Below are 72,089 nucleotides of genomic sequence, written 5' to 3'. Positions count from 1 at the left end.
CACACACACACACACACACACACTCACACACACACACACACACACACACACACACACGTTCCTCATCAGTCACATTAACCATTCATATCCGCCAGTGCCCACCCCCCCCCCCCCCCTTTGCCCCCAGGATAAAAAATCTAACACCCCCAAAATAACCGGGTGAGTTATAAGAGTCAGCAGGGCCCTCATCCAAACTGCACTTTTAATAGAAACAAAAGGCAATTACCCCGCTATCCCTAAGAGTTAATTTAAGATGCTAAAGGTGGTTTGCTTCCCTTTGTAGTCTAATCTCTAAATTAATAACAGAGATGCCACAGACAGTATCGTGTTACACTCTATTAGTGGGATGGACGTCCTATCCAGTCAGTGATGTGTGTTTTTTTTGGGATGCTGGTTCTGGAGGTGGTCGGACTATTCTTCTCAACTCTAACACAAACAAACACATGCATGAGGGGGGCTGGTAAGAAAAAACAACAACATCCACAGGGCTTCCCTCATGCCCTGGGATTCTTGCCACACATCGTATACCCGCTGATGAGGGGTCAGATTTCCCTAGCTCTTGTGCTAACCCTGCACCAATGGCAAGTGTGGAAAAACAGCTGACAATGTGTCAGTTGAAACATTTGAGAAGAGTTTCTTATTGTGACAGACCGAGGTGTGAAGAGGAACTGTGACTCCACTTTTGCTAATGACATAGTCTCCACTAAAAGTAAATCTCAGTTGATGCAAAGGACTGATTCCAACAATGACCTCTCACCTGTTGAGCCCAGGAAGTAGCGCTCCAGGGCAGAGCCGAAGCCAGAGGGATTGCCCATAAGATCACTCACAACGAAGGGCTGCGTGGTGACGTTCTGATCGTTGATCGGCCAGGTCTGACCCCGGACACTGGCGCCGCCGTACCAAGACACGTTGGTCATGGAGAAGCAGTCCTGAAAGGATGCACATGTGCACAAAAATAGTGTGAGAGAGAAAGACCCAGAAGGAAAGGGAAGAGGTAGAGAAAGGTTTACATTCATGAAGACAGAGTGAAGACAGCAGCTAAACATGTGAAATGTATGCTGTCTGGGAAAAGGACATATATACAAATTGATTGTTAGGGATGATAATTAGAAGACAGTAGATGGTAGAAGAAAATGCAAGTTGCTTATGAGAGCAGATTTACAAGTAAATGATTGTAAATGTAATTCATGAGTGGGTATTAGAATTGCAATTTAAAAATGTCCAATGCTCTCACATACCTGATGTCTGAGTATGGATTATTCTAATCTTTGACAGTCAGTGCAATTTTCTGTTACTTTTGCCCAGAAATCCAGGGCACTGGGTGGTATGTGATGGCTGGCACATGAGACTGTGTCAGAAAGCGTCGCACGCAGGAGGGATTGAATGACAGAGGGTTTTCTAAGAGAAAGCTTGTCCTTCCTCAAAGCGTCTTTACGCGTGGTGGACAAATGTGCAAACCGGCAGCTCATTTATTATACGTCAGCAAATCCGGGCTCTGCTAAGGAGTTTGGAAACAGATGCCAAGTGGTCACATGAGAAGCGCCGGGCAGAGTTTTGGAAATTTGAAAAATAAAGGCGATTTTAGTTTGGAAAGATTTTCTGTGAGCACTCGCGCCACATGACAGGGAGTTATGTCGAGGAATGTTCCAGTGGGGACAGATTAACCTCCGCAAACGTCCCAATAATTAAATGCCTTTGATAATTAAGCTGGGGGGAAAGTACAGTAAGTACTGTGCATGTCAAAAAGCATAACAACTCTGACGAAGCAGATGTAATGTAGTCCGCTCAGCGCAGCTAATCGTGGGCTGTAAAGTTTAATTAAACTTTTTAATGCAGCCATCTTGTGATTAAACAATGTTATATAAACAGGTGGTAGAAATCATGCAAATTGAGTTAGACCACTAACAATAAAAACAGACACCTAATTAACAAAACTTCTTGTAACTGATTTGTATGACAAAAAACCTGCTTGTTGTCATGTTTTCAGTTGTAAAGGTGAACAGGGGCCTTCTTCAAATATATGTGAACATATACAGCCACGGACAATCATATGCCAAAGAGCATTTAGAAAACTGCAAATTGAGGTATGAATGTTCCAAGTGCGAAACTGCTTTTTGCACATCACATTGTGCGTAAAATAGCATTTAGATTCTGACTGTGTTTATTGCGACTTTCTCTTGAGTGCACACTGAGGGAGAAACCTTACCTTCAGCTCCACATGACAGTGGACCGGCCGCCAATTCATACTGTAGCACTCCGTCTCCGTCTCCTCATTCACCTCCAGCGAGATCGTCACCTCGGCCACCGAGTCCCACGTATAGCAGAACTCCGTTTTATTCAGCCAGCACAGGTTCCTCACAAAGGGATCCTCGATATCGGGGTTCCCCACGTTCCCGACGTCTATCTCCACATAGGTATTGTCCTCCATCAGGGTCTGTATGACCAGCGAGTGGGTTCTTCTCTCCCATATCAGTCCGCTAAAAGTCCCCCTGAGGATCCAGTTCTTGTTAGGCTGGTCCACCACTTGCCAATAAATGATCCCGATGGTCATGACAAAGAATACGGCCACCCCGAGACAGGCTATAGCTCCTTTCCAGGTCTCGTTCATCTCTTTCAATCCCGTGTCCCATGTTACCTCTGGGATGGGGCTGGGGTTCCTATTTCGAGCGTGGGGCATGTTGTCTTTGAGATCAGCAATAATTAAACTCAAAAAATGCTGCAGAAATCTCTGTGCGTCAAAAATCTCTGTTGCTTCATCATGTCATGTTGTTTTCAGTGAGGCTACAGGGTAAACCAGTCTACTCTTTATCTTTACACCGTTTACACTGTTGTTGATTTTTTTGCGCAATTGTGCCAGCAACAGAGACCTGTCATGTGAAGAAAGCTGTGAGAGAGAAAAAAAAATCCCAGCGAGGAAATAAAACAGCATGAATGAATAAGTGACTCACCACATACTGCTGCCGTTTTAAAAGAGTTGCATTTGTAAATTGCATTGGCTGCAGTGAGCTCGTGAGCAGCCCCAAGCCGGGTTTGGCAGCAATGCCTACGAATAGCTCCTAAGACGCTGTCTTGCTTGCCCTGCAGTTTCTGACGTAACGCCGGGTTGTTTCTTCAGAGGAAAGGTAGAGAGAGGGAAATGGGGGATCGGGAGGGTTTGGCTGAGTCTTGGAACTGCCCGCCGGGGCGAGGAGGCCACGGACAGCCTGGAAGGGAGGGATCCCCATGCGTGCTTGCAAACTCTCGGTGCGCTCTCCGTGCGTAAAGACTGTGGAGACATGTCATCCGGTGGTTTGGTAGACACTCAGGGGCGTCAATTGCCATCCTTTATCCAAGTCTGTTCTTGTGGGTGTTTCATATTTTAATAGAGAGCAAAGAGTGATGAAACCGATTTTGAAATCAGAAGTACAATGATCTTAGCAGTGGAATATTGAAGATATCTTATGTCTTATTAACAATATGTTAAACGTGAGAGGATACTGATTTGCATGCAACAGATAATTTTACTTTTTAGCCCCACACAAAAACTGAAAGGGAAATGTTTTTGTATTTTAGTGTCAACATGAATTTGAATGTGTATTAACTTGTATGTTTCTGACAGTTTGAGTTCTTAATGGGTGGTTCTTTTGTGTGTGACTTTGTACACACTTCCAACACAGCTCTATCATGTAATTACGTACTGTTTCTAAGCACTGTGTCACTTTGATTGTTGATATGTCTTGAGAATGGTCCTTGTGACCGAAACGTCGACTCTTTTTTAATAAATCAATGCAGAGGTGATAAAAGCGTGTTCGTGAATTACCTTTTTTCTTTGATGAGTAAAACAGGTTAGCCATAATATGCAGCACTAGTTTACCCAAAGTGCTAACCTACATAAAATATCACAACATTTGGTATGTAATTGTTTGTGCTTTGGGAGAATCGCATACAACGAAAAAAGAAAAGTGAAGCAATACAAGAATGGATGCTGTAGCTCATATGGAGTGCAGTAAACATTTCAGGGCAAGAATGTTGTTGATGAGTTCCTCTAGGGTAGAAGGTGGCATTTGGACTGTCAACATCCTATGTGTCTGGAGTTATAATGTTAACATAGTATAATGGACTACTGTTTAACACTAAATGTGCTGAGGAAAAGTCCATGCATGTTATATTGTACATTCGTACAATACAAAACAATGCTTGACTCTTAGCTCTCACAGAAGCATATCCCTTGTATTAACTCTCTGAAACCTAAACTGTATACAGATCATGTTGAGTCGTTTTAAATGCGGTGTCACTTACCATTTATTTCAACACAGTTCTTACTGTAACATGGTCATGGCTCTATTGGTATCGAACAACAACTTTATTAGACCCAAAAATAAGGCGAGAGCAATCATGGCTTGAACAATGTTGTTATGTTTGTAGGTTAAGGTCTCTTCCACGGTGCTGTGCACAAGATATCCTAAGAGTGTAGGCTGACATACCTTGAAGATCAGTTGCCTCTGTCCCCGTTTATGCATGTCAACCCCCCGCCCTCCGATCCATCACATAACTCTGGCATGGGCAGAGACACTGGATAAGGCTGTGGGAACCTGTGTGAGCACTCTACCTAATCGCCCCACTCCAACTGCAGTCGATTGCAAAATCTCTGACGATCATTGCGTGATCGTGTACAACTTTGGGGTGATTGAGTGTCAAACTTTCCAGATAAAGCAAGGTAGATGATTCTGTTGTTACTCTGTTTCTCGTGGTAAACAAATGGTGCTCCTCTCTGCACACTGACTAGTTTGAGAATGAGAGACAAAGAAACTTCACAGTCAGTTAGTGTGTCAGTTGTTGTCACGTGAGAGTCTCTCTCAGGGAAAGAATGTACAGAACACTGAGCACTCTGTTGACATATTTATACAGCACTTTTTTCTTTTTTTCAAACTTTTCCCGATGTTGCATTTTATAAGTGCATTTTGTGTGCATGTAGATGAATAAGTGTTTGCATGTATTTGTGTATGCATGCTTGCATTTGGACCCCTAGAATTCAAGTTTAACATGGGTCTTGGGGCAGCCAGGATCCTGGGTCAGAGGTCAGGCTTATGACATCAACGGAACATCCAGGGGGAAGGGTCTACATTTACACGCCATCCAGATTGCCCCCAGCTCCATCCCTCGCGGCTATTTATAGGGAGAGGACTGCTGCGTGGCATGCACCCGCTCCCTCGGAGAGTGTGAACATGGGACATGAAAAAACAGAGGAATCTGACCTGAACTGTCCACTCCCCCCAAATACTCATTTAGTGTTGATGTCAAAGGGGCATTGGTTTAATTAATTGTGGGGCGGAGCGGCAAATGGTTTAAATTTGGTGTGTCAAGTGGACTGCCTTATTCAGGCTAGAGAAAGTTCAAAGTTGCAAATTCCGAAAACTTCTTGTAAGTAGTTAGTTTGGCATGTTAGCATGCTAATATTCAGTTATTAGCACTAAACACAAAGAAAAGATGAAGCAGATGGGAAGGTCATTAGTTTTGCAGGTACTTTATCATAACAGATAGATAGACAGACAGACAGACAGACAGACAGACAGACAGACAGACAGACAGACAGATAGATAGATAGATAGATATATATATATATATATATATATATATATATATATATATATATATATAGATAGATAGATAGATAGATAGATAGATGATAGATAGATAGATTTTTCTTTTTTTTTTTTAAACATCTGTATTTGCATTAAATAAGACGTTTTTTTTTACAAACACAACATTTTACTTTTCAATAGTGAACACAAAACAATAAATAAATAAATAGTTTAGTTAAAAACAGGGTTAAAAGATAGTCTCCCCTCCACCACGGAGCACACTGCTGGTGAGAAACACCACTGAGCTGTGAACTCTCCATCACTGTTCATCAGAGAGTGGAATCTGTGATCCACTCTCACTCTGGCCTTCACCATTGACACATACATCTCTGTCAGCCCTCGTCCTGTTAGTGACATTATTTGGTTTTTCCTGCTTTTATAGATAGCCAGCTTGGCTTGACCCACAACAAAATTTAAAAGTTGCCATTTCTTTGCATTATGTTTTTTATAGCCAGCACCAAAAATAAAAGCAGTCTCAGTAAAAACCTCCCCACAGTCTAAAAACACAGTTTTTAAAATGTTTAAAAGAGGTTTCAGTCTATGGCAGTCCAGGTAACAGTGTTCGATGGTCTCAGTTTTCCCACAGAAAGGACAGTCTGAGGACACGGTGGGATCTATTTTCGACAAAAAACTGTTCACAGCCAGGGCCTGGTGGAGGATCCTCCACTGCAGGTCCCCAGACCTCTTGTTCAGTGGGGGTTTATAAAAGAGCCTCCACACCGGCTCACGCTCCTCTGGCAGTTTTAGTCTTTTTTTCCACAACATGTCCTTCCTCTCACTCAACTTTTTCTTGTGGAGTGCTCGTACACACAGTTTGTAAAAAGCTTTTCCGTTTAGTGTGTATATGTTTGCTGCAGTTTGTTGTTGTTTATATTGTTCGGGTAATCCAGTATAGTCTATTTTTAATCCAATGTCCGGAAAAGGATCCCCTGGATCAGGGGTTTCAGTGCCGTCTGCATAGTCCCGCAGCATCTCCATTTCCTCAATGTCTAGTCTCTTAATCCACTCGTTCAGGATAGCTCTGGTGTGGCGCGCCGACCTCAGACCCAGGAGAGACGTCACTGCCTCGGTGTCGTGAAGTGTAGGACCTGCAGCGCCGACGATCCCCCTCAGCGTCACGACTCCAGCCTCTCGCAGTCCCTCAGTGAGTCCAGGTCTGCTGTCATCCTGCAGGTCCAGCCAGGCACCCCACACCAGAGGCTCCTCCAGAAGCCAGTACAGAGATGCTGCGGGTTCAAGGCGGTTCCATTTGAACAGTGTCCATGCCCTGATTAGTCCTTGGTAAAAAGGAGGCAGCTCACACACACGAATAAAACAACAGTTCATTAAAAACAGAGATGCATCCAAACCCAGGTTAGCAACTCCCTTAAAAATGGTGCTGGCTACCGGCCTCCAGACGACATCATCAGGCCCTGTCAGGTACCTCTGTAAAAACTGTAGTTTAAAAGCAGCAGTCCGGCTCTCAAGGTGTATTAAACCCTGGCCCCCTTCTTCTTTTGGCAGATACAGAACAGCTTGAGACACCCAATGTAGCTTGTCCCAAAAGAAGTTTAAAATCGCTGCCTGTAGGGTTTTTAAAAGACCACAAGGGGGTTCGACACATTTAAGTTTGTGCCAGAGTGTAGATGCCACTAAATTGTTTATGACTAACACTCTGCCTCTGTAGGACATCTGGGGAAGAAGCCACCGCCATTTTCCAAGTCTCCCTTCCACTTTCTCAATGACTCCTTCCCAATTCTTTTTAACATTTTCTTCGTTTCCTAAGTGGATGCCAAGGTACTTCAAACCCCCCCTCTTCCAAGTTAAACCACCTGGGAGTTGAGGAAGACCATTGCTCCAAGCCCCCACCGCTAAGGCCTCACTTTTCCCCCAGTTTACCTTAGCGGAGGAGATTTTCCCAGAAATGTTGACAATTTCTCCCAACTTTAAAATATCCTGTTGGTCCCTTATAAAAACGATGATGTCGTCTGCATAGGCCGATAAAACAAAAGGGTTATTATACATTGGTAAAACCAAGCCCTTTATACAACAACGGACATTGTGCAACATTGGTTCAATGGAGAAAGCATATAACATGCCCGACATCGAGCAGCCCTGTCTAACCCCCCTCGTTGCCTTAAAGGGTCTACTCAGACAGCCATTGATTTTCAGCACACTCTCAATGTTCTCGTACATTACTTTTATCTTGGCGATGAAACCAGGGCTGAGGCCGAACCTCTCCAGGACTCTCCACAGGTAGCGGTGCTCAACCCGGTCAAACGCCTTTTCCTGGTCTAAGGAAATCAGACCAGTGTTAATGCCCAATGAACTCGAGACTTCCAAAAGGTCTCTAATCAGCGACACATTGTCTACTATGGACCTGCCAGGCACACAGTAGGACTGGGTCCGGTCGATGACCTGGTCCATCACCTTCTTCAGCCTGGAGGCCAGGACTTTGGAGAGCAGTTTATAGTCCGAGCAGAGCAGCGATACAGGCCTCCAGTTTTTAATGTCCTGCGGATCTCCTTTTTTGGGCAGGAGGGTTAAAACCGCTCTCCTGCAGCTCTGTGGGAGGATTGAGTCTTTAAAACTTCCGTTAAAAACATCTAAAATATCTGTCTTTAAAACCGCCCAGAAAGTTCTGTAGAACTCTGGTGGTAGGCCGTCTATTCCAGGGGCCTTCCCCCCCTGCATGCTGTTCAGGGCCGTCAGCACCTCCTCCTCCGTCAGAGGCCCCTCCAGCTCTTCATTAGAGTCCTCAGAGACTCTAGGCAGGTTACTGCAAAACAGATTAAAAGCCTCTGTATCTTCCCGGTACTCTGTTTTGTAGAGTTCTGAGTAGAACTCCACCGCTCTCTGACGAACCTCTGTGCTTCCTGTCAGCTGTTGTCCTCCTGACGACCGTAGAGAGTGGATCTGTCTGCTCTGCCCGTTCTTCTTCTCCAGGCCAAAGAAGTATTTAGTCGGTGAGTCCATGAGGGTGGTGTTCTGGAAACGGGACCGGACCAGCGCCCCCTGTGCTCTGGAGTCTAGCAGGTCTGCCAAGATGGCTCTTTTAGATTTGAGGTCTTCAAAACAGCCTCTTTTTCCTGTGGAATCTGCAGAACTCTGTAACTCCACTATTTCTAACTCAAGAGCTTTCATTGACTTAGTAATGTCTTGAGAAACATTGAAAGTGTACTGTAGACAGAGCTGCTTTATGTCGGCTTTCCCACGATCCCACCACTGTCTCAATGAGTTAAAATCACCCTTTTCTTCTCTAAAACATTTCCAAAAATAAATAAAAACCTCTTTAAAATGTGAGTCTAAAAGCAGAGCAGTGTTAAAATGCCAATATGCAGATTTGCACCTTATGTATGCAATAAAAACATCACAACAAACAACAGAATGATCAGTAAAAGCCACAGGTTGAATAGTGCACCCTTTAAAAACATTAAAATGGTGCTTAAAACAATAAAACCTGTCTAGCCTCGCCATTGACATCATATTATCTCGACATTGAACCCATGTGTACTCTTTCTGTCCTGAGTGATGCTCTCTCCAGACATCACTCAGACTGTGAGCTGAGATCATCTGCTTCAGGGCTCTCCCTGAAGCAGCATGAGGTTCACGGTGATTCCTGTCTACTGTACAGTCTGCAGTGCAATTAAAATCACCCCCTAAAAACAAGAACTCCTCTGGATCACACTCACTTAAAAACACACTGAGGTTTTTTAAAAACTCAACTCGTTCCGGTCCCGAGTTTGGAGCATAAATATTTATAAAAACCAGATTAAAAAGCTCATATTTAGCTTTTACTACTAAAAACCTGCCTTTTATCTTTTCCTCCACAGTGTAGGACTTTGGTAAAAAGTTTTTAGCAAAGAGGATTGCCACTCCCGCCCTGGTGTTGCTAAAATTACTTAAGACCATGTCCCCATCCCATTCTCTCCTCCAGTCAGTGCTGTTCACAGTGTCGCTGTGAGTCTCCTGGAGCATTGCGATGTCTATTTTTTTCAGTTTTAAAAACTCAAAAAGACATGCTCTTTTTTTCACATCTCTAGCTCCATTTATGTTGAGAGAGGAGATTTTAAAACTGCTCATTATGCTGGCTGTGAGGAGTGACACACACATTAAAATGGACAGTAAAGAGACTGTCTCAGGCCTTCTCTTTTTGTCCTTCATTTGAAAGCTCTGTTTTTAGTCTTGAAACCAAATTTTTTAGTCTATAGTATTCATGGTCTGTAAAACCCTCTTCCCCTCTATTGTTTATCTGAGTTCTTACAGACAAGAGCAACACACTCTTATCTACAAAATGATCTTCTATTTTGACTTGTTTGTTTTTTGTGTCTCTCAGGAACTTCTGTATCTCCTGTATTGTGTGCAGCTTATGCTGTGCTGCTGCTGAGCACTGAGACTCAGAGAGAGGCTGGCTGCTCTCAGCACAGTCCTCCTGCTCCTCTTCATCCTCCTGCTTCTCTTCATCCTCCTCCTCCTCCTCTTCCATCACCACCTGTTCCTCCACCTCTGCCTGTTCCTCCACCTCTGCTTGCTCCTCCATCTCTGCCTCAACCTCGACCTGCCCCTCTTTCTCTCCTCCTCCTCCTCCACTTGTTTCTCCTCCTCTGCCTGTTCCTCCACCTCCGCTTGCTTCTCCATCTCTACCTCAACCTGCCCCTCTTTCTCCTCCTCCTCCTCCACTTGTTTCTCCTCCTCTACCTGTTGTCTCACCTGCTCTCTCACTATTTTTTTGGCCTGCGCGTCATCCCTTTTGTCTTTCTTTTTCCTTTTCTGTGCAGATGTTTTGGCACAGTTTTTCCCCTCAGCTGTTTCCTCAGTGAGGTTTGCAGGGCCCACAAGTCTGCTCTGTGGCTGCTGCAGCATCAGGGACTGTGGGGTTCCCAGGGGAACCTGCATCAGGACCAATAGTCTGTTCTGTGGCTGCTGCACCAGCATCAGGGACTGTGGGGTTCTCAGGGGAACCTGCATCAGGACCAATAGTCTGTTCTGCCTCCACTGCACCAGCTCCTAGGTCTAGAGATGGCCCAGCAGAGGCAGCTGGGATCACATTCTCTACACTGTCAGCATGTTGTTCTTTGCTTGGACCTGCTTCAGTCTCAGACTGAGCCTGAGGGGCCACCGCCGGCCCCCCAGACCGAGCCCGAGGGGCCACCGCCGGCTCCCCAGACTGAGTCCGAGGGGCCACCGTCGGTCCCCCAGACCGAGCCCGAGGGGCCACCGCCGGCCCCCCAGACCGAGTCCGGTCAGTCCCACTCCTCTCTCCCTCTGTCTCAGGCTGCTTCTGATTCTTTTGTGGACATGTTCTAGCTATGTGACCCTCTTTCCCACAGCTAAAACACCTCCAGTTCCCTGAGCTGACAAACATTACATAAGGGAACTCATCAGCCTTCAGTTTAAGGACCAGATTGAGCTCCTCGTCTCTTTTATTAAGAACCATCAGGACCTGTCTCTTATCAGATATACAGTGTTTTAATACTGTATTCTTGGATCCTGATGATGGGAGCTTCCTCATCTCAGACACTATCTTTCCATACCTAGACAGCTCTCTCTTTAAGTCCTCATTCTCCATCATAGGAGGGACATTTGATATGGTGACTTTAGTGGCCGGTGTAGTTAAAGGAATCACTGATACGCTCATCTCATTCAAGACAATACCGGACTCCACCACTGCGTTAGCCTTCTCAATGCTACTCACAAAGATCACCACTCCCCCTCCCATCCTCGCCGCAAACATCACACTCGGGTACCCTACTAACTTCCCCACAGCCACGCTGACCTCCTCCACGGAGCAGGGGAAGCTGGGGGACACTTTAAACCCATGTTTGCGAGTCAGTTTGCGGTGGGGATCCATGCCGGCAGCTGCGCGCTGCGCGCTGCGCCACTCACACACACACCACACACACACACACACACACACAGACACACAGACGCGCCGCCCAGCGGCGGTCACAACCTCTCAAAACTCTCTAAACCCCGACAAAACACGCCAACAATAAACGACTAAACACTCATCAGACACTCATATAACTTACAACATGAAAGAAAAGTTAGTTAGAAAAGTGAAACGGTTAGTAAACTCACGCGATCCGATCTCTCTCTCTCCTCTCTCCACCGTCACCATCACATCACATAGACATAGATAGATAGATGATGGATAGATAGATAGATAGATAGATAGATAGATAGATAGATAGGTAGATAGATTGATTGATTGATTGATTGATATAGATATATATATATATATATATATATATATATATATAGATAGATAGATAGATAGATAGATTGATAGATAGATAGATAGATAGATAGATTGATAGATAGATAGATAGATAGATAGATAGATAGATAGATAGATATATAGATAGCTTGATAGATTGATAGATAGATAGATCGATCGATAGATAGATGATAGATTGATTGATAGATAGATATATCGATAGATAGATTGATAGATAGATAGATATATATATATATATATATATATATATATATATATATATATATATATATAGATAGATAGATAGATAGATAGATAGATAGATAGATAGATAGGTAGATAGATAGTTAGATAGAAAGATAGATAGATAGATAGATAGATAGATATACGATAGATAGATCGATAGAAAGATAGATAGATAGATAGATAGATAGATAGATAGATAGATAGATAGATAGATAGATAGATAGATAGATAGATAGATGATAGATAGATAGAGAGATAGATAGATAGATAGATAGATAGATGATAGATAGATAGAGAGATAGAGAGATAGATAGATAGATAGATAGATGATAGATAGATAGATGATTGATGATGATTGATTGATTGATAGATAGATAGATAGATAGATAGATAGATAGATAGATAGATAGATCGATATATTGATAGATATAAATATATAGATATATAGATATCTTGATAGATAGATAGATAGATAGATCAATATATTGATAGATAGATAGATATATTGATAGACTGCATAAAATAAATTGACCTTGCCACCGTGATGTCACCCATTGGTTTGGGGACTACGGTTTTAAAGCTGGTAGTTGGGCATTTTGCCATCATGTTTTTTTGGAACCAGTGACACAAGAGGGTGGAGTACAACTGAACGCTGATTATTGTTAAGCAAACAAAATGTTACAATTAACTTTATTAACAGAAAGTACACCATGAAAGGGTTGAATTTCAAAGACAAAAACACGGACAACATTCAAACCGGACAATGTGATAGCGAACTGTCAATCACAAGGTAGTCATGCCCTAAACCTACAATACAATACAATTAGACTTAGAGTCGCCTCCTGCTGGCCTTTAGAAAGAATACAGGTTTAAGGCACATGGGCTTCACTTTTCAGACCCGGAGGTTGACGCTTGATCATAACCTAAAGAATTGGACATATTAGAATTTTAACTAGATGATGGTGCTGAATGTATTTATTAGTATTCATTGTCTGGGAACCGTCTCAGTAAATGTTCCTCAGGCAATCCATCTAGTAGATGTTCACTGGATAAATTAAAACTTTGACCAATTGATGGTGCTAGATGAAAAGTCAGGGGATCAGCTGAGTCACTAGAATTCTTCCTCTAGGCACCATGAATGTATATACCAAAATTCATACCAATCCATCCAATAGTTGTTGAGATATCTCAGTCTGGACCAAAGTGGTGGACCAACCGCTCATAGACCCATGCCATATGGGTAGCTTAAAATGCGAGTATAGTTTGACTGACTTGTTCAGTGAACCCTTAGAGATAATAAGCCACTGAGGCTTTGTGAGTCTTGTATCCATGAAACATCTTCTACAGATTGTCAACGTGGGATGAGAAGGATTTTTATAAACAACTCCTGCCAAAAAATTATAATTGGCTCCCCCGACACAGTTTTGCCTCATCCCTCACTGTGGTACATAACACACATAACATACAGCAGCCCAATCCTACTGTATGAGCTCCACTTGTGACCGAAGACATTAATAGGCCACTGTTGGATGGGATCTGGACTCTCACTAATTGTTCTCTATCTTTGATCATGTTCCTGTACCTCCTCTGCACCCTGTCACTCTATGGTGCTACTGCACTGCAATAATTGAATTAGGTGTTTTGCACATAGCATTATATGAAAACCAAAGTTTTCATTATCACACATTTTAGCTGAGTAACTATTTGGGGAAAGAATTCAAGGCATCGGTATGGTCCAGGATGAAGTGGCTTCACAGGGAAACATTTAAACAGTCCCGTTACATGCAAAACTATTCACTTCAACTGACAAACTTTTCCATCTTCACGTCTGGATCTTCAATTTACTATTTCTCTTTTTTCTTCTCTAGGATATTCAATACCGACAACTTCTCCTTCGGCTGCCTGAGTTAGAGGGAGAAAGTTTCCATGCGGCCCCTGTGCCCGCTCTTGGCGGGACAATCCCGCTGTGGACTGAACTGTTTCCGTCTCTCCACCTCTGCTATTAGAGCATTCCCTCCTCCTCCCTTACTTTACTTTCTCCCTTTTTGTACTGTGACACAAACAGCCACTTTCCACTGCCCCAGACCTGAACCTGAATCTCTCTCTCTCTCTCTCTCTCTCTCTCTCTCTCTCTCTCTCTGTCTCTCTCTCTCTCTCTCTTAATATTAGTAATAATTTATATCTGATGACACTCAACACTAACCTTACTTGTCCAACCAAGTATAGGTATAAGATATGTGTGTGCATACCGTCGTGGACATTTATCATATAGTCTTCTTATATTTTATCTCTATAAAGTTGTTTGGCCTTACAGTCACTAACCCTGTGTTTTCTCACAGTTGTCATATGTGTCTGCTAGCATTTGACAGACAGTAGGGCACCACTTTGAACATATTGTCAGGCAATTAGCAGATGTTAACTGTTGTAATTAACATTGTGTGATGTCTCTGCGCCTTTTGTTCCCATTTGGTAGACAGAAATGTGCATTACCTGATCCTGCACATGCAATTCTACTGTATAAATGACTTGTGTTTCTGTATACTCAGCGTCAGATACTTGTTGCCCACCAGCTGCAGGTTATCTGTCCTTTGAGCTGAAAACGATTTGACGATACCACCACACATACCTGTGTGAGAGGCTTTGTGTATGTGCATGTTTGCATGTGTATGCCTGTGTGTCACACATTAAGTACTTTGACCATAAAGGCCAGGCAGTTTACTGGCCAAACCATTAACCAGAATGTGACTTCTGCAAATCTGAAAAATAAAATAATAAAATAATAAAATAATTTTTCACAAAGAGCAATTTTACAAAGTATTGACAGCAGCAGAACTCTGACAGGCTTTTGCCCCAGTCATTTGAAAAGCAATAAAACCACATTAATCGGGTTTGTATTCTTATGGAAACAAGTGAAATTAGATAATGTAGTTAACTTTTATTTTCCATCAAAGAGCCCAACTGTGTGCATTAACAAACAGGCTTGAATCGCATCTATAAATGGCAAAGTTGGAGTGAGACCGGACTTTTGGCTGAAGATTGCATCAGTTCATGTTGCTGGCCCCCTCCACTCCCCTTAGACCCGGCCTTGGTCTGCACTGACTGCTTAACATTGGCACCCTGACGGAGGTAAGGAGCGCAGCTACTGCTACTGCTCCCACAGCAAGCTCCAGGTCTGGGGCCAAGGTAGTATAAGGGTCATAAGAACGTGGAAATCAACCTTACTCACATAACTCACATACAACCACTGTATACAAAAGGTATATAAGTGATGGATAATGTATCGTACACTGAAATAATAACACATTTTTCGGTTAAGCAAAATATCAAGTAGAATATTAAGGCTATTACAAATAGATATACACAAAGGCCCGCTCTACAAAACAGGGTTTCAAAATTAGGTAAAAATGCAAGAGCTCGGCGCCCCAGGAGCCCAGGGGTTTATAGTGCCAACCATTAACCACAACATCGCCACTTCAAATCCAGTCAGGCTTGTTGGGTGGCGTTTTCTTATCTCTCTCTCGTCAATTCTTCGTCACGTTCAGTTGTATTTAGGCCTTTTTTATTATACATTATCTATATAGATCCATTAATAAAAGTTCCATATATTCATTGCCACACAGTGAACCTGGGGCATTCAGGGCCGCTGAGTCGTGGGGCGTTAAGGCAGTTGCTCAATTTACCCAGTTGATAATCCAACCTTGTAGCAAATTCATGGTTTATGAAAGAAAGGCAATATTTTTTTTTTTTTTTTTTTTGCTGATCCAGGGATTTGAACCAGCAACCATTAAGTATTAATCCTCTACTCTAACGTCATGCATAAATGATAACAAAGTATTACTGGAACAGATTTTTACCACTATTACGGTCTGTACTCTCTTTATGTATGAGGATTAATGGATTTTAGAGTTATAGAGTATTCAATACAACTTAATAATTTATTTTATTGAATAATCTAATGTTTTAATGCATTATATGCAGTGGCACATTACAGTAGTTTTGAAAGTATACTCTACGCTGTCAGGTTAACCAGTTCCAGAGCAACACACAAGTAAAAAACTGATGAACGGATGTCAGTGAACTGTTCTTTTTCTTTAGGGAAAAAACTCAACTGAAACACAGTAGGGATGACAGGAAACTGACGGTGTGATAAATATCTGTGCCAACTGGTAGACATTTCAACAACTGCATAATAATCAACTGCCTAACTGCCCTCCAGCACTGTCCACACACACATACACACACTCCGTGGTATCATATGGATGGAAACTTCCCTCCTGGCATAGTGTGGGCTGTCAGTGTGGTCCATTTCCTGCCAGGTCTGAACCGGCTGAGCCAGGGACTCATGTTCCACTCAGGGGTCCTTTAATAAATCTTACCCCCACCGCGGGCACATCATAGTGGCTGTGAGGTCAGACGCTGGGGCAAAGGGTCTGAATGAGAGATGGGACGATGTCTCCCTCTGCTGCTGTCTCATTATATGTGCCCTGAGAAAATACTTATAGCAGTGACATTCCCAAAACCCATTCTTAATAATAAAGTTTACTCTGCTGTTATCTAAGCAAGAGATCAAAGCAGTCGTTCCAAATACAAAATATGTATTATTACTCTTTTTATTTTATTTTAATTTACTTTACTGATTTTCTGATCCACAACTGATAATTGTCAATTGAATATTTTGCATACTAAAAGGGACTCCGATAGTTTCATTATCACAATCTAAATGTCTATTTATGGATATTTACCTCTCCATCAAACTGTAATGAATGTACACAGAATGTGCTCATGTATAAATGTGGGTTTTTTTCATGTGATGAAAGAAAATATTCTTAAATATAGTTTGTGCAAATGTGTAAAATATTTTTTGTTTGTGAGCTTTTCTCAAATAGTAACATTGAGATTACATTGAAATTGCAGAAAGAATATTGAAAATGTGCCAACAGAAAATATCATAAGAGATGAGATCTATGCGTCCACCACACAAATTTGACAAAATGTGGAGGAATTAATGGGTTTATGAAACATTCAGCAAATGTAACTCGCCTTCACTGCAAAATAAACAGTATGGTCTTTAATAACAAAACACATTCTCACTTTATGCAACTAACTGTTTATTGTGTGTACTGTTAAGAATGAAATCCTCTGTATAATTGGTAGCAGATATTAAAAATATTCTGATAAAAACGTAATGCAAAGACTCATGTGCTATAATATAGGATTACTTAACAAATTCCAGTGACGTGACTTGAATCTAAACACGTCTAATTTAGGCTACTTCCAGTGCACCTTGAATTCGTATTTAAATATGCAGGTAGGCCTAAATATTTAGGACTACTTCCATGCTGCAGATTTGAGAAGTTTTCTTCAAGGACATGGACCACTTCCAGTACGCCTACGCTGTGCAAGTGACCCCGGAAGTACATACATGCACGTGTCTCATTTGACAACCTTGAAAAGACTACAAACAACTACCTGACAGTTTATGTATCAAAACTGAAACAGTGATGCCAGTAACAAGACTACTGTAAGTGTCGAGTTTTTATATCCTGATTTCTAGGCGCACATACGCTCCAGCAGGAGATTTAACCTTTGTTAGTCTGGCAGATTGGTAAACTAGCAAACCCAGCTAACGTTAGCATGTCTCCGCCTTTTTCCAGCTGGCCTAAGAGTCTGAATGCAACTTTTGTATTCATTTTACACATATCTGTGTGCTTTAATCTGTTATGTATGTATGGATGTATGTATGTATGTATGTGCTCACTGTGAATCGTAGATTATGTTACGCAACAAGAACATATCCAGCATTAGCCAGCTATGCTAAAAACAAACCTCCGTTAACATGCTGCTCGGCCGCAGTACCTAGGAGGGTTACCATGACACCCAGGTCGTTGTATTGGTCCTTAGAGAAGTACCTCACCCGTGTCTACACTCACGCGCTGCATCGGGACAATAATGTCATTGTAAATCATCCAGTCATGTTTGACTTCAACATTATTTGATTTGATTCCACAGATTGTAAATAAATGTCTGCTTTGATAATATTTTATATTCTTTTGCAATATCTTTGGAGAATGTATAAAATAGTAGCCTACTGCTTAGCAGGCTCGACACAGGGTTAAAGGATAACTCCTGTTTATAATGACTTTTTTTGTAGTTATGACTAACATTTCTTATGGTAATGATAACATTGTACTCATCAAATTAATTGCTTACATCTGGGAACGCTGCAGCATTGCTACAGTGAAGTATGACAGGCGGGCAACTAACAAGTGCAGTTAGACAATCCGACAGGATATAAACAAGCAAATAGTGGACCCCACTTAATCTAAACCACTTCATTTGGGAGAAAAACTGAAAGTATATGTATCTATAGTAATGTTGGTGACTCTATGTTGTAACTGTTTGCAGGCAGGTTTATGTCATTCTCCTCTGGCCAGGAATGGCTCAGCATCTTTGAATTAGTAAACTTTTAGGGACATTGTTTTTCTTTCAGATTGTTCCTTGTTAAACAATTTGTAAGTAAAGTCTGTTATGGTCTGTCTACCAACACATTTTGTGCCATTTTCAAGTGAGCTGTGCACAAAAAGCTCTGCTAAACCAGTACGCTTCCTGCCCAGCATCGAATAGCAGACGGGAAAGGTTTTTGACCAGCTGGTGAACATAGTGGAGCATTTAGCAGCTTAAGAGCCAAATATTTCAATACGTCATTACATACATCACAACAAGGCACAGCGTGTGCTTTGTGTGATTTAATGGTAAACCACAAACAGTGATCACATCCTTTGGGTGCTCATTACACAGCTCGTTTTTGAAACAGATCTTTTTTTCTTTCTTTCTTTCTTTTTTCTCTCCTTTTATCAACTTCGGACAACAATTGGTTTAAGCAAATGAAACAAAAAATGCACCACATGATCCTACATGATTACTCAGTTGCTAGTGTGATTCCAGGAAATACTACAGGATGTCTGGGAATGATACTGTAGATGATAAGAGTCTTCCTCTCTCATCAGATACCCTCTCTACCAGCTGGGAAACCCTCAGCTGAGGATCTTCAGACCCAATTGGTTCCTTACTCTGATGAGGCCGGGAAAAGAGCAGCCTCCAGACACTGTCCAGTTTCGTATCCCAATGGAGTAAGTCTTTGCTTACAAATCTTCCCTGTCGTTGTGCAGGGATGCATTAAAGGAAATACAAAGGCTGAGCAATGAAAAGGATTACTATTAGTAATGGCAATTGGGAGCCGGTTCATGTTTACAAGTGATCTTAGGTTTATTGTTGTTACTGCTTGCCATTAAATTTACTTTTTAAAAAAAGCTTAAAAGTGAGTAATATATTCACTTTTTCATTAACTGATGTTTTTGTTTATAAAAGTGAAACATTCCCACCACATTTTCTCATGATTTAAATGATAAATGATTTTATTATTTTTATATACAAAAGAAAAGCTAAGATAAATGTGGCTAGTGTGTGTGCCCAGAATCTTTTTCAAATTCAAAGATAAAAAGGTGGACACTGATGCCAACTTTCTTTTTTTTTGTTGGGCTTTTCATGCCTTTTATGATAGTGAAGTGCAGATTGTGAAAGGGGGAGGGAGAGAGAGCGAGAAGGGGAACGGCATACAGCAGATGGTTTGCAGATTGTATTAGTCGGTCTGCAATCAGTAGTGCTTTCTACCATTAAAAATGTGTTTGTGACACAAGTGAGGTAACATAATGATGTGCTTGTAGGTAAGTTTACTGTGACTGAAAGTTGTCATTTTGGTATTCTGATGCCAATATTTTGACCGCATGTCTCCAAGATGCACATTTAGTATATTGCTCGTTTGTTATATACTACTACTACTACTACTACTACTACTACTACTACTACTACTACTACTACTACTACTACTGTAATGATATGGAAACAAGTAAGGAGTTATGTGTTGATGTACATGTATAGAAGGGACCATAAATAATGTCATCATTATGCCTAATCTACTTTATTTAAAATGTTTTATTACTTTGCCTTAGAAATTCACTTGAAAATGACCACTATCTGCTTCTAATAACCCCTGTCCTTGATTTATAATGTACAGTTTTTCAGACCAAATTTTGCAGACATTTCTTATTATTTCTTCTCATTTCTATTTATAATGTCCATTGTTATTAATTATTACCTATTACACATGTCATATCTGATGTGATACATCTGATCTAATGCAATGTTATGTTCATAGACCGTTCCATTTGTATTATCCTTTCTCCAGTCTCCATAGAACCATACAATAACTACTACAGTACATCTGTTCCTCTGAAACAGCTACTGCTCATTATCATAGCTACTTATAGTTTGAAGCTTATGAATTGTTTCAAAGGTGAATTTGTAGACCTGCATCAGTTCAAATGCTAACGGCTTACTTACACATATTTGTCGTCTTAGCAGTCGTCTTCTTAAAGTTCAGGCTTCTCGGCATCAGAGCAGCATTGTACAGCTGGTATTGATTCAGCACCACATGTTTTCAGCAGGCTGGATGATAATTATCACAGGGACCCGAACCTGGATTCTTGAGGATGAAGTGGCTCCACCAACCCTTAAAGCAAAATTTATAGTGCTTCTTAAGCATAAACTTATAACAAGCTTACGCCGTGCATGGGCTGTAAATTTTACTATTATGAGACTACAAAATCAGTTATTTTATTTGGCATCAAAGTTATTTTTTGATAAAAGTCATTACTCTTGTTGGGGTATAGTAGTAGTTAAGTGACATTCAGAACTATTATATAATGGACATATGTTTTGCGTTTTAGGCTGCAGTCATTTGTTTTTAATGGCACTGTAGCGGTCTTGGACCAGTGTTGTGCAGTTATATAGAGTTGGGCTTCATGGCCACCAGGTGGCATAACAGCCTTAAGAACAGAAATCTGTTCCTCAGTCCCCAACAGTATAGACAGCTCTTACCATCCTATGGCTGTCTTCAATGAGCTTGCAAGGATGACTTGCAAAAGCATTACATGGGCGGTAGGGTGTGAGGTAAGGTCAAAGTGCTTTTATTTGGCTTTACAGTGGAGGTCTGGGCCGTGTTGTAGACAGCTATACATCAAACAAAGAGGAACCACTAATAATATCTACACAGAATGAAAGCAAAATGTTCATGTTCTTCAAAATTCATGTCCAATGAATACCACTTTATGTAATACCACTTTACAGTCCCTTAATTTTGCACATGAATGCTCTTTTTCTATATATACTGTGTGTGTGTGTATATATATATATATATATATATATATGTATGTGTGTGTGTATATATATGTATAATATATATATAATATATAATATATATATAATTTCTATCTTGAACCAGCCTGGCTATTCTCTTCTGACCTCTTCCATCAAGAAAGCATTGATAACTGCTACTCACTGGATATTTTGTCATTGTTGGACAATTTTCTGTTAACTCTAGAGATGGTTCTGCGTTTATATCCCGGTAGATCAGTTTTTGAAATACTCAAACCACCCTGTCTATCTATCTTGAGCATGTCTACATGCATACATGCTTTGAGTTGCTGCCACATGATTGGCAGATTAGATATTTGCTTTAGATAGATTGCTACAGTTATTGTTTAATGACGTCAGGGCCGTCTCGTCTTAGTCATGGAGACAGAGTTCTAGTACGAACATATTTAGTCATATTTTTCGTTAACAAAATGAACACTGATTTGGACATCACGTATTCTGTCATAAAACGCAACAGGAGGTCCTTACTAGTAAGCACTTAGTAGTGATGAGCTGATTTTGACTACCTTCATGAGACAAGGTCACTGAGATTAGCAGTGCTCCTCAGGCTATGTGAGGGCCAGAGCCCACACTGGGGAGAAAAATTGAAGTTTGAGGCAGATCATCTATGTGTCTCTGGTGGGGTTTAGACCATAATCTGTTCATCCAGGTGCCTGGCCTCCCACTCTGATTCTTGCCTCTTCTCTGCCAAACTCCTAGGGTGCTTATGTAATTGTGTGTGTGTGTCTGTGTGCGCGCTTGTCAGTGTGGGTTAGTCAGTTTTGGAAAATGGTGTGTGTCTTTGTGTATATATGCACAAAAGTGGGTAAGTGCAGGGTGCGTGTGTGTTTATAAGGGTGTGTAAGGGTTTTTTCCTTGCAGTCTTTGATGCCTGGGAGAGGTGCATGGCTGATTGATATGCTGCTGGGGCCTCAGTGTGTGCTTGCAACACTGTTATTTTTTACTTTTCATACACACAATGTAGTAAATGGACACACATGGAGAGACAATGACACAAACCAAATATCACTCCCACTCCTGGCTTCAGTTCAATTGATGAGTCGGAGTCATTATTGCAGTGAAAGCTGTTGTAGTTATGACTCTCGAGGGTAGGCAGTGTTGGCCTTTGGTAAGTAGTAGTGGCGAGCAGCCATTAATGAGAAGTGGTAATGTTGGCGTTCTCAGGGCAATAACACAAGGTGACCTTTATCTCGGTGACACCTGGGAGCTCGATATCTATGTACCGGTAGTTTTCTTGCTTGTTTGCTTGCTATCATCTGCGCATGTCTTTCTCTGTCCCACCCTGGGCTCTGCTGTTTATTGTGCTTTTCTTAAACCCTTTGCAACACATCCAAAACCAATCCCTCTTTGGCACTTTTTGTTTGAGACACCTGGACTGTGTTCTCTCATAATTCTCTCTCTACCTGCTGGAGGCACATATTTGTTTGTCTTTTTGATTGTTCTCAAACCTTTTGTGCTATGTTAGTATTTCCTCTCCGCTCTAGAAGGAACATCATCAAATTTCTGGGTTTACACACACACCTCTTGTGCCTCACCTGGCATGGCTAGAGGCCAGTGCTGAGCGCACACACACACACACACACACACACACACACACACACACACACACACACACACACACACACACACACACACACACACACACACACACACACACACACAGAAAGAACGTTGTGTTCAGTCTACTACTCAGCCACATTTCATGCTACTATGCTGTCTAATGACTATGAAACCAGATCATGCTGAGGTTTCTAACTATAATCAGACACGAGCTACACAGCACCTCACATTGTCTCTCTACTCTGACTAATGTTCAGTACTTGTTGGAGCCAACAATGTTATGATCGCCATGATAATCACAAGTTTCTGTTTGCCCGTTCCACTTCAAAAAACGCATGACTCAAGTTGGAAAGTGGGTTATTTTTCACACTAGTTAACCCCCCTTTATGTCATAGGAAGTCATTTAGCGAGCCAGTAGAGGAGTGTAACTAACTGTCAAGTCTTTACTGACCCGTCTCTGTAAGGAGTTTAGTGACTCCTGATGACCTGTTCTTTGATCTATTTCTGTTCTATTGTCAGACCAAAACCCGAACAATAAATCTAATCCTTCACACGCTGCTCTCATACTCTCAACTTCTCTTCTCTCCCTAAGTCTCAGGTTCCTCAATGGCTTTCCCTCTAAACAAAGTCTGCTATTATGATCTTGATACTTAGTGTTGAGCAACTTCTGTGCATGTATTGTCTCTGTAGATGGGAGGGTTAAAGTAGTGAGTGTGCATATCTCGACCCAAACCTGACAATGGGGCAGGCTGACAATGAGGAGCGGCTTTCTTGTGCTTTTCATCTGCACAGAAAACAGCTCTCTTGTTTCTGTGTGTGTGTGTGTGTGTGTGTGTGTGTGTGTGTGTGTGTGTGTGTGTGTGTGTGTGTGTGTGTGTGTGTGTGTGTGTGTGTGTGTGTGTGTGTGTGTGTGTGTGTGTGTGTGTGTGTGTGAGAGAGATCACACAACATTAACATGGCAGAGGGACAATTCGTCATCAGCCAGTGATGTTAAAGGTTTACCCATGTAAGCTGTTCCTCTTTGCTAATGCATTCTTCCTGTTTGGCATGTATGCCATCATTATATTTTTTACTTAAACAATTACCTCATTTTGTTGTATTAGCTAATACAAGGGCAGTTCAAACAGAAAATTCAGCACGTCAGCAAATTATAAAAACAACACCTGTGTCAGCCTTAAAGGGACAGGAGTCGGGTTGTATGAGATACTTTTCCATAGTCGGTGTATTATCCACAGTAGATGGTGGTTGGCACGCCCTAAATTTGGAGAAACAGACAGGAGTACGGGCACGGGAATAAAGCAATGTACTGCTATGGAGGGGGGCAGCAACCAAATGTACTTTAGCCACCTAAAAAAAATCAATATCAGTTTGTGTACACTGTAGAAGGCAATTAAAATGTGAACATTTGACAAAGTGTGTTTTTATTTCTGTAAAAAAAATAAAAAGCCAAACGACAGTGGGGGTAGTGGGCAATTAATGTATACCCGAACACCATGTAACTCTGACTACTTTGACCAGCCTAAGAAGTACCCCATTCAACCCCACTTCAAAATATCTGAACTATTCCTTTAATAGAGTTTTGACAGTCACCATTTTTAAAATAAATGTTTTTTCGGGGCAACGAAAGGCTACTTGCATACAGGAAAAAGAGGCCATATAGTTGATGACGTGTTGAAGGATTGAGGTTCCTCCAAACTGCAGTAAGCGCCTGTCGCCTGCATCTCTGCATCACCTCTATGTGTGGCTGCATCCTCTTCTTTTCCATTCCCTTGTAATACTTAAAGTTGATCTGCCAACCAAAAAGGCCCCATAAAAAGACCAAATGTAGATGCAGCCCAGTTTCTATCAAACAAGGAACCACATTAAAAGCTTTCCAGTGGTTTGCCAAGTCAAGTTGCTAAAACAAGCAACCTTTCCAAGGAGGATTCATGGTAGCCACAAGAAGCATGATGGTCACTGAATCATCCCTATGCAAAGTAATGTTCATCCAAAAACAAGAATGACATGACAACAGCAACACCCCCATTCTTTGGATCAAATGTTTTTATAGCACTACTAATTTACAAGGACTGTGGCACGGCATTCAGTTTATACAGTAGAGTACACACACCATTTTTTAAACATGACTCACCATGATGACCACTAATCCTACCCAAAGATGAAACTGAACTACCAGATTAACATAGTTTTTCACATAACATTTATTCAGTTACCCACGTTCCCACCACTAAACCAACTGTTTGTTGTTAACCTGATAAAAGGGTCTATTGGTATGTCTTCCCATACTAAATTATAGGTAATTATGGCAGCAATACGAGTACAGCAATAGTGCTAACGTGTTTCTACATACATATTTGAATACGTATAATAATATATATATACGTACGGATAATGTGCACTGGTGAAGAATTTGATATAGCCATAGTTGAGTTTACTAAAGTATTTCGCAATTACGCTGTCTTAAAATGGGACAATGACTGACCTCTTCATATTTTTTACATTAATTTACTATCCAGTTTTGTACCTATTAAAAAAATAAATAAAGGTTTAGTCTCATGTTCAGTAGTAACTTCTATATAGAGTCTGTTTTGAGACTTTGCAATACCTTGTTGCTGATTTATTTTCTTATACGATTTTCTGGCTTCTTCACCTTTTATTTGATAGTTCACCATTAAAAATACACGAGAAACGTGGAGAGAGAGGGGAATGACATGCAACAAATGTACTCGGGTACTCAGGTTTCATGGTACGTCCTAGACCACTAGGACATCCCAATTTCTTTTTTTCTTTAACATCAGTTACAAAAAAAGGTTTTCATCCTCTACAAATAATATTTAGCCATAATAATCATAATCTGTTAAACCTTAGTGTTTTAGTCAATCTTGTGTATTATTTCTGGGTGAAGATCATTGTGAGTGGATGGCTGTATAGGACATCCTTTATTTACAATATAAAGGTGTGCAGGTGAACCCTTTCACCTGGCAGATGTTCTTTTAGCACCAGCACATTAATAGAAAAGTAGCATGCAGTAGTCACTGAGCTGTCAGGATGAGGATTCACTATCCTTATTGTCAAAGACTGTCAAAGCTGCCTCTGTCCTGTCTTGCACTACACCAAATGTGCCCTTTCACCTACTTTTCTCTTATGCTTTTGGGGCACAGGTGTAAATGGTTGCCTTAAACTACTGTAACTGATACTCACAATCTCCTGGGCTTAGTGTGAGTTAGCCCATATTTGAGAATAGGAAATATCCAGGAGCATGAGGATTCATTGCTGAGGAAGGATTACATTTAGGAGAAGCTAAAAGCGGTGTGCGGGTTAATCTGCAAATTGACAAATCTGCTGTATCGTCACACAAAGGCATCAATTTGACCGTTTCTTCATCCATGCTTGCATCCCTTCAGAGACCTGTTTCTTTTAGCACTACTTGATATCAGATTGTAGGTCTTATATCTCCCCTCTACATGTCCTTTCTAACAATGTAGAACATTATAACTTTTTGAATTGTTTTCTGACAATGATGCCAGTGTGCCTGTTTTAAACCTACTCGGCAACAACGGACCATAATTGAGCCTAATCCGTCGCCTGCGTCATTTGAAGCCTTTCTAAGTTTTGTGTTCGGAGTTCTTTCATCATCTTGGGCGAGGAATCTTTGTAGCATGCATGTTTGCGTATAAATATATACCAGTTGCTGAGGAACGATGCCTTTAGCCCTGGCAGTTGCTGGAGGCAGGTTTTTCATTCTTCATGTGAGGCAGAGGTGTTAAAGGTTAGTGGGATGACGATCAGATGCTGCCAGCATCACTATTGAAGACACCACGCCCTTTGTCTAAGTTTAGCCTTGTTTATGTACACGCTTAACTTGACATTTTCTCCTCAGATTTCAGCCCAAGGCTTTATCTCAGATTGGATTCCAGTTTTTGCTGAAATGATCATTTGTCATGTATTGACTCAGGTCAGAGAAAAACAGCTATCTAATGTAACCCTTGCAAATCTAGTGTTTAGTAATGTTCTGCATGAAAAGAAAATAAGAAATGACCAAAATCTTCATTCACGTTAGAGGAGAAAAGAAAAAAGAAGAGACGAGAAAAGAAAAAGGTAGGATGTGGTTGACTGAATATGATAAAATCTAACAAGAACATTTGCCACAGGACTTAGACTTGGACAAAAAAGTAAAGAAATAGCTGACAAAATGAACACTAGTGCAGAGTATCAGACATGGTTTCATATATGCTATTTCTCCGTTTGCAGTGACTGGATAATGTGAGTGGTGAAAGCAGTAGGATTTAGATTCCCCATTAATCAGGATCAGTGTTTCGTCTGCTAAATGATCCAGAGGAGACCTCGCAGTCCCCAAGCCACTTTTCTCTCTTCCAGTTCCCCGCCCTTGCTTTCTAGGAAAACCCGTCTCTCAGCGCTATCACTCTCTCTTTCTTCCTCTCTTGATCTCAAGTACCCCCGGTCAGTCCGCTCTGCTTCACTGCCCTCCAGAACACACACTGTGAGATGGGGGTTATGGGGGAAGGCGGATGCAAATGGAGCAGAAAGGCGCATCTGAATGCCACATCAGAAACCTATTTCTCTCCTCTCGACTGGGTAAAGGGAGACAAATAGGCCTAAAGGGGCCTTAATACGTTTGTTTACATCTTTCTTCTCACAATGATGCAGAAACTCCTCCACCCTAACGCCCCCAGTGATCCTGGACAAGTACTAGGTCTGAGAAGGATAGCTCAGTGAGTGCTTATTTCTTTTCTCGTCTCTCAAAAGGAGCTGCCCAATGTTGGTGTTTGGTAGAAAACACTACCTACTCGAGAGTAACCACATCAAACCATCCTGCTTCTGTAATGGTGGAATCAAATGTGGAAATAGTTACTCAATTATCGTAAATGTAAGCTTACCTCTCTTGATAAATACAACTGAGCATGTTGAATGGAAGTGGTCTAGGTCAACTTTAGTGCCAAAATAGAGCGTATTATAGAGGAGAAGGCAATTGTTTGTACAGCATGGAAACATATATTACATCATTCTAAGGTACAAAGAGTCTTTGTCTTCACAGATGGGATTTTCTCATGCAAATGTTTGCTTCACCTAATATTGCTGAAGCTCAAGGTATTGTGCTGTTTCCTCTATTAAAAGAAGGGGGTAATATTACATTATCCTGTGCTATCAAAGAAAAATATGAGGTGATAGAAGACGCCATATCCGAGGCACTCATGTCAGACCGCAGTGTCGCTATTAAGCACTTTATCAGACGCATTTGGGAAGTGCTCTCTACCAGGCTAATCTAATTGGCTAGATTGATTAGCAGTTAAAAGCCTTTCTTCCTCTTGTCGGAGCAATCCTTTCCAAATGCTGCCCAGTCGTCTAGCTTTAGCTGGACTGGCCCACCGGATCAGTTGGTGCCAGGCTCACTTCCTGTGTAGGATTTCACCGGGCGCGATCAATACATGCAGACAGCTAATTGGATGAACACTGACACTCACATTTCTCTTCTCTCCACTTTATGGTCCAGCTGAATATGGGTTTAGAGGGGAGTGTTCTGTCAGTTACAGTAGATAATATAACCACAGAGTTTATGGGAATGCAGTGTGGAAATAGGCTGTATCATTTCTATGTCTGTTTCAATTAAGTGAATGTGGTGTTATATGATGGACAGTGATCGCATGCAACCCTGCAAGTGCAACCTCAGACATCTTCCCTCCGTCCCTTACCGTCTGACACACTAAAATTAGTCCTTACCCCATGCGAACACTGATGCTGGATGCCTTGTTTAACACCCTGTTCTTCTCTCCCTCCTTCTCCCTCCCTATGTGTGTGTGTTTTTCTCTTTCCGGTCTGTTCTGGACATGCCTGGACAGAATGACCAAGTATGACATTAAGAACTACCTGGAGAAGATCTATAACGTCCCTGTAGGAGCAGTCCGCACCAGGATACAGTTTGGTGAGTGTCTTTACTGCTTTGCACAAGCACATACAGAGAGCTATTACACTTACACAACTTGGAGTGGTTGACACTATCTCCATGAAATATTTATAGTTCCCATTTCTGACTGTTTGTTTCAGATCAAGTCCACAACTTCTAGCTTGCATGACATTTTTAGGTAGATAAGAGATTCATTAGTGAGAGTTACCCAAGCACTTTCCAGATACTTGTAGACGGTCCTAAATTAACATGTAGTATTGTTATCATACTCTCTGAGTACTACATGTTGAGACACACACAGCAACTGTAAAGATATGTTAATTCTGTTCAATTCAACCCAATTGCATTCACCCCTGTAAGAGCAGTTGTAGTTTTGGTTCTCTCAGGCCCCTGATAGGTCTGTGCTAGGTTATGGATTTGGCTTCAGCTTTGTTTCCAGTATAGAACATATTTTATTTACAGTAAGTGGACTGTGTATGACGAGTGCTGGAGAATAAAAAAATAAAAGAAATACACAATGCAGACATTATTGCCTAAGTCACTGACCTTATGACGTGGAAAGCTCGTGGTGGAAGAAAATTACAAACACCATGACTGTACATCTATGTGTAAAGACATGGAGTCCATCCAAATTGTTGTGAGAGTACATTAAGGTGGTGATGAAAACACTTGATTCACACACGCACACCGTGTAGTAAACTCTGCCTTTGCACTGTAAAGTATATAAATAGTTTATTTGATAAAATAAATAAATTTGACTTCAAATTCATGCAATAAATAGTTATCATCCAATACATTTACATGTAAGTCATATTGTGTTGAAACAATTGTATACAATACAAGGATATACAAGACTACTCACTACAGCCCAACATTGATGTGAAATAACTGGCAATGTGTACAGCTCCGTGTGTAATTAACATGTGTTTCTGAAGTATCAAACATTCACTATCCGTAGGCATGAACAATATCACTAAATAACTTATAAGGAGCTGTGGTCAACTTGAATTCATGTTACTGTGGATTCACAGCAGAAAATAGTATCAAAGCATCAATTGAAACTTGTCAAACTGCTCCTGCAGATATCCATCCGCATGCTAACGTATAACATGTTACATACAACAAGAAATAACATTTATTTTTTCAAATTAACACTTGAAATGATGAAGGCACTTGCAAATAATTTCGTAATTTCACAAAAATATCAATGAATACAATTGTATAAGCATTATTGTTGTCATGTGGACATATTCCTTATTTATTTTGTTATTTGTTTTTATTCACTCACAGTTTTTTTTTTATTGGAAATTTGCAATACAAAGTTTAGATGGAAGTAAAGATTTTAGGAACTGCACTGTTTTGAAACAATTGAGTTATTGGTGTGTAAATCTTCTGGACCAAATGCGAGGCTTTAATATTTTTGTTCAAATGAAAATCATTTAATATCCTAAAGGCTTTATCCAGCCCAATAGCTTTTTTAATAAGTTGACAAGTTTGTCAATTTTATTTTGGTTATTGGTGTATGGAATTCGCAGAAAGATTATTCTTTCATTGGAAGGATACAGTATTCACATGTATTCTGTTTTGGAGACTTTAAGTCGTGGTTAGTGATGATTAGCAATTTCAGCTCGCGATGTAGACATCTTCCCATTGACATGCAGCAGCGGGAGTGTTTTCCAGCGGCTAGTTGCGGTAGTGGTTAGCGTGCCTGGCTCTCCTTTCCCCCAACACACACAGCTGCTTATCTTACAATCTGCTGCTGCAGCATTCCAGCCTCCAGCTGTCCCAGGACACCCCACGCTCCCTCCACACAAACACATACTATTCACTTACAAACTTGCAGCTTCATGGCCTTAAGTGCCCCATCTTCTCCACACACATCCCAACCCTAAAGCCCCCCTCTGCCCTCTTGTCAAGGATGATCCTAGAGCCAACAGTGTTATATTATAATTATTAATAATCCGCTTGACTTTTTATCGGGGGAGGAAACTGCTGGCGGAAGAAACTGCTTAAGTTTGCATGGCCTGATTTGGGGGCTCCCTACAAGTCGAGGGATTTGCAAGTTCATGGTTGAACATAAGTAGACGACATATGGGTGGCTTAAAGTTGGAGAGACACTGATGGATGTGCTGATAAAAAGAGGCACGCGCTCTCTCTGTGCCTGAAGGGCCATGAGGAGCCCCCTCTACCTCTGGAGGAGAGAGAGAGGGAGGAGGAGAGCGGCGCCTAGCTTAGCCTAGCCTACAGTTTGGAGGACCCATTAACACTGTTTATTAGGCCTGTGTCATTAAAAGCTAGAGGAAAGGGAAAGCCCCTCGGGAGGGTGGGTGGAATGAAAGCATTGAACTGTGGGTGGACAGAGAAGAAAGGGCCGCTCAGGGCCCCCGTTGATCCAGAGGTGCGTCAGAGAAGGTATCCCTGTCTGCGTCAGGAGTTCCACTCCATTGGCAGCATAAAGACGGCAACAGGCTGAGGAGAGCGAGGGGCGCAAACGACCCTTTCTTCCCTCCATGGGCGGCAGGGGTATTTTGGAACGAGTTGCCATGGTTACCCCTCCGGCCTGGGATTTGTAACGTGATAGCTGGCTGCCAAACCGCAATCTCAAAGTGGGAGAAAATTTGCGAGTGTTGCATGAAAGCTCTGTCTGTGTGTCTGTATGTGTTAGGAAAAGGCTATGTGAATTAAGAGAGACACTTTGTACCTTTTCAAGGTGTGTGGGTGTGGGTGGCAGTGCCTCTTGTATGTTGTATGGGGGACAGGTCAGTGTCTTACCTCTTTCAAAGATTGTATAATTTCCCTGTGGATTTCCTCAACACACACACACCCACCCACACAGGGGCCTCCAGTTAGCCAGGGGGGCTAGAGGGAGGTGTTTTTCAACCCTGTTCAGGGCTTTCCCTGAGCAGTGGGCTGCCTGGCTAGTGATTACTAGACTAGACCCTTCACACACACACACACACACACACACACACACACACACACACACACACACACACACACACACACACACACACACACACACTTGGAGAGGTCTGACAGGAGAGAGGATGATGTCATCATCTTCATCTGGGGAAGAGGTTAACTTGCCTTCCATAGTCAACAAGATCAGGCTCTGCTTTACTAAACGTACACACAAATTATTTCCTGAACAAAATGTCTGTTGTTCAGATAGGAATGAAACATAATGACATAAACGATCAAATGTTTGCCATTGTTGCTTGAAAAATGTGTTATAAAATAGTTGACATTTCATCAATTAATCAACTAATTGTTGTGGCTCTGATGGTGATAATCATTTCAACAATGTTCATAGATGTAAAAAAATCGTATTGTCTCATCCAGTGAATTAAATACCTTTTTTCAAATTGAGGTACTTCATTACATTATTGTAAAAACACTAAAGCAGTCCTGCTCACTTATTTGCAAACATTTTAAGGAAAGTTACCTCGGTAGAAGCAGTATAGCAAAGTCTTCACGGTATATCGTCATATTGCCGTACCCTATGCTCACCATATTCAGTAATGTCACAACCATCAGTCATGTCGCAGTGTCTGCCGTCTCACAAGCAGAACTTGCTCATTTGTAGTCAATCCTGTTTACCAACAAATACAATAACTGCTGTTCTTTGTGTCTCAGGCTCCAACAAGAAGAGGGATTATCGAAGCCAGAAGGTCAAGAAGCCCGACTATAAAGTAGCCTACGTTCAGCTGGTGAGAAGACACACACACACACACACACACACACACACACACACACACACACACACACACGCACCCAGCCCTCTGTGCTTTTTCTTATTGTGGGGGCTGCATTATGTCATGGGCTATTTTTGAGGGGGACTCGCCAAGTGAGAGAGGTGAGACGGGTTAGTTGATGTCCCCCCATAGAGCCCTTAAGGAGCAGGCAGCCTTTGAAGGTGAGAAAAATGAACAACAGTGTGAACACATTTGTGCAAAGTTTAACAAGCACTGTTCCTTTACCTGCCATTTCAAATGTTCTCATGAAAAAAGCCTCTCGCACACATATGTGCGTACATGCACATAAACCTCGCAGCCCTACCTTGCATCTCTCTCCTGTGTGGTTCACACACTCTGGCTGCCCTCTTGAAAGCTGCAGTCTGGGTTCTTGCAGGGCCTTAGGGTAAAAGGTCGTCTTTGGTTACATGCCAGACTTATTACAGGAAATATTGCGATATGTTTATCATCTGGTGTAACTCTCCTTCCTGTGCTTATGAGCCATAGAAAGAATGTGAGCAATCATATGCACTGTGCGTGTGTGCGTGTGCGTGTGCGTGTGCGTGTGCGTGTGCGTGTGTGTGTGTGTGTGTGTGTGTGTGCGTGTGCGTGTGTGCGTGTGCGTGTGAGTGAAGGGACACTCCCAATGGTGGCGTGTCAGCCCAGACTCCCTCATTGCATCACAGCCATTGGCCTCACACCTGTGTTTGAGGTGAGCTTTGGGTCAGGAAAGCCCATTCCCTGCACATCTTGCCAATGTTTGAAGTCAGTTACTCTTTAAATCAAACAAACCTTCCTCTAAAATGTAAAAAAACCCGCCTTTGATGCAGACGTGAAAAGCAAGGGGCCTTTGTTTTGTGCCTGTCGTTTTGATCTTGCCCAGATAAATCAACAGCGGTGTAGACGCTTGTTTACGCCGCGCCGCCCACCCGACTGGGAACCATCAATCTTGAAACGGATGAATAATGAAAATTGTCTAAACATGACAATTTGAAAGAGGATACATAATTGAAGCAGCCATGAATCTTTAAAAGGGGAGACTTCCTCTTGTCTGACACCAAGGAAGTGGCCTGTGATTTTGTGTGCGTCTGGAATTCCTAGCGGAGTCAGTAGTGATGCTTCTGTCTCACCAGATGCACACAACAATGATAGGTGTGAGGATGCAGAACAACACACACACACACACACACACATCTGTGACATATGTGCATCATTAATGCATGCACAGCCCCACAGGACTGATGTTTTTCTTTGAGTGTCATTCGCTCTGTAGTCACAATCGTCGCGGTTTTCTGAACCTCGCAGTTTTCTGAACGTCGCGGTTTTCTGAGTGTTTCGGTATTCTAAAGTCATGCTCATCTGACAGTTAACAGCAGGCAGAAATGCTCAGATGCAGGCTCTTTGTTCTTAAAATGGCTTGATATAAAACCGAATATCCTGCCTATTTCTCTGGCAGGTTTTTGGAAAAAACATTCTCTCTCAACTCCCTTTCCTACCTCACTCTCTCTTGTGTACGCACACACACATTCACACAAACTCGCACACACAGAGCCCCAGAAAACCCTCCTTTCTTTTGCAGTGGTGGGTAGAAAACAAGATTGTTCCTAATTGACTCCACATGTGGGAGAGTGTTCTGTGGGTCGATGCTCACACCACGGTCTCCCCATTCTACCCTCATCCTTCCTTCTCCCCCCCTCTCTCCCCCTGCTCCCTCCATCAGCTAATATTGCAGCAGTACTACGTTGGCTCTCTCTCTTTCTCTCCCATTCCTGTGTCTTGGTTTGTGGTTGAGGGGAGGCCTCCTGTTAGCGGGGTTCCGTGACAGCCATTTTCCTCAGGCTAGGGGGGACCCCAGTAACAGGGGAAAGAGATAGCGTCTGCATGTGTGAAATGTGCACTGTGTGTGGGAAAGTGTGTGTGTGTGTGTGTGTGTGTGTGTGTGTGTGTGTGTGTGTGTGTGTGTGTGTGTGTGTGTGTGTGTGTGTGTGTGTGTGTGTGTGTGTGTGTGTGTGTGTGTGTGTGTGTGTGAGGGGCTCACACAGGGGAGGCGACTAAGGGCACGATGGAGTCATGCCAGAGCAGGGAGGTCCAGAAACTGGGCAAAGCGATCAGGGGGAGGGGGAAGAGGCTGTTTGTGTGTGTGGGGGACAGGGCGGTGGTGGTGGTGATGGTGGTGGGGTGACAAAAACAGCAGTACAAAATAAAAAATCTTGAGTCTATCAGACTGCTTTTAGGTCTTGCTGCACATTAATGGGAGTGGTGTGTGTGTAGGGTCAGACCGCTTGCATGCACCGCTAGGAGTAGCTGAGTCTAAAAGGGATAACTACAACCGCTATGCTCAGGGTTACACTTGTTTCCGATTTTTGCAGTCAGCTCATACTGTTCCATCTATTTGATGCTGGAAAGCGCTGATGTTAGAATAATGAATTCTGCATTGCACATTGATCTCTGTTGTAGTCATTACTTCATGCACAGTAGGTCTAATTAGATGTTCTTGTCTGGCTAGCTATGCCTTTTACGTAACAACATTTTCCTCAGGTTTTTAAGAATATTCTACTATTTACAAAGCAAGTTGCATCACTTTTATTATCCTGAAAACCTGCAGCATCTTTGCGGCAAATCCTCTTGCAAAGTTGACTTGAATGTGCCTGTTAGAGAGAAGGATGTTTTGCAGCCAATCATGTTCATAATGCATGTCAGACCCTGTGGTTTTACCCTCATTAAATAATCTTGCCGCATCTCGCAGCTAAAGTGCACCGTACCACCATTTTCAGTTAAACCTTGTTTCCATTTGCAACATTCGTAAACCCAATCTGGTTGCTTTTCATTAAAGAGAAAGCAATCCACTTCTGAAATTATAGTCATTTTTAGATGTTTTTTCAGTCATTGTTTGGCAGCATTATTGTCAGTCAAACATTTACGATAAAGTAATCTCTGCATGGCATGTAAATGAAAAGGCTGTGGTGAGTTTTGGTCAGAGGAGGGGCTATTTTCTCTTTTTGGAGTGGCAGCTAGTTTGCAAGAGAGCACTGGTGGCTGGTGCCAGCTGCAGCACTTCAGTGGGCTGAGTGCTCAGAGTGCATGTTGAAAGCTCCCAGAGGGTGACGCTGTGAATATATGAATGGGATGCCTGACCAGTCTCAGCTTTTCTGAATGATCCAATTTATTGCCACATTGTGCTGTAAATGTCAAAAGCATGCTATAAAAGTAACGATTTCCAATCAGCTGATTGTCTACAGCTGGTCAGGTTGTTCATCTGACAACATGCTGTATTTTAACGTTTGTTACAAGATTTTGCTAAATATCTTTTTATCAAAAATAAATGTTATTTATGTTCTTTTAATTCCATTTGCAGTTATGTGGTTGAACCTCCAATGCATTAAAGAGAACGGAACATATTTAGAAAATTACATTTAGAAAATATTGAGCATTATTTTCCAATTTATTAGCGGTGTTTGTTAGCTGGTAAGTAAAGCTTCTCCATCCTTTTCCTGAAAGAATGTGATGGTATCCATGTGAAGAAAAGAATTTCAGGCAGTTTCTTTGATGTTTTCAGAGGAGATCAGAAGGGAGGAGTAGCAGTTTGTGTTTTTTGAGTGTTGAGCACCGCATGGCACGTCCAGGCACCTGTTGGATGCTTGCAACCATTTAGCATAAAAGTCCACTCTAGTTGACTGTTGTTTGACAGTCTGTATACACCTAGCTGGGAGTCTGTGAGCATCGTCGTAAGTACAACCTTTTGTCGGGCGGGGTAGCACAAATGCCACAGAAGCTCCAGTTTATCTTTAGACAAAAGCTCACTTCATACAGTCAGCGGAGAGTCTGCATAAGGGTGAAAGTAGATGAGTAAAAACTTTGCAGCAGAAGGGGAGAACGGTTACACAGATGGTCCGAGGTGTTGTCACGATGCCAATCTTGACTTGTCATTAAGTGAGCAGCTACTTCTGTTTACACATAAAACCAATGATGTCATTATTTTATGATAGTGTCACGATCTAGTTCTTCGCAGCTGAGGACAGCCTAGATTCATGTCTGGAAGTCACATCCATGTATTCTTATATATGTAAGAGGTTGTATTTACTTCCTTAAGTTACAAATAAACTTAAAACATTTTTGCATTCTCTATTCTTTGCCGATATTAAAAGCGGAGCTCTTTCACAAGCTCATGGAGCCACTAGGGGCTTGTTGTTATGACTGGTTGTGTGCCTGGTGGCCATGTTTTTTATAAAAGTAGTAAATAAGGTGTCGAGATTTTTCTCCAGGGCCCTGGCCACTGACGGCAACGCAGCGAACCAGTTGCACCAGTCAGATTGCTCGGTGCCTGAAAGCAATGTCCCGACCTGATGACCACAGAACAAAACTAAATATGGGGTTGGACCAACAGTTGTAGAATAAGTGGTAGCTTCATTCAAATTGCTCATTTCCCGTGTTTCTTTCTGTTGCTTTCTCCACCCCCGCTTGATCCACGGGGAAGGAATCACTCGAAGTAAAAGAGTATGGGAAGTGAGACAGGGAGACAAACAAACAGAGGGAGAGACTGAGTGGCGAACATGGAAAAGTTGTGACACAGCTGAAAAGAGGGGCGGGGCGGGGAGGGGGGAACAGCTGTATTGAGAGTGATTATGAGAGGCAAGCTGTGGCCAAGTCTGGCTCTCCTCTCTGTTTGACTGACACTAGATGGCAACGTTTTGCTGTACAGCTTCTCTCTCTCGCCTCCCCCTATCTCCTATCTGTTATTGACTCCTTGTTTCTCAACAATAGACCCTCTAGGGTTGTGTGTATATATGTGCTTGTGTGCCTATCTGGCTGGGTTGAGGAGAGGGGTACAGGATAGGGGTGTGCAGACCCCCCCGTGACCCCCCTCCCTGTTCATGTTCTCCACTCTGCAGATGAACCTTGCTGAATCAGGGGGTCGGGCAGAGGGGGAAATCTTACTTCTTGTGGAATTTTATTATTTTCAACTATTTGGATCATGATGGCTCCCACTCTCCTTCCCTCCCTCTTCCTCTTTTCCACCTTGTCACGCAAACACAGGCTTTCCTCACACATCCTTGTCTGCCTGTCTGCCGCTCTGCTTCCTCCCCTTCCCTGTGCTGCCTCACCCTTGCTTATCACGCCAATTAACATTTTTAACTTCTGCCACTTTTCCCCCCGTGCATTTTTCTCCTCGGTCTGTCTTGCTTTTCTCTTTCACATAGGGCTGGACAATTCAACATATGAAACTTACTATTTTAATTCATAATGGTAATTCCTACATGACAATGTTTTTTTCTGTATGCAAGGCTGCTTTTCAGTAGCCTAGCATACAGTGGCTAGATGTTGTTGACATTTGAAACAGTAAAGGCTATCCATTATGTTATTCCTTGTGGGTATAATTAGTTTTACACTTATAATGCAACATAGCCAGAGTTGTCATCTTCAAATAACTTGGCAGTGTCTTGTTCATTTTAACAAAGCACTCTGTTTAGTAATATTCAAACACAAACACCATGAACTCTGAATTCAGAGAAGTTATCTGTCAAAAGATGGTCACATTTTGTGCCCTTAGGTGTTTTAATATATGTATGACATGGCTTCCTACCTGAATCTAGAATGAAAAATGATATATGAAAATTTCCAGTCCTTCAATTAATACAACTTTCTATCCTTTGTGTTTTGTTAGATTAGTGTTACCCCTTTTTTGCATATTGATGTTATTGAAGCAAAAGCAAACAAAGGCGATTTTCTGCAATCATTTTATACCTAAATTTATCCATGTTAACATGTTGCTAGCAACATTAGCATATTACTTACTTACTGGGCAGGGCAGAAACAAAATCATCCAACGTCAGACGTATGCGATCACCTCAAATATCCCCACAAAATACAATGTGACGAAGCTATCAAAGCCAAGTAAACTTTACCAGAAGATCTAACAAATCATCTCTGCTCTCTAACTGCACAAACTAAAGCCTAATTTGGTGCATCACTTTGTCAGTGAGCTCCTATCGGCCCAGTGACATTACAGATGCAACATTTCTATTACATGTTTTTATTAAGAATTGGGAGAGAAACTTGTATCAGTTTTAAGTGAGACAATTATGATTCTCCTTTTATCAATAGTCATGCAGCCCTACTTTCACCGAAATTTATCTGTCAGCATTCTAGGCGTATAAATCTTCGGAAGGAAGGAATGGGCTGATACACTAATTAGTGTGTGTACATATATATGTGTGCACACACATGCTCGAATGCTGGTGGTGAGCCTAATAAAAGGAGAAGCTTTTCCTGGCAATCAAGCTTCAATGAAAAGCCCCCAATCTCTCTCTCTCTCTCTCTCTCTTTGTGTGTGTGTGTGTGTGTGTGTGTGTGTGTGTGTGTGTGTGTGTGTGTGTGTGTGTGTGTGTGTGTGTGTGTGTGTGTGTGTGTGTGTGTGTGTGTGTGTGTGTGTGTGTGTGTGTGTGTGTGTGTGTGTGTCATAAGAGCTCAGTGGAGAGAGAACATGAATTATAGAGAACAGAGCAGGGTCTTAACCATCCGGTTTGGAATCTCACACGCAAAGCTTTTTTTTTGAATGGCTTAAATCGAAGGTACTCTATCGTTTCTTTCTCACACATTCAACTCCTTACACCCGGTTCAGTTTGGATGATATGAGTTTTATTGACATGACTGTGCTGCAGATGTAATGTAAATGTTTATCAGAGATTTATATCAAGAAAAACAAAAGAGAGACACATGGGACTGATGTCTGAAAAGCAAAACAGTACAGAAATCTAATGTAATGTAACACCAGTGAACAGCTCACTTCAGTTGTATAAATACAGTTACATTTGAAGATCTGATTCTCTCCGTCTTCCTCTCATCCTCTCATCCTCTACATCTCTTTCGTCGTCTTCCCTTCTGTCTTTTTCGATTGATACTTACTTTATCTTTCTATGCAACATCTTATCTCATCACCCTCATTTCCTCCAGGTTCCCCTTCTATTTAGATAGCCATGGCAACACACACACACACACACACACACACACACACACACACACACACACACGCATACCAATGTGCACATACACACGCATGCCTGTAACCTCTCTTGATTACCTCTGACCTCCTGACCTGTAATGACACAGCTGCCACTTTGATCAGCCAATCACCATGCGGCGCCACCCAGGTTCTCGGCGGGGCTGCCACTGGCCTGATAAAGCCCTCTGATAGGCCCCTGCTGATGCATTTCCTGATTTTGTATGCTTCTTAATTTTGTATTTTCTCCACCAGCTGGTCACCGCATTCCTCAGAGTCAGGGAGGGGGCAGGGGCAATGCTTGGATGTTTATGTTGCATATGCATGGAGGTGTGTGTGTGTGTGTGTGTTTGTGTGTGCGTGTTTGGTAGCCTAGATAGTTTGGTTTGGGGCCGAGAGGGGGCAGGGTAGGTTGAGGAAATGCTTGAAATTGGGGGGAGGGTATGTGAGGGTTGTTTACATGCGTTGGCGAGAGAGAAATGGGGTACTTTAGGGGGGGTGAATGACATAGATGGAAGGGATAATGATAGTGAACAGCTGTTTTATGTGTGTGTATGTGTGTTTAATGGGGGTGGGTGGTTGAGACAGGCGAGGTGTGATTTGACTTTAAGGTACAGAGGTTGGGTTGGCGTCTAAGGCAGAAGGCAATATGATTCACCATGTGTTATTATTGCTAATATGCACAGATTTGGTCATGTTGTTCTTGGCTGTTTCTGTTGTTGTTATTCTCCAAGTGTCCAGTTGGATGTAAATGTCTTTGTGGGTGGCTGTGTGTGTATTTAGATGGTGATGATCTTTTCCTCAGAGCTCTGTTACCAGGGTCCAATGTCTCCAGTAGCAGGCTGGGAGCAGACATGCCCAGACATGACAACTACCACGCACACACATAAACACATGCACGCACAACCACACTTTACTCACTCACACCCTCCATTTGTCTCTGGGTAGAAGTATGCGCATATGTATCACTGGACACCCTGCACTACGTCAGAGGGTCCCTGCAAAATATAAAGTATTTTCAGTTGACCACAGCTCACCCACCTCCTGCTCCTGCTCTTTGTCCCACAAAGCCCGTACACAGTCGTGCTGGGGATCGGCACACATTTAGTTGTCAGTCTCTGCGGTAATGTTTCTCACTGTATCACATTAACAAGAGCATAATTGTTCATATCTATGTCAGATGAACTGAAACTACTGATTAAAGCACACAAAGATGCACCAATCCAACTTTCTCTGAACACTGTTGCGTAAGGCTTTAACTACACATCACTTCTTTGGTAAAAGTGGACACAAGAGTTCATGCAGCCTCATTATTTTAGGGTTGTGCTCATACATTGTTTATTGTTAGATTAAACAAAAATAATGGTAAATGTTTTGAAAAAGTGACTAAGAAACAGTATTTTAAGTTATAATCCTTCAAATTTAATGAAATCAAACCCCAGTTTCGATACTATTTATTGTCGGCATTATTTCTGCAATTGCCATTCAGTGTATTTACATTCAGTAATTATTGGTTGTTCTTTTTGGTAGTGGCAGACCGTTCCCGTGATGGATGCAGATGGCCTATTTGAGCACGGGGGAAATCAAAGTCAAACAATGCTTTCATGTAATCCAGTGCAATTTTGCTCCATTAATAACAGCCTCGCTGTTGACTGTTGTTACGTTGAAGCAGTGCCGTATTAAGTTAATGAAAATGCAAACGGAACATCTAACCGCCGCTACTTCACATTAAAGGCATTGCCTTTATTTTTAACCAAAATCCGAGTATATTCATAACAATACAACTTCCTTCAAAGAGAAAAGAGTGACGGTTGTGTCAGGAGGGAGAGTAAAAGATGCGGTTTTAGCAGATCACATGGCATACTTGTCAGGATTGGTTAATTAAATGTGTTTTAACTAAAAAAAGATCTATTGGCAGAATGGCCCTACGACTCCAACATTTGCCCACAAATACGGTATATAAAAGAATCCGCCAGTCAGAGGTGAGTAATTGACTATTTATCCAGCTCTATTCTTGGGGTAAACCCCTAAATTCTGATCAAGAAGCTTTATGCATTCATGCTGAATCAAGAATCACACGCAAATCATTTCCCCATGTGCACATAAACATCTATGCACAGAAAACATCGTCTGCAGAAATTGTCCAAAATATTGTATGTCTCTGTCATATGGACCATAAGCCATTAGTATGAATGACATGGAGACGCACACAAACATACACTGCTGCAAGCCAAAGCTGACCAAGTAATTTTGCTGTTGCCGAGCTGTGGAGGAGATGTCATTGTAATTGGAGGGAGGGCCGGGGTCATGACCCTGAAAGAAACCCACAGCAGGATGCTATTGGTTAGTGGTCTACTCTCACTGCCACTTATCTGTCTTTTACAGAGAGATATTATTTAACTTTGCGCCTTCTCACAGCTGTTATTTTTCTAAATTCCTTTCAGGCTCTCAAGTTGTCTCAACAGTTTAACTTCTTCACCTGACTTTTTAGCTCTTACATCAATTAAATTCAGTTTCATTGGTTACATCAATTCAATCATTCTCACTTCACTGTCTTTCCTAAGAGAACAAAAGTTCAGTTTTATCTATCTTTTGGCATTGATTGTCTTCACCCCTTCACCATCCCTTCTCCTCACTCTATCTCCATCTCTGTCTCTCACTTTTCTCTTCCTGGAATGGGTTGTACCAGGAGGACTGGACGGAGGTACAACGGGGCAGAGTATAATGTGTGTGTGTGTATGTCAATGAGATAAAGGGAGAGTGAATGTGTGGCCCACCCAGGGGCCTGGCAGCGGGAGTCATCATCTCTTCTGCCCTTTTCTATCGTCTTTCCTGCCTCTCCCAGTGTTCTTGGACTACTTCTTCTCTGTGATTGCAGATTTAAAATAAAATAAAAAACACCCATAGACCATTCAATACTACGCAAAGAAATAGTAGAAACCAACAATATGACCACATTATTCTCTGTAGGTGTTGGTATCACACCTAAGATCAACAGTTGGGCTGTGTTGGAGTGGACTGATAACAGTTGATCTCTATAGCTTTTTTAGGGTGTTTGCAGATATGGCCTAAATACTTGAGGACAAATCCAAGTTTCTGTCTTTTTGCCTTTCAGAGGGGGAGTCATTACTGTGGGTTTGTTAGTATGCAAGACCACTTTATAAGACCGCACTGAGTTTGAGCTTTCACACGTCACTAAACATACCTAACTCCTGGGAAAAACTTGTCTCGGGTCGGGGAAGACCTCTTAAACTGGCATCCTTCCCACTTTTAGTTCTGTAAATTTGTTCAGGTTAAAATGGTATGATTCAAAGCAAATCTGGTAGGTTCACTTTCAAGTAAACTGAGGTACAGTTTTTTAGAACAGGGAATGCAATGTGAACTACAAGAAACATTCCCAAAGAACATTCTCATGAACATGTTGTCCATTGTTAGGTAATTTTTTCATATGATCTTATGGGTACAAGGAGACTGATGTTGACATCGGATAGCCAGCAGTTACTCATGCTTGGAAAGGCTAGGATAACACAATGAACCAAGGACAAACCACAGCGTGTACTGAACACCGTAGTCAGCTATTTCCTTCTCATCTGGTATGAAGACCAGAGATTCTAAATTATGTCAAACAGCGCAGAATAGTCCACAATTTTTTGTTAAACCTAAATGAACTGGAATCAAATTGGTTTGTTCCCCCCTTGCTCCTTGGCTGCTAAAATCTGTAATCTTGCAGGATGACAGGTTGCCAAAACTCTGTCCAATAAAAAAAAGCTACTTGTGAGTCCATCTGACTTTCGTTTACAAGGCCCGGTTCACTTGTAATTGGGCAGTGTGAACTTAAATGAACCGAAAAGAAGAATGCAACAGCGTTTTCATCTGTGGTTGAGACCAAAGAAAAAGGTGTGATTACACCTTTAAATTCCACAGTCTGGCTGCTAAAGCCTTGATGGAAAGAGTGTAATAAATGCTCCTCCCTCGAGTTGCGTTGCCCCTGAGTAAGGCTCCTCCAACTGGTCAAGTGGAACTGGTTACTGGCCAACGGTAGGAAAACGATGACTATTTTTTAATCAGCAACTTCAGGTGTCGGTGTGCAACTGCACGAGTTCCTGAAAAAGAGCATGCTGCAGTCAACATTTCCCTCGTTAAATAGGGTTTACACACACACACACACACACACACACACACACACACACACACACACACACACACACACACGCAGCAGGGGGTTGCCCTCAGCTCTAATCCTGGTAACCTCATCACTGTGGTCTCTCCCTCTGTAGTCTGCCAGGTTCTCCTACCGTGCGGCCAAAATAGGTTCTACCACAATGTGAACACCTCTTGGTCTCTTTTTCCCTAACACACACACACACACACACACACACACACACACACACACACACACACACACACACACACACACACACACACACACACACACACTACTATTTAAGATGACTCTGAGCTTTGCCACGGTTTACCCCACCACACCACAGCAGCCACATGAGCCACAGCCTCATGAGATTTCTCACCGCGTCGTCAACACCTTTCCGTTTCAGTGTGCGGCCCAGATTTGGCCGTACTCTAATGTCAACCGCCAACATCTGGTTGATTTTTATTGACTGCTTTGTGAATGGCTCTATCTTCTGATGCCTTTTGGATAGTCCATCATCAATAAAGGGGATATATAGTTTGTTTGACAGTCTCTTAGGGTCGATGTGAATGGCTCAGTTGCCACTTAAAGCCTTTTTAGACACTGTGACCACATTGAGAGTTCCTCTGTTCTTAAATTCGGTCAAGTGTGGTCATCCAAGAAGTCAGAGTTCTGGGCCCCCACCCCTCAGTCACATCTTATTTAGCTCCACAATAGGTGCTCAATGTTTCAAAAGAGCACAACAAAAGGCTGATCTCAGCTTGTAAAAGAGTGGTTAGAATGTTATTTTCTAATGGATTACATTTTAAAATTGGATAGATTATCTGAATGAAAGGCACCGTTTCACCTCAAGAGTCTTCAAAGTAATACAATGTTGCTCCAAACGTAACTTAAAATTTAACATACAATCTGATACCATGGAAGCTGTCGTGTGGATTGAGGATATTGGAAAATAAAGTCAAACTTACTACAATGGGGTTGAGTAATCCTCTTTGAAAGCCACCTTCTTGTTTGTTCAGATTTGTAGCATAGTTCTGATTGTGCTTACGGTGCAGCCCATACAGAGGCATTTAAATGCTGATTTGTACCTCATCTGTCACATGGCGATGTCTGGACCTGGTCCAGTGCAGCCCAGTCATGTCCCGTATGTTTTAAGTCTCAGAGCAGCAGGTTGAATCAACCTTTTGTGTCCTAAGCTGCCGACTGTGCCATAATGTTCAATTCAGCGCCAGGTCGGAAAAGCACAGTGCACTGGCACCTTCCTGTTTTCATCAAAGACATTTTAACACATCTAGAACAACTATGGCTTTCATATTTCATACTTAAATATAATCTAATGAATAATTAAAGAGTTACCCCCTTCACATTTCCCCTGTATTGATTTCGCATGCATTCCAAGGCTGCTGGACACACATTCGTCCATTCTTTCGACATTCTTCTTTCTTTTTTTTTTATCTTCTCTTCCCCCCCCCCCTCCACACATATTTTTTTTTTTTTTTTGAGTTACGACTGCATGCTTAGTTTGTTACAGATCAGAAGCAAAGGTCAATCAGATAGAATACAGTTGTCCTTTGTGTGTGTCTTTCCATCTCTCGCCTGGTCTTCTCTCTTTTCACTCTCCTCTTTCTCTCCTTCCCTCTGGGGCTGCAAACCGGATTACTTAGGGTGTGTGTATGACTCTGTTATATCAACATGAGCACATACACACATTCACAAAACCAGGTTTGATTTAGAAACGTTTCACTGAAGTACATTTGTACCCTCAAGGCTTCCACCAACTACATACCATTAAAGACCCAAACCATTTTCTGAATCTAACTGCTGTGAAAACAATAAGGGGACACACAATGTTGTCCCTAATTTGACAGATGTCCCCAATCAACTGGTTAAAAGTCCAACAGTGGTCCCCAAATGACACAGCGCAGACCGACACCCTAAATACACATTTCCTGGAACAGAGCAAGACATTAAATTAGAGTTTAATAAGGAAACGTATACATACACGCAGATGGGGAGAAGAGTCGGGTTGGTCGGGAGTCAATGGCAACATTTGCCTTACCCTCTTAACCCCCCAGTATTTCTCCTTCTTTCCCCATAGAGAGGGGAAACTGAGTGTAATGGGTTGTTCATGTGCGTAAGAGGAGTATGTTTACATCACTAGCAGCGTGGGGCCTCGTCCCAATATTCCTGGATGGTAGCTTGATTTAATTGGGAGCATGGTGAAAATGATGGCAGAGTGAAGGAAAATATCCACTCCTACAATTTGTCGTTTAGGACACATAGTAAGTAACAGAAAGAAAACCCTTGGAGGTACATAACGCCTGACTGTCTTTCTCCACATTTGTCCTTTTTGGCCAGGCCCTCGTTCTTCTCCATAAATCACTCAATATGCACTCAAATACACTCCCCCCCCCCCCCTCTCTCACACACAAATACACAAGTGGAGAGAGGCAGACAGACACACAGGAAAGATCGTTTTGACTTGGAGCACACGAAGACCGAGGGGACATGGGCTTTGCCTCGGCTGTGGTGCGATGTATATATTTCAAACAAAAATCAGAACGCTCTCTGCCAGCACTTTCTCTCACTGCGGAAATATGTCCAGCAGACGTTTGACACACACACACACACATACACAGGGTGCGGCCCGCTGCCAACAATAAGACTTGTTTAACGAGTCTCGGCGCTTTGTTGATTTCAATCTCAGGGCTTTGTTGTTTTTGTGAATCGCACTCTCTGAGGCCGGTATTAATCTTCGCCATGTGTATACACAAGGTGTCCAGCGCTGTGCTGTATAACTGGGATTTGTCATGCGACAGCGTTTGGTTCAAGTTTGGTGAGGTCTTGTTTGGCTCACCGCTTCATTGTTTCCCCCCGTTGCCAGGTCTAGTGTTTATAGTGCTGTGGTAGACCCTTTCCTCAGTCACCCCTACTTTCCTCCTCCTCCTCCTCCCCAGTCGCGTCCTCACATCAACTACTCTTATTTTTCTCCCTGCTGCATCCTTCTCCTCACTCTTCCTCTTACTCATGCAGCAAACTAACTTCCCTTGGCCTGATCCAGTGTTTGTTCTATATTATGCGTTCCTCGATGGCGAGTGCAGAGAGACACCGAGGGTCTTGGCAGGGAGGTTGGTTTCCAGGTGCTCCTTTGGTGTTTGGCAGCTCTCTGTCTGTGCCCGATTAAGCCCTCTCCTCCTCACTGGGCCTGCACTCTTGTCTCTCTTCCTGCATTACTGCACTCACTAGAAAACCTCCTGTAGTTTGCAATACAGGCGTTGCCGCAAGACAGGAACACAAGGACAGCGTGGTTTTTCTTTTGATTGAAGGTTGTGCATGTTTTGCTCTAGCTGCTCCTCAAAGCTGGTATCAGAGAGTTTAGACTCAAATGGCCAGGTTTAAGAGAGTTAACATGAATTCAAGGCTGTGTAAAGTATCATACCAAAATAGTAGTTTCCATAATAGGTGTGTTTTGGATGGTTGGATGTAGTTAGATGCCTGGTCATGCCAGTGTTGTCAGATTGTCAGGCTGGATGGTAGTTCACGCTCATAAAGACGGGGTTGTAGTTAATATCTACAATGACCTCTGGATCTGTATCTGTGTAGGCTAAGACCCAGCCAGTCTCTGTTTATCGCTAAAATCCTCTAATTAGGATTAGTCAGTAACTAAGAAATGCTGGGTCAAGGTGAACTGTGGTCTCTCCAACAAAAAAGAAGAAAATAGACAGTGGCTTATTAATTAAGGCTCATTGTTTTTGGCTTTCATCGAATAAAAAGGTTAACAACACAAATATATATATATATATATATATATATATATATATATATATATATATATATATATATATATATATATATATATATATATATATATATATATATAAAAAAAACCTTTTGCAGCATGAGCATTGTTTAGTTAACTGTTTATTGTTTTTTAAATCGACTTTTCCTGGAAATGCAAATGAGCTGCTGATCATGTGCTAGAGTCTAGCACATGATCAACAGCTCATTTGCATTTCCTGATCATTGTTCCTTTCCCTTTCTGTTTTAGAAGCATATTACGCACTCCACTTCGCATGCAGCCTCTGCTATTAGCAGTGTCATTTGGCAGCAGCAAACACTATACATTTAGGATGCATGGATACGTAACATTAAAGACAAAGTCTGCTGCATTTGAAAAACAGTTGTTTTTATTGTTTACTGTAACACTTAAGTTAAACGTGAAACGATGAGCTTTCCATAAGCCACATTTGGTGCAGGCTCATTCCGGTGCTTATTTGTCATGTTTGAAGAACAGAGCGTCTCATCACTTATGTGTGATAAGACTCTCACCAGTGTGTATCCAGTCCTTATTTATCTTGTCTGTTATTTTGTCTTATTTTAATGTTATTATGCTCTTACCTGTTATTGCATAGCATAACACCATGCACCTGAGCACACACATTTATCCATCAACAGGTATAAACATACAATACTGATACCGATTCCCAAAACTCCTGCTGTAGGTTGTCCCAGGTTGTCCCAGGTTGTCCCAGGCTTTGGAGTAGATGAAGCCAGCTCCATTCTGTAGCTTTGTTTGAGTGAGCTTCATGTTGTCTCCCCCTTTGGGAATTAAACCATGTGGTAATTATATGCATGTTTCTCTTGGTATTTTGGGGGTTGGAGACAGACAAAGTAACATTCACATCAGAGCCAGACCATTCCTTAACGCCTACACACTAACCCCAAACTAAATATTTCACATATTTAAACAGAATAGTTGATTGACAATTGTGTTCATGGAAGCAATTCATTTTATAGTGGTAGGCTCCTTTAAATTAATTTAGAAGTGTATGAGTCACATAATGACATTTGACTATAGGCTGTTGTTTGGTGTACAACGTTAGTGATCATTAATCACTTAGGGAACATTTGTGAGGATGTTTCATCATAAAAAGTTATGATCTGGCTTTATATAAAGTCGAATCATTTAGGGACGGCAATGATTTGGCTCCAGTTGAGACTGATAACAGTGAATTCCTGTTGCCAGGTGTCCATGGGAGAGGCTGAGAGGGATAGGCTATGGATACGTGTGCATGCATGCACCCACTGACCTGTTATTTTTGTGTGTGTGTACTGTACTGTACTGTACTCTACGGCAGCCTGACACAGACTACGGATGGGCCAGTGGTGCATTAGCCATGGCCAGAGATGGGTTGGTATGGAATAAATAATGGATGCCATCCTTTGCCTCTGAATAAATCAAGACCAGAGAAATGGAGAGAGATGAGAGATTAAATGTGGGAGAGAGATGGAGAAATTGAATGCCAGAGAGAAAGAGAGCGTTTGTGTAACTGAAAGAGGAAGATAGAGGGGAGAAACCGTGTCCTATATTCCAAATCATTATCTCACTCTCTGCAAAGAAAAGGGAAAATGCAGTTTGATGCTTTTATTTTGTTGCACAAAAACAATAATTAGTAAAATGATTTTGAGCTGAAAATATACAAAAACAAATTGCTCTCTTTTTTGCCTTTTGCATCCCAGGCCCAAAGCCAGACCTTCAACTTCCCTGACATCTTCCCGGAAAAAGACCAGACGCCAGAGGAGGGCTCCATGGAAGAGACGCAGGAGAAGTTCATGAAGGACGAGCAGCAGAGGCAGAAACTCGACCCCAGGAGAGGAGGGGTCACTGAGTGGTTCGGACTCTGAGACAGCCCACTCACCGGGAACTCTTGCTCACATGGTGTGGCGTGGGTGTTTAATTGGGAGCAACATGCATTGGTTTACAACGCGACTGTTGTGATGTCACTTCTGTGTAGTGTGTAGTAAAGAGCATGTGTGGGAGACTGGAGACATGTGTTTGGTGTGTGTGAGTTAGCGAGGCTCCAGTCCAGTAACCTGAGCCAGAACAGAATCACAGAAGGAGGAGAGTGGCCCAGCGCCATCTTTTATGAAACCAGCCCACCGTTACAGAATCTCCATCACCTCAGATGACCTACTCTCCTTCCTCCACCCACCCTTCCTGTTCCACCACCTTCTCCTTTTACCCCTCCTCTTTGGCACCAGCACCTCGGCACCTCTTCTTTCTTACTCTTTCCTCATGAGTTTCCTTTCCTTCTCGTCTGTCTATCTCCTCTGCTGTCCCTCTTTCTCCTCGTCCCTCTCCTACGCTGGGGAGGGTATATTGTGGCATCCCTAGTTGCCCTGACTCTCAGCCAGTTGGATCAGGCTACCTGGACAACCCACATCCTTTCCTCTTTTATGAGTTTGCCTTGGATTAATTGACCACTTTAGGTAAACAACAATTGAGATGTTGTTTCAGCAAAGCAACGACATGGAATTTGCTAGAGTGTTTTATTATTCTGTGGTAGCACCTCTTGCCATAACTCTGAGAGAAGATTGTACCCAGTGTTTGTGTGTGTTTGCCTAGCATGCGGGACTTGCCAGTGAATCTGTCTAATTGTAAGTGCTGTTGGAATAAGAACTAATAAACGGCTGCTTGTCCGAAAGGGCTCTGCTTACTTTTTCTTGTGTTCTCCTCGCCTCATCTCCCACGGCTGCTGCGCTCAACAACTGGCACTTCGAGACGCTGTCCGCCACACAAGCTGGTCTTTGCATGTGCCAACGTGGTCTGGTAGCTGTTTTGACAAAGTAATGATCTGTGTGAATCGGGCCACAGGAGGACTGAGCTCTCTTACGGTAATAAGGCCCATAAAGGGGAGGGACCTCTCCTGGGCTCGCTCAGACCCTCCATTATGCTGAGAGGCCAAGGTTACAGTAAGTGTCCCCCAGCCGTGACCACTAATGTTGGCTTGCTAATACAAAGGTCCAGTCCCTAACCTCACCCAGCCAACTCAGCTATCACTAAGGAGAATGTCAATATTGATCCTGTTGGCCCATTGTCTGCTGCCTGGAACCACTCACCCCCTGCGTCGCTATAAAGCAATCAGATTTGGAACCAAACAAGTCTCCTGTCACACCGCCACTCAATTTATTTTCTGTCTGCCTCACTCTCACTTTTTATTTTCCTATTTCTCTGCTGCCCAGTCCGGACCTCCAGAGAAACAGCTGCTTAACCAACAGAGAGGGAGAACACATTCCTGTTCTTGCTCTCATCCTGGCCTGAACAGACCCCACATGAAAGTTGAGAAATCAAGTTCCGGTGCCAAGTAATAATCTGTCCCTGTTCCTTGTCCCGGGGATATCCTGTGCCTTCTTGTGTCAGATACGCACACTTGTGGATCTAAAGTGGCATTGAGGGGCTCATATTCTTACTTTGTTTTCATGACATAAAGTGCTCAGGACATTCTGGATACTGCTAGTACACAGACACTGAGACACACTTGGTCAATGAGCTCATCTCTTGCTCATGCATCTAAATGTCTCTTAGTCATTTTAGCTCTTTATGAAGAACTTGTAAACGGGAACAAATGATATAAAGAAAAACATTTGGAGGCGGAAGGAGTAAAACAACAAATGAAGTAAGACCTCCAATGTAACACAATATTCTTTTGACACTCGTTTTAATAGTGATTAAAATGTTTATGGAAGTAATGTGTTTCTCAAAATCCTTTTATATTCTACAGAAAATAAAATAACTTATATTTTACAAGTGATCATTTTGCTGACGATATCATCGAGCACATAATTCTAAGCAATGACAATGTTTCATGAGCTAAAGAAGGATCGACTTTCCCTTCTAAGTGATAACATCTGTGGAGGACATGCCAAAGTTGCGTAGTGTTTGGACCTGAATAAAACAGATGATTGTTACTCTTTCCAGAAAAGACCACGGGGCGACCTCAAAATGCAACATTTATATTAAAAACGTCTGAGGCAGGATACATGCAAAATCACATCCTTAATATTTGGATATTAGCAGTTTATCTGCTGTTACTGCAGTTTCTAGTTTCCCTAATAACAAGGTGAGGTAGTCTGATGTGATAAGTGTCTTCCCATTAAGTGAGCTCTAAAGAGAAAGGTCATAGTGCATCATTCTGTCTGCAGAACATGAAGTAAGACACAAACTTGAGCACCACCAGGGAGCCTTTGACTTTAAGATCTTTTCCAAAAAAGGGAACTGTGGCAGACTGCACAGAGGTCATCCTAGTCAGACAAATGGCAGATATTTTAACATTTATTTATCACATTTGAATTGATTTGCTACCCTGACTCCCCACTTGACTCCTTAAAACTCCAGGAAACGCCAAACCAGAGCCGGTCTTTTTATGGTAAGTTTGAGAGGGATTATTACTCTTCTTTAAGAGAAGATCACTTGTTTTGATATTTTCTTCTGACATTTTTGACGGAGAGGTGATGGGAAATGGGGGGAGATAGATAGAGGCGGGATGACATGCAACCAAAAGTCCCTGGCCAAACTTAAAGCGATTGATAAATTACTCTATTCAAGTTTTAAGAAATAGATTAATAATATTGGTGATACAATGAATTTGTTAAATGAGGAGCTACAGTTTATGTAAGCAGGTGTTTGGAGCTCCTTTAAGAGCAGATCAGACCGGTCCTTGCTGGCAGAGACTGGTCAGTCTCCTGCAGAGGGCTCAAACCTAAAGTCACAAATATAAGCGCAACCTCTTCGCTTTTTCTTACATTTTTCCCTCATGGAAGTCTTTTTCTTCTTCAGTAGAGCCAAACCTGTCTACACTGTAAATATTAACCACCAACTCTACTGCTGTAAAAAATAATGACTACTTCAAAGGAAGGTTTTTTGTGCCTGAGCTACATACACTCCTCCTCTCTTCCATGTTCTCCCCATACCTCTCCCTTCTCTTCATACCTAATAAAAAGCTGCAAGCACAATACGTCTCCCCCCTGTCCGGCCCTGTCCAAGCAGCTGCCAACCATTTCCCTGTTTGTTAACACAGTGTTCTCCTTCAGATGATGCTGCTTGGCTGCAGTGTGAAAGAACAGGAGGATGGAGAGGTATGCGGTGAAACAAGCGAGCCCCATATAACCTATCCCAGCTGAATTTGGGATGACTGTAATGGCCGTTCCACATTTATAGGGATCGATGCGGGCTGAACAAGATCCATCGTATATTGTAATGCACCACACGCTGTGTAGGTGCAGAGAGTGGGGGGGGGGGGTGATGCAAACATGTGCGTGCGAGACGCAGAAATCCCAGGAAGGATGGAGCGAGAGAGCAGATGGAGGTGAGGGAGAAAGTGAAGAGGGTGAAGAAGAGATGACATCACTGAGAAAATGCTGAGCTGGATTCAAGGGCTACTGGATGAAAGAGGTCCACTCCCACAGTGCACCATCTCTCTCTCTCTCTCTCTTTTTCTTTCTCTCTTTCATGAGATGTACAGTGCAGGTCGTGTTCCCATCCCTACGCGGTTAGTTAATGGAAGGGAGGTTGAATATTTTAAACAGCTCTTCACTCTCCTCCTTTTTCCCTCCTTACTCCTCTCTCCCTTTACTTTTTTTTTTCTTGTTCGGTTGTGCATTAGTCAAGTGCACACATGACCCTGTTTCTGCTACTGCAGTCCACACTTGGAATCTGCATGACATCATGCTGTATTTTTGGGATTAGTGGGATGAGTGGCACTATAGTGAGTATCCTCCCTCACTCTCTTTAGCCTCCCTAGCGGGCAGATCTCCTTCTAACTACCTGCTTGCAAGGGAACTCTTCACCCACAGATGCTCCACTGCATCCTGTAGCTGTAAAGGAATTAAGATACAGTAACACTGCTGATAAGGCAATGCTGTGCTTGTTCTTATGTACAATTCATCGTCAACTGTCTGTAAAATTACACACACTCATATAATTACACAATTACTACCCCTACCAGCCTCTTGTGCAGACGCACACTCTCCCACACACTCACACTTGTGTTCACTAAGACAACCGGGGTTGCCTGCTGAGGATTCTGACGGCCTCTCTTGGACTAGTGCCATACACATTCCTCCTTCCCCAGGTTGCCATTGGTTCATCTGAGCTCAGCCAGTGCACTCTGTCACCCCGTAAGTGTGTGTATATATATGTGCATGTGTGCGTCTGTTTCAGTGTGAGTCCATGTACCGTATGTACCCTTACATAAAAAAAAGTTAACATCTTCCATTTTTCCAAGAATTTACTACACGCCCACATGGAGACACACATGACGCTCGTGTTCATGTCTCACTGTGAACCACTCACATACATATAGTGTACCCTGATGTGGCCCCTCAGTGTGCGTACATGTGGTCATAATGTACTCACATCTATACAGTTGTTGGCTCAGAGCCAGGAGCAACAACTGAAGCGGGGAGCTGTAAAAAACATTTGGACCAGCTGTTTATTGTTGCTTGGATTACAAAGAATCATTATGTTTAACTATCAAACAAATCGTTTCTAATATTAAGAATGTATGACTGATGATCTTTTCTTGTTCTTCACGCTAATTTCTGTGAATCAAATCCAGTCTTTACACTGCAATGACGCATGATGACTGAACTAATTGGCTTTAAAAGAATGGGATTTCATTTGACAACATAATGTACATTTTGAGATAAATGAGTTCATCTTTTATTTAATCTCATTAATAAGGACTGTGCTTAATATACTTTTTAGGTACTTGTACTTAATTGAAGTACAGTGGTGTGGAAAGCAGATTGTTTACTTAAGTAAATGTACCGCACTTAAGAAAAACTGCAGAAATATTATCAGCAATATGTACTTCAGGTATATCAAAAGTATTAAAAGTATAAATTAAATATGTATTACATGTTTTATATATTTTATTTTGTTGATTAGAATTGTTGTTAATGGATTAACATCTAAACAGCATTTTAATATCGTAGCATGTCAAAAAGGTGCACATTTTACCACTTAATATACTGTTGGGTTGTTAAAAAAAAAATGCATTGTTTTTGTGGAGTTTAAGTGTAAAGTAGCTATAAAATACATTCCTTTACAATTCACTGCTTAATTACTTTGCACCACTGTTTGAGTATTTCCAGTTTTCTTAACACATTTAAGAGGGATATATTGTACTTTCTACGTCACTACATTTATTTGACAGCTATTTATTTGTCGCTGTGCAGATATAAGTTTTATAAGCATATGGTCATTTTATAACATTTCAAATATAGTATGGCATCCAACAGGTTAAAAGGTAATTAAATTAGCTCCACCTCAACCAGCTGCAACATTAAAATGCTTGTTACATTATATGAAATAACACCTTGAATGTGGAAATGTTCTAATTATGTATCATTTTATTCAGGTATTTCTACCTGAGATAAAGATCTGAATGTTTCTTGCACCACTGTTTGTTTGTAGCATTTGTCAACATGTTGTCCTGGTCTGGTTTGTGTGAAGCATCCCATTGCTTACATGCTCGTCGACACAAAGGATCAATCAGTAAAGCCAGACTCGTTTTTATTCTGGATTCTTCAGCACTGCTGGTGATTAGTAAAAGCTGAATGCTGTTTTCCAACTTTGCGCTCTTCCAGAGATCCTTCTCCTCTTCACCTGTCACAACATCAATTAGGATCAATTAGAAGCCCTGACAATAGAAGATGGCACATGCCAGCCTTGATCACTAAACAGGCTGTGGCGGGGTCTTTGATCTGTGTTTGCGCTGAAAGATTTGTTTGTGGTGACGGAGAGGGGGAGGAGCCACCGGGTATTGTTGTTTTGTGGCACAGTGTTTGTGAGGCTTACGCACAGACGTCTGTCTGAAAGAGGGGAAGAATTTCTCCTGACACTCCATTTCAGCTTATCTGCTTATCAACACAATGCTCCTCTGCTGGTTGGGTGGTCCCTGTCCCTGCCAGCTGTTCAACACATACATTTGCATTTTAAACAACTTAATAATAGTGATACGTACGTAAGAGGAGCAAAGTAGGAGAGGGGTGTTGGTTTTGTGCATTCAGCATGCGTGTGTTTCAGGGAGAGACAGGGAAGGTTTCAGTGATTCAAATGAGTTCAATTGTCATAACAGAGTAACAGAAATCAACTGGGGTTTGGCCACCCATCTGGACTACAGAGTCCTGGTCTACACACATATGTGCACTGGTGCAGTCAGCAAACCCCTCGCTGGTGGAATCGTACTGGCTGGAGGCTGTGCCAAGTCAATAACACACACTGATCCCTGATGCTGAACTTCCTGGAAGTCCCAGCCGGTCTCAGAGCTTCATGTACCTGCTCAGCGCTCCAGCTCCCGCCTGGCTGCACGGTGGGCTGGATGGGGATCACTGGGTCTATCACTGCTCTGCGCCTGCCCGCAGGTCACTACAACTTGAAACACAGTTCAGAGGAGAACAGAGGAGAAGAGAGACCATGGGAACAATGAGCCTCAGAGATTGGGTGAATTCATTTCCTCCAAGCAATGAGATCTTCTGTACTTTGACACAAGTCTCTTCTCATCACGCACAATCAAACCTGGGTCACTAATCTCTTTATATCACCAAGGGAGCAGAAACTCGAGGTTAATTGTCTGACATCCCAATGGAGACAGAGCGTAACGTGGTGGGTGTGGTGGCCATGGTGTGTGTATAGGGTTTACCCAGTACATGCTAATAAGATATCCCAAAAGGGAGATTCTTTAAGGTCTGAGAATGTTGTGGTTTACAGTATAACACAAATCTCATTGTCAAGCAGACACCAGTGGAGGAGCTGCAAAAAATGCTGCCCGGGTTTTAGTACCCCTATTGTTTACACACAAACACATTCTCAGCCTTGAATGCCTTCACATTGAGCACGTTCGTGACTGATGTACAAGGGAGGTGCGAGAGAAAGGGTGAAAGTGCAGTAAAGCAGGAAGTGGTAAGGAAGGGTTAGGAAAATTCTTTAAAAGGTGAACCGGCGAGAGACAGATGGACAGAGAGAAAAATAGAGTGAGATTAAGAAGCTATATCTTTTGGTTTTGGGGATTAGGAGGGAGGGATGGATGGCGCAAGACAACTCTCCGAACTCATCTCTGGTCTCAATGGCTGTTAGCCACCGGCTCTTTCCTAAAGTGTCTTCTCATCTGTCTTACATCTCGTTCCGTTGCCAGCCCTCAGCTGCACAGTGCTTACGTCAGAGAATCCCACTGTTAGGCAACACTTAGCCAACATAATGACAGAACAGCTCACCCAGCCAAAGATAGATCAGCCTTTTCTGGCTTGATTTCAAGGGGCACGGCTGGACTTTTGTGGCCTGAATTCACCCGATGGGGCTCGACTTCCCTGGCCCAGGTTTGACCATCAGGGCTTGATTAGAGTGGCCTGGGTTGAGTAGACACTGAGCTTGAAGAGTATGTCCTCACTGGCTCTGTTTCAACAAAGGGTACTCAACTAGTGCGACCTGGATTTGACTGTCTGGCTGCCACTAATGTGGACTAGGTTCAGTAGACAGAGCTTGACTTGTATGGCCTGAGTTCATCAGATGGAGTCCAACTTTTCTGGCTTGAGCTTGTCAGACGGGGCTCAACTAGTGTGGCCTTGGCGGATACAGGGCCTGGGTGATTAAGGATGTGTTTGTTTCCCAGGCAGCAAGCAGGCAAGGTAGCGGCATTGCTCCTGCAAAGCCAAGGACTTCGTGTGGGGGAGAGAGAGCCAAAACAAACTACTGAGATTGCCTCCCATATGCCCTCCTGACCTCTGCGTTTCAATTGCCAGGCAAAGAGGAGGAAAAAGTGGTGAGGGGAGAGGGGAAGAGGTGGTTTAGAGAAGAGAGGACAGAGCGGGATGGGGGTACGATAGGCTGTGGTTGAGGATTGAGATGGGGGGGCACGGGGGGGGGACTGTTGGTGGCAGAAGAGGTCACTGGAGTAACCTTAACCTTAAACTATGTGTCTGTGTGTCCGTGTACATCTATCTATCCATCTATCTAATTAAAGTCTTGTATCATATATCTTGTGTTTTTGTTGATGATGAAATTATAATTGTTTATAGAAGACTGAGCGAGAGAGAGAGAGAGAGAGAGAGAGAGAGAGAGAGAGAGAGAGAGAGAGAGAGAGAGAGAGAGAGAAGTAAGAAAGAGAGAGAGAGAGAGAGAGAGAGAGAGAGAGAGAGAGAGGTAGAGAGAGAGAGAGGAGAGAGAGAGAGAGAGAGAGAGAGAGAGGAGAGGAGAGAGGAGAGAGAGAGAGAGAGAGAGAGAGGCAAAGGAGAACAACAAAGAAAAAAAAGGGAAAGGAAGGAATAAAGGGGGAAATGGATAGGGAGTGAGAGAAAGGGAGTCTTGTCGTCTGAGAGGTGGTGTGGTTCGGGTTAGGTTGTGGTTGAAGCCTTGAGAGAGCGGGAGGGGAGAGAGGGGGAGGCGCAGGGGGCGAGCAAGGCAGCGCATACCCGCAGCATTCAAATGGAGCTCCCATTGGGAGGTTTTACGCTTCAAAATGGTTTCCTGTGACGTGGATTGTGTGTTTGATTTGAGCTTTGAGGGGTTTGTGTTATTCTCGGGAGGGGAGAATCTAGCACGCTCTCATTTCCGCACTACCAACAGCCAGCAGAAAGTTGGCAAGACGAAACAGGGGGATTGTAAAGACAGATTTTTCTCTCCCTCCTCGTAAGAACCACATTTTTTTCGGCTTTCACTTTTTTTGCCATGTTTTTCTGCTGAGCCTGCTCCAGGACTTGCTCTGCATATTGATGGATTGTTCTTAATAATTGGACCTGCTCAGACCCGTGTCCTTCCATGGTTTTCCCAGGCTGCCTGATTTTCTGCTGATCATATAATGCGCAGAAAAATGTGTTTATGCCCAGATGTGTGCACACATTTGCACCCTGACACATGTGTGGATGCCTGCAAAAACGTACAAGCAAGTTTGCACGTATACAAATACGCATGCTGTCAAACACGTGCCTTGGAACTAATTGCAAACAATGGATGCCAGCTGGGCAGTAGGTGTTGCAGGCAGCACAACTGGGCCCAGGTTGATTGTTTTTTCAACTGGGTTGAAGGGGAGAGAAAGAGAAGAAATGGCAAAACACAGAAGAGAGAGTAGGTAGAAGAGAGGTGAAGGTCATCACAGGGAAGGGGCATACGCTGAGGCAGCGGGAAGCCACCTCCAAGACCATGACAGACAGTCATACAGACCATCAGAGAGCTTACTGTTCTGCCAACTACTGTACTTCACAGAGCCAAGAAAATGACAAAAATCAACACTGGATGTGTTTGTGTTGGGGGAATATCTGTGGAACCCCACTCTCTTTCCTGGTCAGCAGTTTTCTCTTTCTCTCTCTCTCTCTCTCTCTCTCTCTCTCTCTCTCTCTCTCTCTCTCTCTCTCTCTCTCTCTCTCTCGCTCTCTCCTTCCCTTTTTCCTCTCTCCTTCTCACCGTCCTTCCTGTCTTTATTTTCTTACTGTAAATACTGTACTGTATATGCCCTCTGCTCGTGTAAGAGGACAATTATTGTAACAGTGTCTTTACTGTGTGGCGCACATGGAAAAGCTAACAGCTATGGGCCAATTTTCTCCATGGAGTTATGTAAATAGTTTTAATGAAATGAGTAGGCTTTCCCCAGTATGTGGGGGCATAACGGGGTCTGAGGGGTTCCACTGACGTCCCAACCCTCGACATCAGTAACCCCTTTGTCAACCATGTTAGCAGAAAGCTTGCACTTATTGTAGTTAGTCGAACAGTTATGTATCCACATAATAACATGTTGCAGTACAAGGCCACCAATTAGATGCTTGTGGGACTGTAACAAGCATCCTTGAGAGCCGATGGATACCTTTGCTTTTGTTCGAGATGTAGGTGCATGTATGTCTACCACAGTATTTGGTACAGGGCTTAACCTTTACTATGTCTTATGAAACTAACAATAACAGTTGATGTCAGAGATGGCCAACGAGTCAGACACTGAAGCGCAACACACACCAGCTGCGGTCAGCCCAGTCTCCATGAAAAAATGTTGGCATTGTCCGTTCCAGCAAACCACGGATAAGTTGAATGTCAACGTTTTTGCAAGTGACGCAGTACGAGTGACGTAGTATGTCAATCTATCATTACGTTACGTGGTATAATAAAGAGTATAACAAGCGAGAACATTTCTTGAGGGTGGGTGGGAGTGCAAACTACAAAAGTTTAGTTATTTCTACCGTCAACATTATGTCATGTGACTCATGACATGTGAGGTTGTCATGACGTTAAGCCCATAGCTTAGCATGTTAAACGTTAACATGCAACATATCCGTGGTTTTGAATAAACGCACAATGCCAACATTTATTCTGCTGACTGGTTTGGTCGGGCAGTGCTGCGTTATTTGATATATATTAAGGTGTTATATTAAGTATGTCCCAGTCCCCTTTTTTCCTCTTCCCTGTAAGGTTAGACTTGGCCATGGTGACTTTCCCAAAGATTAATGTGGCCAGGTCCTGAAAAGTGACATCTTCTGCTGCTGACTCTTTAGTAGAGACATTTTATAGGCTTGGACTGCGGAGTTGCCCAGGAACATCTGTAAAAACACAAAGAGGTGGAACTTGAATGCTTTGTTAAGTATATTTCAAACACACTGGTGATACAATATAATTGTAATGCAAGTGTATCTCTAATGTCAACAAATCCATTTTGTAATTTTGCATTAATTCCTAATATTGCATACCATTTTTCGAGTTTACTCAAGTAGTACAGAAGAGTACTCATGTGCTACTTGAGTACTCTTCTCTATACTTAAGTGGGGCAGGCATTGTCTTTGCTTTAAGGGTGTGAAAACTCAATGTCATTGATATGCAGTGATTTCTTTGTTATACAACAATAATGGAGTACGGTTACATTGTAGGTCCTTGAGTCATACCAATTCATATCATGCTGATATCACTGCCTGTTCACTGGGAGTCACTATGGCCAACTACATACTGATGATGGTGACTTTAAAATGTTGTCCAGTACTATCTTCATGGTAGTGTGGCAAATCATGAATTTACTTAGTATCACTTGCTCAATCTTAGATGTACACTGCACTTTTATACTTTGATTTATGTACTGAACACATCACCATGCAAGTTGTTGTATTTTTATATCTTGATCCATGTGACATACACATTACTATATATGTATATTGTTGTACTTTTATACCTTGATTAATGTACCATACGCATTACTATGTATGATGTTATATTCTTATACTTTTGATCAGAATTATATGCATGTCCAGATTGACAAGAGTACTCACAAAGAGAGATTCGAGCTGTGGCACACAGGGTGCAGGGAGCTAGCCTTGTTTAGACTATAACCAGATAAGGTATGCGTGAGAAAAGATGCCCATTCCCCTATAATAGCAGGTGTTGTGTTGAACGGCAGTAACCTAGGGCATGAGAAGACCTTGAGAGTTCCTCGGACTGAGAAGATGTTATGGTAAAACTTTAGCACCTTGTGTCAGGCTCAGACACTGACCAGAGATTTACTGTTCAGCAGTTATACATAATGTAGTCTAAGTTCAAGTAGGTATACTTAATGTAGTGTAAGTTCAAATATGTATACATAATGTAGTCTAAGTTCCCAATAAATGTAAACAGGTACCAAATCAGGACACCAAAGATGAAACTGTGCCAAGAGGTGTGGACACGCCTACCGCACCAACAAAGGCCACCATTGGATGGTGACCTACACTGACCAATAAGAAGGGATACTCATATTTTGCTAGTGTGTATATACTGTATGTGAATGCTCATTCGGGGCCTTTTCGTGAAACTGCGAGACAGCTAACTGCATTTCTGTGGTCTGTGGAACAGGGAAGCAGATCACGAGTATAATTTGATGTTTTGTTGCACTTTTGATTTGAATAAATAACCTGATATTATAACCCAAAGATTCCTGGTCCAGCTCTTTACAGATAGAACAGCAGCCTCCAATTCTGGCAGCTCTAAAACAAGGATATAAAAAGGATTCCAGATGTTAAAAAAAAATTGAGATACAAAATAGCACATATATGAACGTTATTATACAACTGCGAAATCAGGCTGAGTAATATAATTGACCAAGATGCTGATATTCAGAATCAGATTTCTTTTGCACTCGCACACTGTTTGTATGAATGCAATAGATACATGAATTTCACTTTAGAACCTCAATTAGAATGGTTGCATGTGGGTCAATAATTTGTTTGGGCGGGTTTAGGTGGCTTCAGAAATAACCCATGCATCACTTGCATACACATGCACCCACCCACCTATCAGAGTTTCAAAGTTTCCTCATCTAATTCCACCAAAGCCTTCTTTGGTTGCTGCTGACACCTCAGCTCTTTCTGTGGAAGGATGTTGTTGTCAACCCTCCTCCTCAAGTCATGACCCCCCCTCAAAATGTGACCTAATTACCTTAAGACATACACTCATAACCCTCAACACCGTCCTTAAACCGTATATATATAATATTATATATTATATATTTGTATTTGCTTTGATTTAAAAAGACCTTGGCATTAGCAATTGTAATGATGTATTATAAGCTGCTTAGAACTTGTTTTAGGAAGTTAAATAGGGCATAAAATTCCCCCTCTAATATCTATTTTATATTTCTGTGAAAATATCAACAAATGTATCCTTCAAACAACTGTATTCATTTAAGTTTCTCGCCAAAACTTAAATTTGACCAGATTGCATTTAAACATACATCATGATAACGTTATAATTCACCTTATTTACCTTAATCCTTATTTTTTACTGAATAGAACTTGAACACATCAATAGAGCTTGAACACATCATAGAGCATGCCACAGTACCAAAACTGCTCTTTCTAAAATAATTAGTGACCTCAGACTAAACTCTGATACAAATAAGGTCTCAATTCTTATCCTACTAGACCTAAGCGCAGCATTTGACACGATCAACCATGACATCCTAATTAATCGTCTAGAAAAACTGGTTGGTCTTTCTGACTGTGTGTTAAACTGGTTCAGAACATATATCAAAGGGAGAAAGTATTTTGTCAGGCTTGGAGATCATGTGTCAGAGAAGCATGACGCCCACTTTGGAGTTCCACAAGGGAGTTGCCTCAGTCCATTACTGTTCTCCCTATATATGCTACCACTGGGGGACATCATTAGAGAACACAATGTGTGCTTCCATAGCTACGCGGATGACACACAACTGTACATCTCTGCTGAACCAAATGATACTACAGCTGTTAACTCCATCTCCACCTGTCTGTCAGCAATAAATAAATGGATGAGCAATAATTTCTTAAAATTAAATGTGAACAAAACTGAAATCCTACTAGTAGGTCCTGTAACAAAAAGAGAGATGATGCTGAATAACATGGGGAAACTTACTCCTTGGATTAAAGCTGAAGTTACAAGTCTTGGTGTTATCATAGACTCAGATCTAAGCTTTAAATCCCACATAAACAAGGTGACAAAAACATCATTATTCCACCTTAGAAATATAGCTAAAATCCGACAATTTATAAATCAAAAGGATGCTGAAAAACTAATCCATGCTTTTATCTCAAGCAGACTCGATTACTGTAATACACTCTTTACCGGCCTCCCAAAAAAAACAACGGAGAGACTTCAGCTCATCCAGAACGCTGCAGCGAGGCTGCTGACTAGAACCAAGAGGAGAGACCACATCAGTCCAGTGTTAGCTGCTCTACACTGGCTTCCAGTAACTTTTAGAATTGACTTTAAGGTCCTCCTTCTTGTATACAAAGCCCTAAACGGAACCGGACCAAGTTACACTGCCAACTCCAATCAACTATGTGCCCCCAAGAACATTGCGATCGTCCATGTAAATGGATGATCGCAATGGAATAATGGAATCATTAAATGTTCCCAGAAACATCCAAAAGAAAATTGGGGATGCAGTCTTTTGCAATTATGCACCAAAGCTATGGAACACTTTACCTGCAGACATTAGGGAGGCAAGCTCTCTCAATATCTTCAAAAGTAAGCTAAAAACACATCTCTTTACTTTAGCCTTTTAATGGTGATATTTTATATCTCCTTACTTTAGCCTTTTAATGGTGATATTTTATATCTCCTTACTTTAGCATTTTAATTTTGATATTTGATCTCTCTTTACTTTAGCCTTTTAATGGTGATATTTTATATATTTTTATCTTAGCCTTTTAATGGTGAATTTGTTAATGCTGCTACTCTATGCCACTTTAAACTAATTTAAATGATTTCATTATGTACTGTTAATTTTAGCTATAACTGGTTTAACATTGAATGTGTAAAGGTAACTTCGATAAATTTCAGAATGTGTATTTTTGAAAAACCTGAGATCTAATAGATTGTTTTACCACGGGAAAAAGAGGAATTTTCTCAGATAAATGTGTGAGATTATTGGAGACAAACTGGCTTTAACCGATAGATTTCATAAAATTTAACAAACTGGGGTTTGTTTATGAAACGGGAAGAATGGGTAGTAAAGGGAATAAACCAGTTGAAAGGCCACAGGGGCCCATTGTTGATCTCATGCTTTCAAAATATGGCTAGTTTAAAACATTTACAAGAATGGTGTGATGAATGTGGTTTCCTGGCAGGAGGGTCGTTAAGTATGGCACAGATAGGGAAACTAGGCATGATTTCCAATCCTATTTTAATTCTTCTATTTTATATTATTTTAATTCTGCTATTTTATACTATTTTAATTCTGCTATTTTTAATGCTACTTCACACTCATTTACATCAACACTGTGATTATTGTACTGTAAATGCTCTTATTCTGTCTAATCTTGGGCTGCAATTCTTGTATGAAAGGTGCTATACAAATTAACCTTATTATTATTATTATTATTATTATTATTATTATTATTATTATTATTATTATTATTATTATAAAAGTCAACCCATCCTGACGTTAGCTTGCTAGATAAAGTTGACGTTTATTAGCTAGCTAGGATAAAAGCAACTCTTTCTACTAGGTCATTACCAGTAACGCTACATTTCAGGAGACTATAGACAACGCTTACAAAGAGTATTTCCGAATCATCTGGTGCACTTTTGCTGCAATTTGCTTCGGCTATTGTTGTCTCCGTTCGCAAGCCAAACTACCTCTAATGTTATTAAGCCTTACTCAAGGACTCAAGCTCTTCCCTGCAGGTTAATGTAATTTTTCAAGTAAGTACGCTTCATTTAAGTATACTATAATACACTTTTAGAATTGTTTTATTTCATAAGTACACTATTTCTACAATTTTGTATACTAAATATTTATGTATATGTATTTTAAATACAGTTTAAAATAACTTAGAAAAAAACGTTATTATTATTAAAACACACAGTTTTGATCAATCAAGTGAATTTAAAGTAAACTTATAATGTATTACAAAGGACTTAAAAATAATTCTATTTTTTCATATGAGCAATACATTTCCACTTTAAGTATTTTCGCAATTTAGTATACTTTAGTGTACTAAAATACAGCTTAAAATTAATTTACATTAAAATGCACTTGAACTGAAATACACTTCCATTGAAGTGAAATAGTACATGTTAATAAAGCATAATAATCGTGTATTACAAAGACTTTTAAATAATAATAAGTGTACTTTTTATAAGTACACTGAAATACCACCAGTATCGCATAATTAGTATATTTACCTTAAGTACATTGAAGTTGAACATTTATTTTTAAGTATACTTAAGGTGTATATACATTTTAAAATTACATGTTAAATATAATTTAAATTAAGCACAAAAAGTAAAAGTACACACCAAAGTATATTACTTTTTGACCTGGGCATCATTATACCTCTAGTTTCTGTTGATGTACAATGAGTATGCTCATGTGGTGTATGAAACCCCAATCCCACGTTATGTGTGTTTGGTGCATTTCATGCCTGTTTAGTCTGTCTGTACTTTCCCGTTCACACGTTTTTATGTTTATGACTGAGATTGGCCACAATGATCTTGCGTTCATATCAGATAGTTTCTAACATCTTCATGTGGCCTCTTGTGGTGGCCAATGACACACAAGAGGAAGTGAGCAGAGATGGTTGTCTAACAGTGACGGAGACTCAGCGCACCGGGAAAGACAAAGAAAAAGAACAGTTTCTGGCCAATCACCCACTCCACCCCTGAGCAAATTGGTTGTTGATTGTCCACAGACATAGTAGTTGGTGCTCCCCTGTACCAATAAAGCAGGGGAGCAGGGGAACAGCAGAGCAGTGGCCCTCCAGGTCTTGTTATTGTAACAGGAGTCCGTTTTGGCTGGGACTCCAGTTCTCAGCACGAAAAATAACAATAACAACATCAGCCCACAGCCCTGGGAGCTGGACCGAGTCAGAGGCAGTACGAGGTAGGGGGGGTGGGTGAATGCTCTGCTAATGTTGCATGCCGCGGTTCCAGTCTGACACTTCATCTGTGGTTCTGTAGTGACTGGAACTGCTGTTGGCGCCGTACTCAATGCTTAAGTGTACAGTTAGTGTAACACCCTGGCAAGTCTTGCCACTCAAAAAGGGCAGTTGAGGATGCATCTGCACAAGCAATGACCTACCTTCCCTCTCCCTCTCTCTGTCTCTTTCTGTCTCTGACTCTTTCCATCTTTCCTGTATACAAAGTGCCACTGGCCCTCATCACAGAGAGAGATTCCTGCCTCTCCTGAAGACAAATAAAAGGGAAGGAATCAACGGTAAGTCTCAAAACTAAATATTGAAAGAGTTTACACAGAGACCACACAACAACATCACAGTGGTCTAATCTATTTGTAATTAAAAAGTTTGCTCTGCGATGTCCTCATCCAGACAACAACAGATCCATCTTAACTTGGCCTTGTTATGATCGTGGCGTGTTTTTTTTCCCTTTCTTTCCCCTTCTGTTGTCGGTTGTTGTTCCTGTAATGTAATATCTGTTTGTGTGTGTGAAGGATCCCTCTATTGTGTTGATGGCATCTTGAGAAGGCAGCCCATGTCCCACTAAATGACTCATAAAAGAAGGACTCTATTGTATTTCTTTTACCTCTCTCTGTCGGTTTCTAAGTCTTCAAACCACACAACAAATAACAGCACTATCTAGGCAAAATGACAATAGACCCTGGCTTGCATTTCAATGTATACATTCACTATATACATCTCTTGCCCATTAAACGTTGGTACAGTGTGTGAAAGCAGATTCTCCTGTGGGTTAGATTATGGATCCATTACAGTTAGTACGTTAGCAATAAAAAAAAGACTTTTTTCCCCACTTTTTTTGGCTCTACTTTTCTGTACTCTGTGGTTACCTCCAACGGCAGAGAAAAGAGATGGAGGGAAAGAAAGAAGAAAAAAAGAAAGATGGAGAGATAGATGGAGAGAGCCAGAGGGCAGAGGCGGGCTCAGGTGACTCAGCTTTCCCCCTGGAAGCAGATTGAAGGGAGCTGTGGGTTTGAGCCCCCTAAAGTTTTACTAGAACACAGGCTTTTTAACAGGAGGGAAAAACAATGTTATAGCTGCTTCCTGCACCACCAAGTGTTCCCCACCAGTAAATATAACAGGGATTGGGTCATAATGTTATGGTCTGGCATCAGGTGAATACAGTATTTTTTCTCCCCCCCCCAGCCACCTCACCACCCTATCCTTCTCTTCTGCTCTTTTCCATGTGGAGGAATAGACTCCAGTGTTAAAGAAATATCAGTCATCAGCGTTGTTATTGCGCACTCACTTGCTCCATCTGCAACACTGACGCTCAAACACACTCTTTGTGTGAGTGGACACGGAGACTGCTCTCTCCCTCTCTCCCTCCCTCCCTCCCTCCCTCCCTCTTTCTCTCTCTCTCTAACTCTGTCTTTCTCTCTCGCTCTGTTTCCTTTTTTGCCTGTTAAATGCCACTTATTATTTCCCAACAAGGCAGACTGGAGGAAACTCTGATGTAAAGAAACCAGCGTACCTTCTTACTGTCAGAAGTGTGTATTTGTGTGTGTGTGTGTGTGTTTGTGTGTGTGTGTGTGTGTGTGTGTGTGTGTGTGTGTGTGTGTGTGTGTGTGTGTGTGTGCGCGTGTGTGTGTGTGTGTGTTTAAGGAGATATCTTTGAGTATGCACATTTCCACAAGTTCAGGTGAAGGTGTATGTGTGTGTGTGTGTGTGTGTGTGTGTGTGTGTGTGTGTAGTATGTACTACGCATAGTTAGTGTGCCAGTTCTATGATACAAAGGAGCTCTGTCAGGTTCGGCAGTATGAATCAGGTTGCAGGGCAGCTGAATTTGACAGTAGCAGTAAAAACAAACAGAAGTTCTCCACTCTGGAAAAATCTAACGCTATGAAAATGGCAACTATGGCAATGATGGGAACCGATCCATGTTGAGTTTCCAAAACTGTGTTGCGTTTGGCCGGGGAGTAAAATGGCAAAGGGGTAAAATAACATGGATATATCTGTAATGGGATACTTGCATACGTAGGGTTTGTACAGTATGTGTGCGGGATTTAGGAACACAGGTGCTTGTGTGTAGTCTTACAGTATATGCTGTAGCAATAACTTGCAATGCATTGTACATATACTGATTGTATCCTTCTGTGTGTGTGTGTGTGTGTATGTGTGTGCGTGTGTGTGTGTGTGTGTGTGTGTGTGTGTGTGTGTGTGTGTGTGTGTGTGAAATTGCTGACGCACAAGGATCCTTCTGACGTGAAACCCAATCCAAAATATCTTGACATGCAAGTCCTCTACTGCATTAATTGTAGAGATCACTTCTTGTTACGTGTCATGTACATAGAAGCGAGACTTTTCATTTTCATAACACCAGGAAGTGCTCTTCTTCGTTGAATCTACTTTCATTACATTACACATACTTACATATATATATATATATATATATATGTATATATATAAATCGATTTGGAGCAGAAATTAAACATTACACATTCTGTGCCGCATCATTAGCCCTCAGATGTATGACTTGCTTTGTAGGCGGGTGACAGCACATAGTGCCCTGATTAATCATAGATAAACAGCTAAGTAATTGAAAAGATGGCGTGTGAAAATTTGCTCTCGACCATATGTAACACATCACCCGCACGCTGCCTCAAGTGAGTGTTTGGTATTAGCCGGACTATGCCATGGAGCTTGGGGTTGTTTGTGTACTGCTGTTTTTGTGTCAGTTGTGCATGTGTGAGAAAGTGTGTATCTGCCACGGAGTACAACACTCGCTTTCCTTTGGTCAGACAGACAGTCATCATTCGATCCACGTTATCTCATGTCTGGAGCTTCCAGATGAGAGTTGAGCAGGCACAGCAAACACATTCTGCTTGCCTGAGTCATACTGTGTGTGTGTGTGTGTGTGTGTGTGTGTGTGTGTGTGTGTGTGTGTGTGTGTGTGTGTGTGTGTGTGTGTGTGTGTGTGTGTGTGTGTGTGTGAGTGAAAGAGAGAGCGGGAAAGAGGGAGAGCACGCGTGTGAAAGCCTGTTTTATGTGTGTACATGCAGTTTATATATGTGGAAGTATGTGTGTGCGTGTGCATCTGTGAGTGTATTTCAGTTACTAAAATACCAAGCACATCCCTTGCCTTAAACACGCTGACCTCATCCATGGAGGGGTCTAATAAATTCCCTGCAGGTGATGAGTGCAGAACTGCGCTCTAAAACAGCAACACTCAAAAACAACTTTACCATTTGGTGTCATTGCGTAGGTATGTTGTTAAGACTGGTGGATGATTTTTTATATTAAAGATAATCTCCCGCTGAGGAGCCCTGTATGGTTCCGACCCTAGTCATCTTTTTAAACAAAAACAGTCGCTCATACAGTACAGTAAATTCAATTGCATGATGCTATCTAGTCTAAGCTACGTCAGAGAAATAGTGTCCGTCTTCTGACGTGGACGAAAGTGCTAAATGCTGAAACAGCGGTGTGAACATTCAGGTATTTTAGGAACAACAGGCTCCTGTTACGATCCCCTAATTCCGAAGAAGATCACAACCTTCCCACAGACCTACCAGCAAGTGATCTCATCTCAGTCTATCTCTGTTTTTGAGAGCAGATGTTCCTATCGATAGTGACGGGGCCAGCAGCTACAACATTGCAAGAGGAGCAGTACAATAGTGAATGAGATGGAGCTGTGTTACAGAACCCCATTACTGCAAGGACACACACAGACCTTAAGCCACACACAAAGACTGTTCAAACACTTGTCTTGTTTCTTTCGAGAAGGTATCAAAGGCAAGACGGTCAGTTCCCTTGTAAAATGCTCGTCTATAGTGCCAGTTCCCCTTTATCGTACTTCTCAGAGGCTAAAAGGGGGAAAGTCTAATCAACAAACATAAAGTGAAAAAACAAAGATTTGGTAACAGCTGAGATTGTGGTTATAACTGCAGTGACTTATTTTTGGCCTGTTGCTTTAGGCCACAAGAGAGCAGGGCACACTAATATGATTTGTGGGTATCAAGTGTATTTTGAGAATTTTACTTTCAAAATATTAAGCTGTAGGGTGGATAACATTGATCAAATGAAATCCAGTATTTTGCTTTACTCACTGTTATAATTGTGTGTTTATGCTACGTGTGTATTTTTACAGCAAATAACCAAAACTCTATCAACACGTATGTATGTTGTAGAAATATGAAATGACCTGGAAAATGATCAAAGTATTGCAAAATAATTATAAACACTAAGAGGTACTAAAAGTTGTTTAACTCTTGACCAAACTGCAGCAGCAAGTCTCAACAAAGTCGGCAGGAAGCCAGGAATTGTGTCCAGGGCCTAACAAGCACTGGGTCTACTGTGACTCAAATCAGCTCTTATGGGTCTCTTTCGGCATTCTTTAGTGTATAGGCAGCATTTTGGAGTCAAGTTTAGTCAAGTTTGACCTCCAAAACAAGATAGACGCAAAGTCTTTAAAAAATGTCTGTTTAAGCATAGATTGTATATAAGATAAGGATATAAGTGCAATTATCACTCATGTGCAATATTCACTCTTACAATTTTTAATCAACGACTTTGTACTTACACTATTGTTACTGTATTTTATTCTATTTAATTGTTTACTCTCACCACTTTACTTTCTTGTTCTTTTGCTGTAACATGGTAAATTTCCCCGTCGTGTTAGCAGTTGCTTAGTTAAACATATATTAGACACAGAGCATCACTATATTGGGCTCATCTTTCTGATCACCTGTCAAATCCTCAAGTATTCTAACACAAACTTTGACTGCCATTATGGAGGCAGGAAGGCAGCTAAATTATGTGTAATCATCAATATTATTCAGTAAATCCCTATCCCTAATATGCGTAGTAAGCAATGGTTACATATCTGTTCTTCTTAAGCCACTCACGTGAAGCTGACACTCCAATTGAGGAACCTATTCATGAAAAAGTCTAGCGGTGTCAGTATTTTAGCTGTAAAAAACAAACAAATCAAACAAATCAATTTTCATTTAATTCCATATTAATACAAAATAAGTGTAGCTTCAGTGGAATGTTTTTGTTCCAAATAATATAGGCCTTTAGCTACAGTAAAATAAATAATGATAGCAACTAGATAACGTCAGTGTAAATAACTTCTCACCCTGGGCACCACATAATCAGACCAACCGCTATTTATAGACTGATGTCTGGGCTCCTCCAGGCCTCCTACACTATGGCAGCCAGGTTGTATTCTATTTGCATGTGTGTGTGTGTGTGTGTGTGTGTGTGTGTGTGTGTGTGTGTGTGTGTGTGTGTGTGTGTGTGTGTGTGTGTGTGTGTGTGTGTGTGTGTGCGTGTGCGTGTGCGTGCATGTGTGTGTCTACATGAGACAGAGTGTGTTCGTGTGAGTTGTGGGAAGCCCTGGCAGAGTGAAGCTGAGTGTTTGGGAAGTTGCCATTAAGACACAAAGCAGAGACGTCCGAGGTGGGCTAATGACCTTACATGGATTTGTGTTTGGCAGAACTTTCCAAAATGTGGGGTGGGACACATACGTATACACACACACAACTCCTCAAACAGATCTTTGACAGGGTTTATAGTGGAGTTGGGGGACTCTTTGGGGTTGCTGTGTTTGCTTTTTAGGCCTCGGTCACTCTGTGTCCTCATCTTAACTCGGCTGTAGTGTGGATCACGGCTCAGTGGGCTTCCATTTATCAAGTTAAATACTAACAAATGTATACAGAGAGCATTTTTAATGGATGCAATGAAACACATTTCAGCTGCAAGGTTGCTTAAAGGAGGTTGATAAAAACATCTGCCACATACTTCATTCGTTACATTTTTTTTTGGCCCTGATTTTCTTAATGACACCATGTTTTACATACAGGGTGTCCTTGAATAATGTGGCGAGAGGAGCGGGATTATTAGCTCTTTGTCTATGTTTTTGCATCTGGCTAAAAGTTCAATATGGATTAGCATCCGCAGTTAACATCTGTCCGTCCTACAGATCTTGTGTGTCTGTGGTTTCTTACTGTATTTACGTAGCTGACTTTCCAATTCTCCATCCGTGCTGCCTGTCCTGCGTGTCCTTGTTTCATTCATCGGGAGCATGTGTGTGTGTCCTCTGATGCAATTTCCACCCAACTGAAAGAAAAACAAGTTGTACGTTTCCAGGTCTGATTTCATGAATTTAAAACTATAGTGGTGTTGCAGGATGTGTTGGCATATCTGAACTTG

General features: G+C 41.8%; 2 protein-coding genes across 2 annotated transcripts in view; one reads left to right on the top strand and one right to left on the bottom strand.

Moving 5' to 3' along the window:
• The window catches only part of LOC115009490 (SITS-binding protein), a 21,796-nt gene extending 18,948 nt beyond the window's left edge, over positions 1–2,848 (bottom strand). The window contains exons 1-2 of the mRNA XM_029433483.1: positions 2,207–2,848; positions 758–929 (exon numbers count right to left, since the gene is read on the bottom strand). Coding sequence (XP_029289343.1) covers positions 758–929; positions 2,207–2,677 — 643 coding nt within the window. The 5' untranslated portion in view covers positions 2,678–2,848. The remainder of the gene's footprint in view (positions 1–757; positions 930–2,206) is intronic.
• A 14,587-nt stretch (positions 2,849–17,435) lies between these two features.
• Positions 17,436–50,188, top strand: mrpl23 (mitochondrial ribosomal protein L23). Its single transcript, XM_029434828.1, has 5 exons — positions 17,436–17,587; positions 19,074–19,196; positions 28,758–28,840; positions 32,459–32,532; positions 49,221–50,188. Exons 1-5 carry the CDS (start codon positions 17,568–17,570, stop codon positions 49,383–49,385), a joined length of 465 nt encoding a protein of 154 aa, XP_029290688.1. The 5' UTR covers positions 17,436–17,567; the 3' UTR covers positions 49,386–50,188.
• The last annotated feature ends 21,901 nt before the right edge of the window (positions 50,189–72,089 follow it).

This window comes from Cottoperca gobio, chromosome 6 (genome assembly GCF_900634415.1).
Source record: "Cottoperca gobio chromosome 6, fCotGob3.1, whole genome shotgun sequence".
NCBI classification, from domain to species: domain Eukaryota; kingdom Metazoa; phylum Chordata; class Actinopteri; order Perciformes; family Bovichtidae; genus Cottoperca; species Cottoperca gobio.
Note: the sequence above shows the minus strand (reverse complement) of the source record. Positions and strands in the feature narration are given on the sequence as shown.

What these genes read in the sequence shown, in the direction of transcription:
- mrpl23 (XM_029434828.1), top strand. Translation starts at nt 17,568, where the DNA reads ATGCCAGTAACAAGACTACT. An exon ending in ATGCCAGTAACAAGACTACT is followed by an intron (nt 17,588 to 19,073) that starts GTAAGTGTCGAG and finishes CTCTCTCATCAG; the next exon opens with ATACCCTCTCTACCAGCTGG. An exon ending in CAGTTTCGTATCCCAATGGA is followed by an intron (nt 19,197 to 28,757) that starts GTAAGTCTTTGC and finishes ATGCCTGGACAG; the next exon opens with AATGACCAAGTATGACATTA.